Source organism: Chiroxiphia lanceolata, chromosome 14 (genome assembly GCF_009829145.1).
Source record: "Chiroxiphia lanceolata isolate bChiLan1 chromosome 14, bChiLan1.pri, whole genome shotgun sequence".
Classification (NCBI taxonomy): domain Eukaryota; kingdom Metazoa; phylum Chordata; class Aves; order Passeriformes; family Pipridae; genus Chiroxiphia; species Chiroxiphia lanceolata.
Genome location: NC_045650.1, coordinates 20,332,897 through 20,393,844, shown reverse-complemented (window position 1 = coordinate 20,393,844; position 60,948 = coordinate 20,332,897). Strand labels below are relative to the sequence as shown.

Here is a 60,948-nt window from a genome sequence, read left to right as displayed (position 1 = left end):
TATTACCTATGAGGTCTGTTTGCCTTTGGGCAGAGTGCTTCCTTCTGGTGACATGGTGCAAGTGGGAGTTTCATCATCACACTTTTTATGAAATGCTACAAAGTTTCCAGAAAGCATATTGTAAAAGTGTTGCCCACGTTCTCACTGGGCATTTCTTCTTTTATCCCCTTTATTATTTTAGTTAGAAATATCAATCAGAGGCGTTATTAAAACACTTTGAGTCTGCCATCACCTCGAGCTGGAGGGATGCCCCTGACAGCTGCTTCATCACACGCTGCCAGCTCTGCCTTCAGGACTTGTGCAATTTCCAACATTTGCAGTCACTCAGGAAGGTCATCACAAGGTTAAAAGATGATAAACTCAGCAAAATACCAGCCAAAGGAGATTACTCACAGCCACTTATGCATGCTGCACTCCTTGTGTTTGGAGAGATGCTCCAGGCTTAGAGGCAAAGCCATTGCTTTGCAGGAAGGAACAACTTCAGCTGATTCCCAGAATTGTTCCTCTTCTCCTGTCTCCAGCACACTCTTGAGTTAAAGTGGGTTCCTGGTGAAAGGCCACCCCAAAGATTTTTGTCCTGTGTTGGATGAGGCTGATGTGAGAGGACTGTGTGTTGCCTAAAGGTACCAAAATCTCCCTGTGGATCAGCAGGCTGGAGCAAGCCCCCAGCCCTGCAGCAAGGGCAGAGGAAGGCTCCCTGCTGCAAAATTCAGGATGTTTTCCTGAGTGTACACATGCAGTTAGGTTATAAAATGCTGGCAGCTGATGGGGGTGTCACAGGAGATTGTGGGTGCTGCTGAGCAAGGTGAGAAAAGGAGTCAAAGCCCACTGAAGCTCATGACCCTGCCAGGTGTGAGGGTGGTGATTCACGTGCTGGCTGTGGGTCCCTGCACAGCTTCAGCTCATCCCCTGCTGTTACCCCCTGGGTAACAGCACCCAGGCTTTGTTACCAGGATCCTGCTCCCTACAGCTCCTCTGGCCCCAGTTCCTCAGCATTGGTGCTTGCCTCCCAGCACCCCCAGCAGTAGCCGGATCCATCCCTCCCAGAGACATGGAGCTCATTGCCTCAGGGTGGCTCATTGTTTGGGGTGGATCCATCCCTCCCAGAGACATGGAGCTCATTGCCTCAGGGTGGCTCATTGTTTGGGGTGGATCCATCCCTCCCAGAGACATGGAGCTCATTGCCTCAGGGTGGCTCATTGTTTGGGGTTTTTCTCCTCTGCCTCCTCCGAGTTCCCTGAGTTGTTCTCCTGCCCCGCAGCACAGACAATGATGAACTTGTCTTATGGAACTTTAGTGAATAGACATTAAGCTGGATTCCTCTGTGTCTTGTTGTCACACTGTGCACCAAAAAGTGCTTTGGGAAACATCCCTGATTTAGAGAGAGCTGGGAACTGCAAAGTATAAGTCCGGTTACAATTAGGTAAGTGAAATTCATGGACTATTTGCCTTCCCCCATGTCCCCAAGAACTAGTCTCAGCCTGGGAGACTCACCCTGGAATTAGAGATGTGCTCTGTTGTCCTGCTGACAGCTGAGGAGAGCTGGCTGCCATCCCAGGGCTGGCTGCTGGGGCTGTAAGGTGACGTGATAATTTTGCTCCAGTTGTGGTTCCTCTTTTGAGCAGAAACCCCACCTCATCCTGCCCCAGAGTGTCTGTTCTCTCCTGGAAGTTATTTTCAGCCTGTGTTTTAGCCTTTGCTGTTTGGGTCCTGGCTGTGCCCTCAGTCATCCTTGTGCTGAAACACAACTTTGTTTTAATGGATCTTTTGGGCAGCAGCAGCCAAATCCAGGGACCCGGGACATGCAGTCTGTGAGTTGTTCAACCTAGGAAGCTCCTCTGATGTGCTCATGTCCCTGGTAATTAGGGGATGTGTATATGTCGTCTGGGTTTTTTGGTGATCAGGGTTTTTTAGATGAACTAAATTACCTCATTCTTTCCTGTGATAACAAATATCTGTCTGTCTGTTAACACACTTTTTGTCCTCATTTCCTTGGCAATTTTCACCCTGGACTCCTAGACACTTCAGAAGTCTGGCATTCAAAATGCAGAAGGCTCTAATTTTTGTCCCCTTTATGAAAAACAATTTTTGTATAAAGTTGGAAAAGGGAAGTTAGACCTTAGTAGGTGTGTTTAAAGAAAGCAAAAGTCACTTCAAATCTGAAATGAAAACTTTCCTCTCTTTTTCTGAAAACGGGCAGTTTTCTTCAGCAGCTGTTTCTGATATTTCTAGAAATATTAAGTGAAAAATATGAACTTCTGCCTCGACGTAAAGAAAGATTCTAACTATAAAATTTTTGTCAATTCTTTACTTGCCTTAAACCCAAGCAAATGCACAACAGAGAAGAACCCCCAAAAGCACAGGTTGAAAAGGAGAACCTTTAACATGTGCCCTTCAGCAGACTGCTATTTTAGCATTGTCTGCTGGAGATGAAGATCTTGATTTGTAACCACCTCAAGGGGTGAGGGAAGGGATCCCAGGGGTTCTGCTGCTGGGGGCTTTTGACCAGTTTCCCAAAATCTCTAGGACACAAGGAAAGAGATGAAAGGGATAAAAGAAGAGAGTCCCTGATGCCAATGTGACAGCTGTCAGTCACACAAGGCTTCCAAGATGTTTTATGGAAAGGACCAGTTTCACAGGTGATCCAGCCAGCAAATTGCCAATTGCCATGGGAAAATCAAAATGTTTTACCCTAAAATATAAGCTTGCATTATCAATCTGAAATTTGAAAAAACTTGGGTGAAAAATATTTTCCTGCAGCAACTTAAAAAAATAAAATTTCCTCTTTTACAACATTTTTCTATTGCAGACAACTATCTGCTTGAAATGTTTTTGTATGGACATCTGCTGCTGTTGGCACAGGTGTGTTTCTGTGGCTGGCTGGTGTGTTTCTGTCACTGAGACCGGACATCAAAGCAGGGGCACAAAACCAAGTCATTATTTTCTCTCCTGTCCCCGCTCTGCCTGCCCCTGCCCAGGCTGCTGCCCCGGGCTCTGTGCTTTGGACCCACCCACAGGCTCCCGTCACCGGCCCCGCTGATCTGGGTTTCAGGGTTTCCTCATTATGCTGGTGAGCCCTGCTGAAAGACTTCCCTCTGCCTGGGAAGGTCCAGGTTCCCTCGGCAGAGCTCTGCTTTGGAAGCTGCTTCCCCTGGGGCCACCTGTGTGCCCTGAGCAGTGCTGGCCCCATCCTGCTGCCACCCTGAGCAGTGCTGGCCCCATCCTGCTCCCACAGCCTGGACACTGGGAGTGGGGTTGGATACGCTGCAGTGGGGTTCTAGTAGTTTTAAAACATTCAAGCTTGGGTTTAATGCCTTTGCTAATGAGCCTGCCAACCAGTAATTGTGTGAGTCTCTCTTCTTTCTTCCTCAGGGAGCTCTTGGTAATACAGTGTAAGCCAAAGGAAACTCTGGAATGTGAAATATAGAAACAATGGGAAGAAAGAATTGTAAAACTAATGGTGAGGTTTTGCTAGGCCTGGAAGTTCATGAGAGGGTCCCAGTGGCCTTTTAATACTTGATTTTATGATTTACTACCTGATTCTATGGTTCTGCGTTCTATGATTTTAAAACCTATTGGAACAAATTGCAGTCAGCTCTGATCAGGGCTTTAAAATACCCTCTGAAACTTTTCTTGGCCCTGTGGGATCAGGGAAGAGGATTCACCTTCCCATGAGTGTCAGTGGGCATCAGAGGCTTCATTTTGACCAGGGCAGGCCAGAGTAATTCCCTGGGGAACCAGGCGTTATGCCCTTCTCAGGGAGGGATGCTGCAGCAGTATGTCCATGTGAGATTTGTAACTAAAATCAGTGGTGGACATGAGCCAAGTGAGGATTTACTCTCTTTTGTCAATGTATTTCATGGATTTACTTTCTCTTGTCAATGTATTCACTGATTTATCAGTCATAAAATTCTGGTATGAAGAAGTCAATGGTTTGAGGCAAGAATAAGTGGTGCAGGGACAGTGTGGTCCGTGGGGTCCTCAAACTTCTGAGCTGATGGGCAAGACCAGGACTGACTGAGACTCTCAAGTCCTCAAATGACCAACCTCATTCTCAGTCCCAGTCTAGGAAGGGGTCTTGCTAGAGAAAATGGGTTCAAGAACTTTGGAGAGGCTCCTGGGAGGGCAGAAAAAGGGTTTTTCAGAAGGATAGATTTCACCTGGAGTTCAGAGTTTAAAGCTCTGCTCCAAACAGGGCATATGCCCTGTTTCCAAACAGGTAAAGCACATGCTTTGCCTTGTCTGAGCAGAGCCAGAGTTTGGGTGGCACAAAGCCTGTGAGGAATAAATAGAAATGATACCCTGAGCACACCATCAGCATTCCTCTGTGGCTCCATCACTGCAGGACAGAGCATCTGGGAAGTGTCTGTCTTGGAACAGCCTCGTGTCTGCCTGACAGACAAACCCAGCACCTTATGGGCCCTTTAAACTGGGCTGAGTCCCTCCCTCTCCGTGCTCAGATAAAGTGTGAAGCAACATCAGCCTCCAATTCCACAGTGCCAGGGAGCCTGGTTCCCCCTTCTTCACTCTTGAAAATGTGTGTATATACATTTCTCTGTGTGTGTGTGTGTGTATAAATATACAAGCTTCACCTGAAGCACAACCCTCTTCACAGATAATGTGAAGCACAGACTTTTCCTATCTTCACAAAAACTGGTGGAATTAGCCCACAAAAAAATTTGATCTGAGATCTTTGGAGGTTGGATCACATTTGGAAGCTGTTACAAGTACCACCCTTCCAGGGGGTCTTGCAAATGAAAGTAAATAGTCACTGAAGTGATGCTTCTGGGGCTTTTTCCTGCTCAGTCATACCCAGAGGCTCTTCTCTGACGTCACTAACTTTACTCCAGGGATAATCACAGGTTCTCTCGATTTCTAGAAACTGAGAGATGAAATCCAAGCCATGTCAAGGAACTTGTTCCTCAGCAGCTTCATCTACTGTTCTGATCTGTTAAACTGCTGTTCCTCCTGGGTAAGTCACAGCTGGCAGAGAAGAGCAGAGGCACAGCCTGAGGCTGAGCGTTGGGCGCTGGTGGGATGGCAGCGGCCCTGGCAATAAGCACAACTCGTCAGGATCTGGGAGGGTGTGTGGCAGGGAAATCTGTCACTGCAGCCTGCTCAGTCCAGGCTCTGAACTGCTCATGTCTTGGCACAGGATCATTCCTACTCTTTTTCCTGAGGCAGGCATAGGTTTAGCTCTTTTCTAAAATTTTCAGGTCTGGAGGTCTTGCAAGCATTTGTGTGCTGCTTCCCATCTATCCCATCCCTTGAAGTGCCTTTTCCATAGTGGCACCTACTTCCCCATGTCTTTGGTATGATGAAATCTTCTCTGCCTTCTTCTCCAGCTCCTTCTCCCTCCTTCTTTTCTGGTGATGCTGAACTAGTGATTCTGGGCATAAAGCCATCAGGGAGGAGGGTGCAATGTTCTTGTGTGGTGATTAATGGGCAGTGTTCTTGGAGCAAAGAAGTGAGCTGACTCTTTAAAATAACATTCTTCAAAGGGAAGAGCTTGCTAGTTGCTAATTTATGAGCGAGACTCAGTACCCTCCCTCTGTGGGCTGATAATCCGGAACTGACTCACTGACTAAAATTGTTTAAACCATCGTATTTCTGAAGTGTTGCATTTCAGACCAGGGCTTAAAGGGCCAGGAGCCCTTAGGTGTGTGTCACTGTCCATCTTGAGGGAACATTAGAGCCACAGGGGCAATGTGAAAAAGCTCTAGCCATCGAAGCTGCCTCTCCAGTTGCTCCCAATAACCCCAGTTTCTCTCTTTTCCCGTAAAAGCCATGTTCTTTGGAAAGAGGCAATTCTTAGGAAGCTGGTAATTGGATAGGACACAGAAAAGAGATTCTCCCACCAGTGTGCTTGAGGAACTTGGTCAGGCAGAGTCTCACATGGAATGCCAGACACAGAACTGGAATGATCCTCACAGCTATGTGTGTCTTGAAACTGTGTAACTAAATCCTTGCCCAGCAAGGGGGAGCCTTCTTCCTCAGTGGGAAAAGCTCCTCCTGAGCTGGAGGGGCTTTGGCCAGGCTACCTCCCTTCTCAGAGAACACTCTTGCCTGAAGCACAGGCTTTTCTCTGGAAGCCATTCTACTTCATCAGTGTGTGGAAATTAAAAATCATCTAAAACAAGAATTAGTTTCTCTGCAGTCCAGTAAGAATTGCTCAGCAACCTTCACATCATCACTGAAGTAGGGCAAGATGGATCAGCTGTAGGTGGGGCTGAGCAGGCACCCAGAGCCCCACGAGCATCCCCCGGGAGGCACCGAGGGACAGAGGGAGCACTGAGAAGTGCAGGGCCCTGCACAGGAGTGTGCTCAGTACCACGTCTGGGACCTCGGCAAGGACAAAAACTTGTTCCAAAACTTACTTTTCTAAGCTCAGCTCCAGAGGCCCCGTCCTGCTTGTCCCGAGCTGGTGGCTGAGCACTTGTCCAGGGGGAGGGAGGTGGAGGAGCAGGGGTCCCACACAGGACAGTGCTTGTCATGCTGGCACCCTGTCCCTGTGTCCCCCCACTGTGCTCCAGCTGGGTATCCCTGGGACTGCTGACAGCCTGAGTGCTGCTGTTCAGACACGGACAAATCTCAAAACAGTCAAAGAACGATCAGAAAAGCCTGTGTTCCTTGGAGTCTTACCCAGTTTTCTGCAAGTTGCTTGACATGAGTTAAAGCGCTTGAAAATGACCCCAAAACTGCTATGAATTGTATGTTTGGGTTTCTCGGTAGCCTGGGAACGGAGGGCTGTTCTGCTATTATTAATGCTATTTTAACTTTCACCTCTTCAGTGGAAAAAGGATTTCATATCTTAAATACTTCTCCTTGCCCTGGTCATGCAGAAATCCTGAATATTGGTGGTCTCATTAATTGTGTTCAGCCTTCAGCAATCAGTCAGGCAGCTGACATGGGCTTATGGCAGAAGGAGTTTTGGTGGTAAAGTCATACCTTGGGCTACAGACAAAATAATTCTTTTAAATGGACACATTTATTGAAAAACTAGACACATATCCAAAAGACTAGGCAAACTGCTGTAGGGAAGCAGCAGTCTTCTCCAAAATAAAGAGCTCCAGCCATTGAAGGTGCCTCTGTGGTGGCTCCTAATAACTCCAGTTTCCTGTTTTCCTGTAAAAGCCACATGATTTTTTTGGAGAGAGAAAGAGAAAAGGAAAATGCAGGGTCAGTCAGATAACTTTCCCCCCTCTCATAAGTCTCAAAAAGTATCTGAGGTACTAGTACCAGGAAAGTGTGTCCCCCGAACAAGTGCTTGGCTTTATCTCTTGGTTCTGTTTGGGGAGTGCAGGATCCCATGTGTGCAGCAAAATCCATCTTCTCTATGAAAAGTTTTTCATAGTAATTGCATTTCACTGACTGAGCTCATCCAGAACTTCAAAAATATCTTTCCTGACACCTCTCCATGCTGAGATGGACTTTTGGGCGATCCAGGCTTCTGCCAGCTGAGATAGGAGTTTCCAGTATATGCAGCATTAAAAAGGGGGGAGGCTGTTTTGTGCCAGTGTCAAGTGCTGTCAGCACATTTGCTCCAACTCAGCCCTGTGACAGCTGGGACCAGCTCACCTCTCCACGGGTCAGACAAGTCACTTGGCAAAAATAAAACCAACTGAGGAAGGCCTGCCTTTGGGGAAGAGTGAGACCTGCTCCCTGTCACAGCTGGGGTGCTGGAGGGGCAGCACTGGGGTTTCACTCTGTTCTGCAGGGTTGTGCCAGTGTGCTCCCATGGGGTGTGCAGCAGTGCCCCTGGTGCATGGCAGTGGTGCCCTTTGTGCGTGTGGCAGTGCCTGTGGTGTGTGTGGAGGTGCCCACGATGTGTGTGGCAGTGCCTGTGGTGTGTGTGGCAATGCCTGTGGTGTGTTTGGCAATGCCTGTGGTGTGTGTGGCAGTGCCTGTGGTGTGTGTGGAGGTGCCTGTGGTGTGTGTGGTGGTGCCTGCAGTCAGTGGGTTGGTACCCGGGCTGTCAGTGCTGCCCCTGCAGTGGCTGCCAGTGTGAGGGCAAAGCCCAGCAACTGGCTGCAGGTGAGGGCTGGAGGGTGTTCTCCTTGCGAAGGGTCTTGGTGTCTTTGTGAGGAAAAGGGACACCGGAGGCAGGGGGACTCTGAGGGGATGCTGCTGCGGGGCAGGTGCAGGAGAGAAGGCAGGGGAGGGAGGGAGGGTGGGATGGCTTCCCTTGTTCTAGCACCTGGGCAACTCCAGTGTTTACTGAACAAGTTCCGTGGAACAAACAAAAGAGCAGATGTGAGTGAAGCACCATCAAGGTCTCTGCTGGCCACCCAAAAAAGGATGCCTCGCACTGGGAAGCTGAGGAGAGGGATGGCTCAGAGAAAGGACCTTTGAGCTCTTACACACACATTAATACTGATTCTCCCTCTTTGCCCTCAGCAAATCACTTCATTTCTCCACTCTTTCCTTTCCATAAAGTGAGGTCAATGATAACAATTTTTCTGCTTCACAGGAGGGCTGGTATGAATAAATATTTGCCAAATGAGACATAAAAGACAATATGGAATAAAATTATTGCAGAAGAAATGCAGTTTTTAAATTGTTGGGCTCTCAGGAGTGAAGTAGCTGGGCATGACGGGTCTAGACTGAGGAACACAAATTAATGTCAGAAAGATTTGGGAGTTCATGTGATCTGGAATGCCAGCAGCTGGCATGCTGAGAGCACAGGGTTTGGGGAGCAGGGCACTGGTTTTCTGCAGAGCACAGAAGTTAGTTCTGTCACTGGGAGTGGAGACCCCAGGGGAACTGCAGGGATCCTAGTGATGGGTTTTGTCTTCCTTTTTGCATTGGCATGTTAACATTACACATCAGGATTCTATGATAAACATTCCCAGCAGCAGACAAGAATTTCCCTTGGAGAGCCTGGTCCAGTATTTATCCCTGTGCCAGTACTGGAGTGGGGAAGATAAATGAGGGAATCATATTGTTGGACTAGAGTCTGTGGTAGTCAATAATTCCAAGTAGTTCCTGAATTAGTCTATTACTAATAACCTATTTTCACCATAATTGGAAGGACAAGAGGTCCTAGCAGGCAGTGCATGAGACATAGAGGAGAAAATGATTAAAGCAGAGCCAAAAATATCACCATACTGAAGTCATGAGTCAGATCCTGACCTTTCAAATAGCATCACGGAGAGCCTGAGCTCATTTGGATGGGGTCCCAGACATCCAGGTAAGAGTGACAGGAGGGCTCAGCATGGCTGGCTTTGAGTAGAGAGAGGAAACTGGGAATGTCCTGGGGGTACATAGGCATCAGAAAGGCACGAGGGGCTTCAAACAACTCCATGTCTCCTGCTCTGGTCTTCCCAAAGAAAGGGTCACCCCATGTTGTTGAGCTCCACTGTTTTACCTGGCGGCACTCCTGATCACTCCCTGCAGAGAACGTGCATGCCCTGATTATCAGCAGTAATTAATTCCAGCTTCTCGTAATGAATTACAGCTCCTTCCCGATCATCATTTTAAAAGGCCTTTGTGTCAAGTCATGTTTGCTCAGGAAAGAGGAGTTATCAATCACTCCCATGGAAACCACAATTCCTTGTGAGCTGCTGGGACTGCAAGAGACACAGTTTCAGAGACAAAATACCCATTGTGAGACTGGCCACAGAACTGTAAACTTGGCTCTTCAGGGAGAGCCACAGGTGGACCCTTGTCAGGGCTGGGGAGGCTCAGTACTGGGGGCTTTATAATGCTGAGCTGCTCCACAGAGGCCGAGAGGAAAAGCTTTGCCCTGAGCAAAGACCTGTGGGATCCTCTGTCCCGTTCTGCCCAAGGTCTGTTCTGGGGCAGCTGCTGCAGCAGGGCAAGCCCTCAGCCCAGCACCAGGAGGGTGCCCAGCCCTGCAGAGGAGTGTCCCTTCGGGGCTCCCTCCCGTGGCAGCTCCACTGGCCTCCAGCTGCACAGTGGGTGAGAGTGTCTGTGCCCTGCATCAGGGTGAAGCTGTGACCCTGCTGAGCTCTGTCTGTCCCCCTGCCCTCCCACTCCCTGAGATGTGATGCCTGCCAAACCACACAGACGGCTGCCAGCAGCAGAGAAATGTTTGTCTGTTCATTCCTTGTTAATAAAAATAAGTCCTTTTTAAGGTCATGGGCAGAGGAGTTGTCATGTCACATCCTGCTCTGTGTCTCCACAGCAACTCCAAACACTGGGAGCAGTGCAGTGTCAGCCTGCACAGCACATGAGCTCAGCCTTGGCTGTTCCCCCTCCGGCCACATTCCCAGAGCAGGAGTGTGTGGAACAGCAGTGGGTGGCAAACCGGCAGGTGCTGTCCTGGTGATGGTCCCTGCTTCACTCCCCTAGGACTGCAGGACATGCTGCCTGTGTACCTCAGCAGAGCCCACAGGGTTCCATACACGGCAGATGGAAAAACAATTAGAAATTAGTCTCAATATTTGGCTCCCAAGTCCAGAGTCAATCGCTCTCCCTTGGATATGTGGGTGTTTGACCATGGATGTTTCATGGGATCATGGGCACAATTTTCTCCCTTCTAAGAAAAAATTACTCAGCCAGATAAAATAAGCAAAAGATGCTGATTGTGCTGATTCATAAGGAAACTATTTCTCTTCTATTTTAGCACCATGCAAGAGGAAATTGCGGAGTGCTTTGCTGGAGGGGCACAGAAAATGAGGATAGTACAGATTGTCCAGCATTTCCTGGGTGTCTGATAATTCCTTCACAGCCTTAAAATCTGGAAGCAGGTTTGTGCTGCGTGTTACAGTGTAGATTAGAGATTCATCCTCATCTTCAGTAAGGTCCAACTCCAGAAGGAGCATAAATGAAGGAGCCTCGAGCTCAGGGGCTCCAATTTACACCACTGGAAAAGGGTATCCAAGGGGCAGTGAATCCCTGTGGTGCTCCCACTCTATTGGCTGTCCTGGGGTTTGTGCACAAGCTTTTAGGTATTTGATAAACCTTCTCCCAGGGGAATTGCCCTTGGAGTGGTGTTTTTGGCAGCCAAGCCCAGGAGTTTGGGAAGAGCTGAGGCTTTGTCCCAGCTCTGGGGGCAGAGGAGCCTGGTGGGGCTGCAGCCAGGACCATTCCCTGGGCTGTGCAGAGCTGGGGGCACAGCGAGCTCTGGTTGTGCCTGCCCTGTGTTTCTGGCCTCCTCCAGTTCAGTACCCACACTGGGCAGGGGCTCTGCTCCTCACAGGGATGCAGCTGAAGTTCCACTTCCCAAATCTTGAAGCACTTAGGAGTTTCAGGAGAAGTTTAGGCTTCCCTTTGCACCTCAAAGACTCATTTGCTGCCATAGTAGTATAATTACCTATTCCTGTCTGCTTTTCAGAGTCATGAAATGTTTTCTCCCTCCAGTGGATCCTTCCATACCCCTCTCTCCTCTGCTGCTGGTCAGGCTGTTCCACAGTTCTTGCTTCCCTGATCATCACTGCAGTCCTGTGAGGCTTCATGGGCATCAGATTATCCTACTCTTTTTGCCTCTCATTATCCAAATAAATAATCTGCAATACAGGAAAGATACTATTTTGTGGTGCTTGAAAATGCCAAATCAGAACTCCTGAAAATTCAGCCTCTCAGGGTTTGCTTCCCAAACTATTTGCACTCTTGAACATCTTGGTGAAGGCTTAGCTTTGGGATTAGCTCACCTGCAGTTGCCTTCACTTTGGGTTTCTGAGGTCATGGTCAGCCCTGTCTATTGCTGTTTGTAACACCAAGGGAGCACTAAGCCAAGCATGTGCTCAGATATGGAAAAACATGAAGGACATGAAGAGAATGAGGCTGGGCTGGGTGAAGGGAACTGAAGGGGCAGCACAGCCACCCCCAGAAAGGTGCTTCCTCCCTCCCTGCATTCCTCTGCTCGGGAGGTCAACACCATCAGCTGTCTTCTCTCGCCTCCTTGCAAACTTCTGCATACTCATAAATTTTTCAAGAAAACTTGTTTCTCTCTTTTCTGGTTGGGGAACAAATGGCCAGTTCCTCTATGTGTGTGGGAATGGGGATGCAGTTTTTCTGACATCTTAGTGAAGCAAATCCTCAGTCTATCTGGGGAAACAAGAAATCTCTTTCCTAACCAAGGGATAAGCTGCCTGAGCATCTAGGAAGAGTTTTGTTCCAGCAACTCTGAAGGCACTTTCCCAACCTGTGAAGATCTGCCCCATATCTTCTGATTCCACTTTATGCTGTTACTGTCAGGGATTAGTGTTAATTGCTGAGCCTGTGGAAAGGGGAATGCTTGATTGGTTTGGATGCACCTGTAAAAGGAATCTCAGGTATTACAAAGCTTTTGAGAAACAGGGGAACCAAGGCAGATAACAGCATCAAAGCCCACGTTGTGCTCTCCTGGTGCAGGGTGCAGCTCTTGTGAGAGGGAGTGCTTTGCTGAAGGTTGTTTTGTTTCTGGAGGAGAACAGGAACCTGCTTGGCCGGTGACTCTGGGAAGCCCCAACAGGCAGTGGATGGTGCAGAGGGAGGCACTTGGAGGACTGTTACACTTCACAGCTCTTCCTTTAATGCATTGACTCCTAGAAAGGAGATGTGAGTTAACGTGGAGAAAAAACATTGTTTAATCTAGATTTGAAATTCTGAATATTCATTGTTTATCTCTAGACCATTTTAGTGTCGCTGGTATGAGAGCTACAGGTTGATTCAAAGCTTTTATTAGAGAATTAGATACATTTGAATCAAAATACCTGTGTAAGAAATTTGAATATCATCCAGAAGAATGTCTCTGTCTTGCCATGACAGTTCATCTCCAGAGAACAGCTGCATATTAAGTGCTCATTAAATAAACGTTATCCTCTCCTGGTGGAGAAGAAACAGAAGTCACGATGGAGAAACAGTACTGACTGTGCAAATGCAGACTGCCATCAAACAGACAAGAGAGTAGCCAGGATTCATGTTGCTCAAAAACTCTTCAGTCTTGTGTATTGATTGCTGCTGCTCTGGCTCTGAGCCTCGTGAGGGCTCCGCTGAGACCCCTGCCCACAGCTGCAATTGCAGGTGAGTCTGGAACAGCCCTGAGCTGGGGGAGGATGCTCCAGACCTGCAGTACCTGTCTGCTCTGCTGCAGGACCCTGAGCTGCCCCTGCTCCTGGCAACAGCCACAGCTGAGCTCAGCTGGGGCTGCAGAGCAGAACCCCAGACCTGTGTCGTGGTTTACATTACAGGGTGCTGTTATTTTGCTTTTCCTATTTCCCCACACATAAACACAACAGACTTTTTATTTTTCAAGCCTTTCTTTAAGCTGTCAGCAGGTATGAGCCTAATCAAATACTGAGGAGGGAAGAGAGAAAATTGCTCACTGAGCAGCCTGGCAAAGAACCTCACTGCTGAAGGTCTGCATCCTCCTCACCACACCAATGAAGGCACTTAGGACTTCCATTGCTCTGTCTCAGTCCTGATTGACTGAAGGAAGCAGGAACCACTGGCTGGTGATCAGGAGAGGTGGGGGTCCAGCCACCTCCAACGCCACCCCAAAATTTAGCACATCAATTTTTGCCCATCTGGCACATGGAGAATCTGTCAATTTATTAACACCTGGGCTGCAAGCAAAGCAGAATCATATTGGCTCATCTTTGTTCACAGCTACCACACAACTGCAACAGCCAGTTCTGTACCTTCCCTCTTCCCAGGGAATTCAAGATTGTCTCCTGCATTAGAATGGGAGAGCTTAGATTGCCAAAATAAGGAGCCAGTCCAGGGCCTGTGGTCTACATCTGCTCTCATAAGAGGTCTTCGGTACTGACAGCAGACTGTTTTCATCTCAGGAGTATTTTAGGTTTCAGGTCCACAAATCAGTTTAGGCTGGTCTAAGCCAGCCATCCCTCCATCCCAGCAAGACACATCAGGGTCACTGACCTGCACTCACTTGCTTCACTTAGATTATACCCCACTGATCAGCACAAAAGAGTTGAATAGAAATAGGAAAATGGCTCTCTGAGCCCAGCACTTGGCATTGAATTCTCTATACAAAACCGAAATGCCTGTCTCTTCAGTTTTAAGTGTTCAGATTCCTAAGTGAACAAAGAGAGGCTCCCAATGCTCCTTCTCTGCAGCCATTCATGTGCCTCTGGGAAAGGATTGGCTGCTGTGCTTGCCAGGCTAATCAGGGAAACAGAAAACACAGAATATTAACGTGCATTTAAATCCCAGGCACTCTGAAGTCTCACAAAACCAGAAAAAATATTTGGCAGATACCTCCACCTGATGTTCACGTCCTTGAGGGCCTCGGTCCGGGAAGATCTGCAGGAGGGGCTTCTTCGAGCTATAGTTTCCTGAATGAAATATCAGTTAGGGCAGGAAAAAACTGGAAGAAAAGAGAATAGGACCTGAGTTCCAGGTTGGATAAGCCCCAAACACAGAAATTAATCCATCACCCAGGGTAATTAAGCATCACTGACAGGAAGAGTGGTTCACAGGAAGGATCTGGGCAGGCTTGCTGAAGGTCCCAGTGCTGAGGGGAATGGCATTGAGCCTACCAAAGACTTTGAAATCCTGCTCTTGTTTCCTCCTGGAAAAAACCTTCAGCAGCAGCAGTAACATTTTCCTTGGTGTCTGCATTTTTGCCCAGCAGGAGCCCCTGTCATGGGTGGGTCTCTGTGTGCCACTGAAGGCTCTGCAGCCTCATGGTTGGGGTTTTGGTGTTTTGGGGACATGCTGGGCACTGTGCTGGTGCTGGGGAGGGCAGACAGGAGTAATGGGCAGTCCCTGCCAGCATCCTCTCCCCATCCCTGCTCCTTTCACCCCTGGTCCAGTAGTCCCTGCCCCAGCAGCAGCCCAGAGGAGGGTTTGTGCCTTCTTTCCCACTGAACATCTCAAAAGCAAGAAGAGGTTTCGTAATTATTCCTCTCACACCTGGAAAGGGAGGTACCCCACAGGACTGTGATTCAGATCAGTCCCACAAGCAAGAAAACTGAGCAGAAGCAGGAAAACAACATTCCTGAAAGGTCTCCTGGTACCTGAGGTATCTCAGCTTCGGAGTGGGGGAACATCCACTTCTCTGTTTCAACAGGTACCCAACTCTGAGCAGAGCCCCCTGCGTCCAGAACAAACCTGGCACTTTGAAAACATAGCCCAGCTTCATTTTGGCAAGGAGAACATTTCCCACCATGGCCAGGGAGAGACCCAGCCCCTGCAGAACTGAAAGGCATTAGCTGGGCTGTGAGTGGCTCCTGCCCCACAGCAGCGGGGGCTGAGGGGTGACCCTGCTGATGGTTTGACAGCTGGGAGGCTTTACTAGCTGAGCTCACTAATAGTAGCTTTGTTGGTTGTTTTGGGGGTTTGTTTGTTTGTTTGTTTGTTTGTTTTTTGTGAAAACTTCATCTTCTGGTTCAATAAAATGCCATATTTTCCCTTATAGCTGGGCTGGCTCCCTGCAGATGCCCACTCATCAGTGCCTGCCCAGTTTCTCTACTGGAGGAAGCTCCAGTGGCCAAAGGCCAAGTGAGGCTGGCGGTTGGAGACCAGAGAACCAACAGGAGGGAGATACATACCTTCAGGTATGTCCTTTCTGGTTTGGCTGACCCTTGCACTTTTACCCCTATCCAGTTCCTGACGATTTAAGTACAAAATTTTTTGATAGAAAAGAGTATACTAATAAAGTGAAGAGGAAAAAAGCTGTCCCAACTTTACCCAGCAGTGAAATGCACATTGATGAGCCTTTACTTCACCCTGTGGGCCTGTTTCCATTTAAGTTGTTCAAAATTCTGCTGATAAACCAGCCGAATCTGGCACAGGTAACATGCTTTGCTGAATAATTGCAGCTGGGAGCAGAGATTGCTGGCTGGCAGTGTTCTGCAGCCATATGCTGGCTGGGTGATTTGTGTGTTGATTTCTTGCCTGGATTGTTTAGGATTCTGCACCAGTAGGGAAAAAACCAGAAAATTACTGACTTGTCCACAGTTGTTATGGAAATCTAAGTCTCCAAGCAGCCCTGGAAACCTTTGTGCTGCTTGATCCTGTGTCCACTGCTCACTCCTCAGTGCTCATTTAGCTCCTCACACTGAGCCGTCGAGGCTCCAGTTTTCCCAGTATGACTTTGGGTGAGTGCCCCCAGCGCTGCTGCTGCAGGGGCAGGGCAGGACCTGCAGTTGGTCCCAGAACTCCCCAGCTTTGCACAGCACTGAGAAATGCCCCTTTCTTTCCAAACCAGTCCAGCCATTCCTCTTTGCTGCAGTTCCCTGAAGCACATCCCTGACTTGCAGCCCAGCCTTGGCCGTCCGTGTGTCCCTCCTGGGCTGACAGGCTGATGCCATCCCAGGATGAGCAGAGCTGGTCACTCTGCCAGGTGTGCCCACCCCCATGGCTGCCCTGTGCCCACCGTCCCACCCAGCTCAGTCTCTTCAAGAGTCTTTGCAGGGAAAAACAGCAGAAATCCCCCTGGGGATTCAAAGGGGCTGTGCAGAGGGATCTTCCTTATCCATGGTGCCTCCTTCCAGCAAGGAGATCGTGTTTCTAACATGAATGTATCTGGACTTTTCCTCCAGTAAATCACATTTCTCCAGTGTGTATTATTTTTTTTATTTTTTTTTTGAGGCTGCTTGGAAGGGAATTTGCATGTAAAATAACCAGGATTGCCCCTTCAGAAAGAATGCCACATTGGTCATTTTCTGTTCCCTTTGTGGTAAGGCAGTTTCACTTATAGTTTAAAAGCATGATAATCAGTACTTTTGTATTTGAGCTCTTTAGACTTCTGGGAAAGTGTCATTTGGAGTATGCTCTTCAGATTTCGTTTTTATAATTTCATAACCTCTTTTGACTGAATGAGAAGAAAATTAATTTTTAAATGCTTCATCTTGAGTGACTGTCAGAACCACTCACCCTTTTCTGGCTTTTTGTGCTCCTGCTGCTGTGTGTTTGCAAACCCAGAGCAAAGGACTGCTGGGACCCTACTGGGATCCTGCAGCACCAACTGCAGCTCAGCTTTGCTGAGGCTCTTGCCCCTGGTCCCCCTCATCATCCCCATGAGCAGCTGTTGGACCCTTCTGCTGGTGAGGAACCCGACAGAGCCTCAGCGCCCTCTGTCCTCTACCCTGGGCTGCTTGGCAGAGCTGCAGCCCTGGCCAGGAGTCACTGCCAGGGGTGACACAGGAAAGTACAGGTCACCAATGCTGCTGGTGGCTGAACTGCTCCTTCCTCATCCAAAAGGTGATCAAACAAGTGGATCCTGAGAGAATCTTCCCAGGATCCATGGGGGATCCTTCCAGCTGAGTGGGTGACCTTTCACCAGAGCTCCACAGCTCAGAGGCTTTCTGAACTGACATATCCCTCAACAGCTGCACAGACACATTTACCACACACAGAGGTCCCCAAATCAGGGCCCTGGTGGGTGATGGCCCCAGCTAGAGCTTGACAGGATGCTGCAGCTGCTGTCAGCCTCTGCATGACTGTCCCTTGCTGGCTCAGGTGACTCCTGCCTTCATCAATTCTCTTCCTTTGGTCAGAACTGCACAATGGGTTAGAGTTTTGAAGTAAATGCATATTTAACCACTACTCTTAAAGTCTTGTCTTCCTTCATTCCTCCCTTCCTTTAGTGTGAGTCATCCCAGCAAACCCGTCATGCCTTAAATTAATTGGGCCTTGGAAAGGAACAGTGATAATGAGCCGTTCCAGGATGCCATTTCTTGAAAGCCAGGGAACGAACGGCACATGGTAAGGTGCTGCCTGAGTCTTCCTCACCTTGTCAAATGCACCCACATCTCAGGCTTTGCTTCCTGAGCTCATGACAGGGTCTGTGTGGTGTCTGCTGTCTTGCTGGCTTCTGCTCCAGACACCTTCAAAGGGAAGCTCCTTGGCAAACTCCTGCCTGTGGATCTCCAGCTCTCTGGCCTCCAACCAGTGATGTGCTCGCAGGTGGGCTGGGTTCAGAGACTGGGAGAGGGGAAGGAGGTTTGAACTGTTCATCAAGGGCAAGAGGGCTCCTTGTGAGCTCAGTGCAGTGGGGGTGTAAGCGTGGGTTGTGTGTGCTCCCACCTGGATGTGGGGGTGTCTCTGCTCACTGCTCCTGTACCTCTGGAGGTGAGCTCACAGCAGCTCTGATTTATGCCCCCCGGAGTGAGATCCAGGCAGGGATGAAGAATGAATGTCCCCAGTAACAGCTCTGTGCACATCACACACAGGGAGGAACTTACCCCTTCTACTCTCTTCCAAGTCTTTTTCATTAGCTGAGTGTTTTCTGTTAAGGAAACCAAAGTTTGTTTGTTTTGTTTGTTAGTTTGTTTGTTTTCAGTCCTGATTCCTACACAGAGGGAGAGAAGAGCTAAAAAAGAACCTCCTATGAAGAAAATAGACCCTAAGGGGTGTTCAAGGCTCTGAGGCTTCTGGAATGGAGGGTCCACTACAGCAAAGGATGATGCACATGGAGGAGTTGGATTCTCACATGGATGGACTGCTCCAACCCAGAGGGCAGAGGCTGTGGGCCCAAGCTGTGGCCAGGCTGGAGCACTCGGAGCTGGTAGGACAACACAGGTAGGAGTTGCCTGTCGCTGTTACCTCCTGGGGTTTCACATCCCATTGGAAATCAGGGGGCCAGCACTTGGGCAGGAACTGAGTGTGCTGTCAGTTATGCTGTATGACTCCAAGGAGGAAAAAAAACCCCAAGAATAAAATAAAAAATTAAAGTTGAAGATCCAGCCCAAGTGGGTCACTAGACAAGGTCCATTAGTGCAGGGAGAGTGCACAGTTACAATGGCAGAATGGCAGATTAGTTCTCTTTGTTCTGTCACACAAACCTTACAGCTGAAACTTGAGGACTATCAAATCCTTTTAAAGCTTTTCTTTTCCAGTCATCCTGAAGTTCCACTATTAGTAGCTATTATGTACTTGCCATTTGTATTTTGAATAATAAAGTCTAAATTGTAACTGTTCACAGAATGTCAAATGCAATTGCAATGGCAGTGTTGTTCTTTTCTCATTTCTCCTATTGAAGCCCATTTTGGACAACTTGCTCCTCCACCCACTGCCTGTGCTGAATCTCAGAGCCAGTTAAAGCACATGTTAATGGCAGGCTCTGGTCTGAAACACAGTATGTGAAAGCACTGTTCTCATGTTGGTGGCAGCTAATGCCAGATCATACTCTGACCCTGGGGAAATCAGGCCTTGGTGTCACTGGAAGATTATTGCACTTCCCAGTTCCTGCCCCCTGAATTTTAATTTGGCTTAAGTTGGCAGAAGAATTTAAAATATGGTTGTAGTTTCTGGTTTAGATGTGCAAAGTTGTTTAGAAATCTGGTGTGTCTGTGCTCGGCTGCCGAGGGCTCTGCTCCAGCAGTGCTGGCTGAGCTGGGCTGGGCTGGGCTGAGCTGGGCTGGACTGGGCTGGGCTGAGCTGGGCTGGGCTGGGCTGGGCTGCGCTGGGCTGGACTGGGCTGGGCTGGACTGGGCTGGGCTGGGCTGGGCTGGGCTGGGCTGGGCTGGGCTGGGCTGGACTGGGCTGGGCTGGGCTGGGCTGGGCTGGGCTGGGCTGGGCTGGGCTGGGCTGGGCTGGGCTGGACTGGGCTGGGCTGGGCTGGGCTGGACTGGGCTGGGCTGGGCTGGGCTGGGCTGGACTGGGCTGGGACAGCCAAGGGCAGAGCCTGGGGCCGAAGCTCCCACCCTCCTGCTGCCACAGGCAAACCCGAGCTGGCTTATAACCCAGGAGTGACCCACACACAGCCCAGCTGTACACACAGCCCTTCTGCCCAGCACAGGCAGTGTGAGGCTTGGTAATAAATATTTCAGGGCCTCAGTTGTACCTTCTCTGCCCTGAGAGCAAAAGGAGCTGTTCTGCAGCTCCTCCGTTCCAAAGCTTCTGGCACTGGTGTATCTGTACTGTTATTAATTCTTCTGTCCAGAGGGCATCCAGCCCTCCAGGAAACAAAGACACACTCTGACATTTAAGAGTAAGACACAAGAAGGAAAGATACTGAATGCCTTTAATACCTCCAGCCTATGAAGTCTCTGCAGAGACAGGCAGGCAACTGGAATTTTGCCCAAAAAAAACAAGCAGCAAACTGTAATAATTTTATTCCACAATACAGCCATTCCTGCTCCTAAAGTGTTTTCTGACAGACAAAAAGCAGACAAACATCAGTCAGAGACTGGTAGCTCCATTGGGTGTCCAGGGGCAGGAGAGGCTGGTCAGAATTATTGCTGTGTAAGGAATCAAGTCTTAAATCCTCAGCCATTGAGTGCCTGAGTCTTTCAGGAGATTCTAGCACATACCTGTGGTTAGATAATTTGCACCTGGAGAAAGCATGCCTCGGATTTTGCTGGAAATGTGATTAGACTAAAGCTGTAGCTTTCCTTTTCTGAGCTTGCAGCTCTAAAGCCAGGGATGATGTGCACCAGGCAGGAACACTATGGGAGGATAATGAAATGGCTCTTCAGATACATGACAATCTCACAGCTGCAGTGAGAATAGCTTCAGGGGAAATAAAAAAAAAAAAAAGCATAAACCTCCCAGATCATCTCGCTACTGTGAAAATAAATGTCAAGTGTGTCCTTCCTGCAGCCCTCGGGCAAGAAACCCCAGAGAGCAAAAGCAAGGCTCGTTCTACTTCTGCTGAAAGAAACTGAGGTTCTGACCCAGCCATGAACAGGAGCAGCTCCTGGAACTGGGAATTCATAAATACGAAATTCTGAGCAAAGAGCCAGTTCCTTGGAGAAACACACACCAACTATACAAATCTTTCCTCCCACAGAAGGGATTCCTGTCTCTGCCTGGGCTCTTTTTCTGCTGCTTACGGGGAGGATCTTCGCTGGTCTCTCCAAGAGCCTCTGGCTGGCACAGTGTGAGCTGGGATGCCTATTCTGCTCCATGGCTAACACACCCCAAAGTGGGAAAAGCCCAACCTTCAAACTCTCATCAATGGTTTATTTGCCCTGATAGAGGCTACAAATGCAGGAGACTAGGACAGACATCAGGGCTCTTGTGAATGACACTTTGAAGTCCATTATTAATTGGAATTAGCAATAATTAGATAATTTGGAAAATAGAAGTGCTGTTATTATTGGAACAAGCAGGATGACTGGAGCTTCTTATTGAACTGGATTGGGCTGTTAAACCTTGACTTGCAATTGATGTGCATTCTTGGCTCCACACATCAATATGGGACCTTCTTACCCAGACACAGAATTTGGAGTCTGGTAAGAGACATGTGCTGTGTCCTGTGTCCCTCTCATGCGTTCCCCATCCTGTAGCTGCTCCCCTACTTTTGTCCCGCATGACATGGCCACAGAGGTGCTAGGTAAGACATGGACAGTGGGAACAGAAGCATGGACGGGGACAGGAGATCACGGATGTGAAAACACCCTTCTTTCTTCCTTTTTTTTTTTTTAATAAGGAATGAGTGATGCACACAGAATGCAAAATGAGAAGGTTGATAATATCTAGTTTAAAAATATGCTGTCTAAAATCTTCGAAACCTTAACTGCCTTTATTTTTGTGTTTCTGTGTCAGCATCTGCCAAGAGGGATCCAGCCGTGGGAAAAACACTTGTCAAAGAAGAAGTGTTGAGACTCCACCGGGAGATTCGGGTCGGGAGAGCTTTGTGAAGATGGTTTTCCCCTTTTCCCGCTAACGCGCTACCGGGGTCTCTGCAAGCACGGATGCTCCGTGCCCCGCTCGCGGTGATGGGCGCTGGGACCCCTCGGGGGCCGCTCTGCGGGTGCCCGCGGGGAGGGTCCGGGCGGGCGGGAAACCGCAGCACTGATTAACCCCCGGTAATAACTCCCGGCACCGGCGGGGGCTGCGGGGCCGCGCCCGCGGCTTTTCATGAATGGAGCGGCCCCGCCCCCGAACCCCGCCCCGAGCGGCGGCACGTGCGGGGTGCGGAGTGTGCGGGGTGGGGCGTGCGGGGTGTGCGGGGTGTGCGGTGCAGGGGGTGTGCGGGGTGTGCGGAGCGTGCGGGGTGTGCGGAGTGTGCGGTGCAGGGGGTGTGCGGGGTGTGCGGAGTGTGCGGGGTGTGCGGTGCAGGGGGTGTGCGGGGTGTGCGGAGCGTGCGGGGTGTGCGGTGCAGGGGGTGTGCGGAGTGTGCGGTGCGGGGTGTGCGGAGTGTGCGGTGCAGGGGGTGTGCGGTGCGGGGTGTGGGGGGTGTGCGGTGCAGGGGGTGTGCGGTGCGGGGTGCAGGGGGTGTGCGGTGCAGGGGGTGTGCGGTGCAGGGGGTGTGCGGTGCGGAGTGTGCGGTGCAGGGAACGCAGTGCAGGGAGCCGAAGGAGCCGCTGCTGAGCGGGCACAGGGGGACGACAACGACCGGATGGTGAGAGGTAAGTGAGGGGGTGAGGGTGAGGGTAAAGGGTAAGAATTGGGGAGGGCACTAAGGGTGAGGGAGGGGAGTTTGGTTTCTTCTTGTCATTGGGGCATGCGGGGAACTGGCGTGTAATGGGTGCTGTAATGTATGTCATGTATGGGTTTATCCAGTCCAGGGAGCGAAGCATTGGTTTCTATTCAGAATTCACAATGTTGCTGGAAAGACATCTTTGGATTTGCTAGAGCTAAAGGTGAGTGTTTCTGCATTGGGAAGAAATTCCTGCAGCAGCAGCACGGGGTGGTCTGGCAGCCTGCTTGAGCCTGGAGGAGCTGGGAGAAGATGAACCGAGGTAGGCTTTTCTTCTCTGGTCCTTCAGATTATATCAAGTTATAAAAACCTGAGAGGGAGACTCTCTAATTGCATGAAACTGCAGCATTTCATCTCATCAGGATAACCTGTGTTTAAACTCACCCTTCCTCAAGGAAAGAGGCAAATCCTCTCTGGGGTCTTGTCCAAGGCAGCAGCCAACGCTGACTGGTTCTACAGTTGCTGAAAGTCACATCTTACAGGGTCTAGAAAGGTCTGAGAAGAAATTTCATGTTAGAAAATCAGATTGTAGCTCCAGCATCTTAAACTCTTCTGTTCTCTTTGGGCATTTGTTCCTACGGCCTTCCCTGAAAAAAGCAAGTCTCAGCTGTGCCATGGTTCAGGTCAGGAGACTGATCCCCTGAAAACTGTTTATTTAATTTTTAGATGGGTCAGATTTTTTATTTGATTATAGAGGGACTCGGGCACAGGCACAAGAGAAGTGGCTCTACGTAGGGAGGAAGAAGGGATGTCCCCATTTGTCAGCCACATTTTAGGCCATGGTTCCTCGATTGCTGTAAGCTACTCAAGAGTGCAGGTCCTATGGGTGGTCCTTGAGGAATGGGCAGGTCTCTTGAAGCCCTCAGTGGAGTGGGGAGGCCATCTGTGCCCCATCCCAACAGCCCAGAGGGATGTAGTTCTGGACTCCCTCGTACCTGTGTAATCATGAAGTCCCTTCTGACTCCTGCCAAGCTCTGAACCTCAGAGGTGTTTCACTGCAATAAGTCCCGTATGCCAACCACTGTTTGTAAAACAAGGTGAATAGTCCCTTTCCCTGCTTTCAGCTCTGCTCCCCATTTCATGGCAGCTCCCCAGATCCATGTCCAGTGAGAGGGTTGGACTGGGACCTGGTCTAGGTCTGGTGTTGATACTCAGTCCCATCAGCACTGGGAGAACAAGGAGCTGAGTTGCCAGCTGTGCTACAGCATCTCTAGCCAAATCTGCCAGAGTTTGCCACACTCCATCCTACCCAGGCTTCTTTCACTCATAAATGTGACCAGAGGACAGCCACAGCCTCTTTCCAAAATGTATTCTTCTCTCTGTCTCCTGGATGATTCTTCCTTCCTTCCACCCCAGAAAGTTGCCTTAACATCCACTTGCTTATGAGACATATCCTCTTGTGAGTCCTCCAGCATCCACAGCCTTTCCTGGAGTAAGGCAAGTCAAGGGGGGGTTGTTATGGGAATACAGGTACAAACATTCTCCCCAACACCTTGTTTCCATCAGAAAAGGGCTGAGCTCCAACTCTTGATGGTATTTGCAGCACATTGGTTTGGGGTCCATGGGATGTCAGCTTCTGGCCCCCACTGCCATACAGGGAGTGGCTTCCCTGGGTACCCTCCCAGTTCCCCATGGGGGGAGGAACCTGGGAGCCTTTTATGGCTCTGAAAGCTCTGCTTATCAATCCCTTGCACCGTATGAGGGCTATTGATTTGTGCCAGAGCCTCAGGGCTCAGTGGGAAAGGCAAGCACCAAACCAAGCAGCCACACTCTCTGAGAGCCCCCCAGAGCCTCTTACCAAATGTCTTCTGCACATGGACTGTCTGTAAATACCCATGTGCACAGCTAATAGGCTCCCTCTTACATCAATAGACCAATACCACCTAAAATCACTAGAGATATCTAAAAATTATTATCAGTAGTGGTGAGGGAGTGGAGATTTTTGTCTCTGGGGAATTGTTCTGGTGTGTTAAGTGCTGTGTGGGTTGGGTTTTATGCTGTGAAGTGGCTCCTCCACCAGTTCCGTGCCTCTACTGCTAAGTCTCGCCTTCTGCAGGAAAGACCATTTCCCCACTACAACTCAGTCACTGGAAGCAGAATTCAGCCATGATTTGGAGGAGAAAATAAGAGAGAGACTAAAGTCAACTTCTAATGTGATTTCTAGGCTCTGAATAGTTTTAGACTAATTGCTGGGATTAGGTGCAGACAAAACCTGCCTCTGCTCTCAAAAATTATCCCCAAATGTCTCTGCTTTTACATTTCAACAGAAAAGAACTGGGTGGTTTGAAGTAGAGGGTGAAAACACCGATAGTGCAGCTTTCCATGGAACTTGGAGAAGAAATGAACTCAGGTAAGAACAAAGACAAAAAAGCTGATGTCAAATTAAAACAACTTCATACTCCACCTGAGATTTTTCCACATTTGCTGTATGTCACGACTAGTTCTTCTTTCCAGCTCACCTGTGAAGCTCTTGCTCTTCCTGATATAAGAAGGTGCTGAGAGTGTGAAGTCCCAAACCAATCCCTTTGTGAGACGCCACTGGAACGTCTTGCCAGTGCCAGGAAACCCCTGTCCCCAAGAAACCCATTGTACCTCAGAGGCTCCCCCAGCTTTCTGTTTTAGGGTGGTGTTTGCAATGGCAGCTGCATCTTCACCATCTCCTGGACAACCAAGGAGCTGAAGCTGATGGATCACGTGCTGTCAGCTGGAGCCGTGATCCCAGTGACCTCAAGCAGAGGAAAGACTGGGGTTAACCCACCATGCCTTGCTTGCTGCTTCAGCCATACAGGTCACGGGTGATGAGATTGCTGGATGAGTTGGACCATTACTCTTCCCTAACCCAACTCATGTCCATCTACCAAGCAATCAACAGGACCACCTTCAACTGGACGGACAGCCGTGTTACTGAGTGGGAGAAATTTGCCGAGCTGGCTAAATATGAGCCAGAATCCCAGAAACCAACCATGAAAGCTCTCCTGATCGTGGCGTACTCAGTCATTATCGTCATGTCTCTCTTTGGGAACATGCTGGTGTGCCACGTGGTGCTGAAGAACAAGAGGATGCACTCAGCCACCAGCCTCTTCATCGTCAACCTGGCTGCGTCTGACATCATGATCACCCTGCTCAACACACCTTTCACTCTGGTAAGTGGCTGGCTGTGCTATCCCTTCAGCCACAAGGGGAGTCTCCCGCCCTTTAGAACTCTGCCTGGTGGTCACAGTCTCTCTGTGCATGCTCTCCTCGGGCTGAGGTGGGAACCCAATACCACCAAGTCTAATAGACAACTCTACCAGGCAAGTAAAACACTGTTCAGAAACCTGTGGGGTCCCTTTTCTCTGTTAGTCTCTGTATCTCCTAGAGACTCTTAAGTTTCTTCATGTGTGCCACCAAACCCCAGCAAGAGCTTCTCAGGGAATGAGAATGGGTACCTTGGTGAACATGTGCTTTTAATGTTCGTGCAGGAGAGTCCCTTAGTAGGGCAGAACAGCCCAAATACCAGACATACAAAGTGACTGGAAGAAAGTAGCTGAGCTTTTCAGAGCTGCCAGATGGGTAAAGGCTTCAGTGAAAGCTCTCCAGACCCGACAGTTGATACCAAACCTTGGTGCACTTTTTCCAAATATAGTTGTTAATGTAATAAAAAGTTATTACCACTGTTCACACATAATTGCCAGAACAGGCCAGGAGGGCTGCAGCAGCACCACCCCATAATCTGTGGGGTTTGACCTTCTAAATTCTTCTGTAAAGGTAGAGCCCAGCGTAGCTGATCTTTCTTTGGGTTTCAGGTGAAGGTGCCCTACCAGCCAGAACCCCTGAACCAGCTCAGGTGCCACCCAAGGGATTTCCCCATGGATTTGTTTTCAGCATGTTTTCTGGCTGATGAGTTGTTGTTTCCCCTCAGGTCCGGTTTGTGAACAGCACATGGATCTTTGGGAAGGCCATGTGCCACATCAGCCGCTTCGTGCAGTACTGCTCCCTGCACGTCTCCACGCTCACCCTGACAGCCATCGCTCTCGACAGGCACCAGGTGACACCACCCACCCCCTCCTCCCTTCCAAGACCTTCCCAATTCCCCCTCAGTCTTGGTCGAGCCATGGGCCCAAGGTGGATGAATTTGGGGATTCAACCCCTCTCCAGTGAGAAGGCTCTAGAGCTTCACTCAGAGCCACCCCTCGTGTGCCAGGGGCTGGAAGGATTGATGGACTTCTGTGGATTCCTGAATATGGGGCAGAAGTGAAGGAACAAAATGGCATCATGGGTTTCACAGGGTGCTCCCAGATTTCCAGCTAAAAAGGGTGAGGACACCTTTTCCACCCAGTCTGAAGAGAGCTAGGTCCAGCCTAGCTCCAGGTATGGCAGGGCAACTGATTCCAGAGGCTTCATCTTATGTGCAGGCCCTGGAAAGGCAGAGAGCCAGCACTGAGCACCAAGTGCTACTTCAGCTGTGCAGAAACTTCTTCAAGGTATTTTGTTTAACACCCAAAGCCCATAGAACACCAGTGTGAGGCATCCTCAGCTCAAATTGTGATTTAGTTGTCTATTTTTTATGTAGTTCATACAGAATAAACAAACATATCCTGGAGTGAAGGCACTTGTGTAGATATCTTCTTTTTTTCTGACCTAATGTAACCCCCAATTTAAGGAAAATGGTTCTCACAGAAAAAGATAAAATTTAAAAGTTCTTCTGAGCAGACTGAGAAATTCAACATTTCCCATTTTCCAGGTCACTCTAATGAGCAGGACATTTTCCTAATCATGGCCATCATTTTCATATGATTAACTGTGTTACGTTGTGTCACAAACTGCCTCTGCTGTGTGGGCTGGGAGGGGCTTTGCTTCCCTGTGGCAGAGGATTCACGGTGGAGTTTCTGTTGCAGGTCATCCTGAACCCACTGAAGCAGAGGATGTCCCTGACGAAGGGAGCGCTGAGCATCTCTGTTATCTGGCTGATGGCAACCTGTTTCTCCCTGCCCCATGCCATCTACCAAAAGCTTTTCCAATATAACTACAGGTGAGTGATCTCCTCTTCCCAGTGAGTGTGCAGAGGTCTGGCAGCCCCTGTGCAGTGCCGCTCAGCAGGGAGGGTGCTGGAAGCTCCCAGGCGTGGGGCAGGGTGCTGTGGGTCAGTGGGAGTCAGTGTGTGGGTGAGACCCCACTTCCTGCAGCAAAGGCTGGGCTGTGCAAGCACTGCCTGGCCTGTCGGGGGCACACACAGCCCCCGGTCCTGGCATCGCCCTCACCACCTCCCACCACCCGGACAAGGGGCTGGGTCCCACTCCCAGCCCCGTGCTGGGGCAGTTCCAGGCACAGCCACGGCCCTGCCAGGAGGGACTCTGTCTGGAGAAGGTAATTTTCTCCCTAGGGCCTTTCCTCTTCCCTCCTCGTGCCTGCTCAGCTCCTCAGACCGAACAAGACCAAGTCCAGCCAACTCGCTCATGCAGGGAGGAGAGAGAGCCAGACTGCAGTTTGGAAAGGAACGAAAATAAACCTCATGGTGGGAACACCTGGTACTGACATCAACAAGGCTCTGTAGGGAACAGGAGGAGGGGACTGCCTTGGTTTGTCAGCAGGGCCACCAACCCCTTGTCTCCAGGACTTCATATACTGAGTTGCAAGTTGTGGCTTCCCTGTATTTCATCCATGAAATTTATGAATCAGGACCAACCTTCCTTGAAACTTGAGGCTCCTCTGCCCAATGTTACACAAATGAGAAAAGCAAAGCAAAGCTCTCATCCCCTCCTCTGTGCCTGAGCAGTGCAGGACTAGGGGGAACCAGTGTGGGGCTGGGGGGATAACTGTGCAAGACATGTCAGGGACCAGTGCTTGGGCTGGAACCGGAGCTGTCCTGGTGTGCCATGGTGCCTCCCCACAACGGAAAGGAACTCTTTGCTTGGCTGAACACAGCGACAGGAGCTATTAAAATGAGATGAAGTAGAATTTCACACCCACATGAGGACTGCTGAAATGTCAGAATGAGTTCAAGGTTCTGATCTAGAGAGAAAAAAAGAAAAAGTTAATAAAAAAGCGCAGCAGCTTACCTTCCCACAAATGGCTCAGGGATGGCATTTGTCGCTGCTGTCGCCCTCTGCCAGGGAGAAACATAGAACCAGAGCTTTGGGGTTTCTTTGCCCTGTTCCTCCGTGGTACCCAAACTGTTCTGTCCCTCCTGTCTCCACCAGCCTGTGGCATTGCTGTAACCCCTCCTGGCAAGAAAACCATAATGGTACCCAAGTGGGATTTTTGTGGCGGGTATCACGCTCCTGGTGCTGCCCTTCGCAGGAAAGTCATTCTCGAGGGCACGGGGATAATCTTACCATGTCCTGTGTTTTCAGGCTGAGATCAGCATCCCAGGGAATGGAGCAAGGAGGCACTGGCAGGCAGCAGGAGTGAGATTTCTATTGTAGACATTGACCTTCCGTATTAAGGACAAATATTGTTTTTTACAGCCCAGCCAGGTCCCTCCCTGCGGGAGAGCACGAGTGCCTGCACAGGCTGTCACTGCTCGTGGTGTACGAGGGGCTGCACCAGCTGGGAGTGTGAACGGGGCTTCACAGCCCTCCCCTGCCTGTGCTTGTGCCTGATGTGACGGAGAGACCCAGGGGATATCATACATCCAACTGCCCAGACCGTAAACACGGGCAGGGTTTCTGTGTGCTCACATTGCTCCACAGCTGTGCTCGGGGATTAGGGAACAAATTGCTCATGAATGAACGAACACCATGATCTGTTTCTGGGCACCTGTCTCTGCTCATCCTTTGGCACAGGCGGAGGAAACTGAGTCCCACATTGGCATGAGGCAGCTCAGCGATATAAGGACTTCCAGGACGTGCTATTCCTGTCCCTGCTTTCCATTGAAAAAAATCCCAGTTGTAATATTGCTTATAATAGCTCCTGCAGGGCCAGGGATCCTGAGATTCCCACCAGAGAGCAGTTGGGATTCTGGGATGGGGAAAAGGGGCTCCACAAGCATCCCTCTCTCTGGCTGCACTGCACAGCAGTGTGTCTGAACCCCTGGTCATATCAGAATTCACCAAAACAGTGTCTTGTCTGGCCTGCTTTGGCAGGTCCCCTTTGGCAGGCAGGCTGGCAGAGCTGCCTGCAGTCAGAGTCTGGCCTCACCTGTGCCAGTGGTGAGCCATATCTGTGGAGGAAAAGCCAAGACTGAAGTTCAGAAAAGATGATTTTCCCTCCTGAGTCAGTCCCACTCTCAAGCAGGCCCTCCAGGTCCTCCATGCTTGGCAGAGCTCAGCTCCAGCACCTATTGACACCCCTTCGACCTCAGCCCCTGCTCCAGCTGCCTGTTCTCAACAATCTTCTATTTGTGGCACAAAAGGCAGCTCCAGTGGTTGAAAACAGGATATTAAAGATATTAATCAATACTGCAAAGAATAATGCAACTTGATGGGGACTAAAGTCTGTGCTGAATAGAGGACAGCAGAGTACAAGGACTGAAAAGAGAAGGACAAAATGAATGCAAAAGAAAAAGAAGGGAGAAAGGAAAGAAAGGGAGAAAACATCCACTGGAAGTAAATGTGCAAGTGCTCTTTTCTCCTCATGTTCCATCACCCCCTGTCACCAGCTGCGGGGTGTGGAGGGAACACGTGGTGCTGCAGAGGGGGCTGGGGCTGAGTGCTGACAGTGGGAACGTGCCAGGACCCCGGGCTGGACAGGATGGGTGTAAGGGTTGTTAAAATGAGCAGTTGCACATAGTAACACTTGGTTCTTTTGTTATTTAATTCTCAGAGGTTCAATTGGAGCCGAGTCACTAATCATCACACCTGTTTTAAGAGGTAGCAGTAAGGTTTTAGCAGCTGATGGCAAGAGAACGGTGGGCAGGGAAGGGAAGGAAGATGGGCTGTTTGTGCCTGCGAGGCTTTCTCACAGCTCCCAGTCTCCAGCAGCCCCTTCCCTCCCCTCCAAAACAACTTTGGCTTCTCACTGCTGCAGCAGTTTCTGCTCTGGCCAAGGGGTCCTGTGCTAGGGAGGCACGGCAGGTTAAGGGGTCCTGGCTGCTGAGAGGCACGGCAGGGTGAGTGCACCCATGGAGGGCAGGGCCTGCAGGCTCTGTCCCCACTGTCCACACTACACCTCTGAAAAGGTGGCCATGGGTGGTGTGACACCCCAGTGTGGTTTGCTGAGCCGGCAGCACCATTTGACAGCAAAGACCATGTGCCATATCTGGCCTATATTTCTTTGTTTTCAAGGGAAGCCACTGTCCGGAGTTTGTGCCTCCCTGATTTCCCTGAGCCCACAGAGCTGGTATGGAAGTATCTGGACCTGTCTACATTTCTCCTTCTTTACCTCCTGCCTCTGCTGATCATCACCATCACCTACACGCGCCTGGCCAAGAAGCTGTGGCTCCGCAATGCCATCGGGGACGTCACCACGCAGCAGTACCTCACCCACCACAGGAACAAGAAGAAGAGCATCAAGATGCTGATGCTGGTAGTGGTGGTCTTTGCGGTCTGCTGGTTCCCTCTCAACTGCTATGTGGTGCTCATCTCCAGTCTGGGCATCAAGACAAAGAACTCGCTCTATTTTGCCCTGCACTGGTTTGCCATGAGCAGCACCTGCTACAACCCCTTCATCTACTGCTGGCTGAACGAGAGCTTCCGCGCGGAGCTCCGGGCGCTGCTGTGCCTCTGCCAGAAGGCCCCGCGGGCTCAGGACCACGTGCTGCCACCCACATCCTGCCGGGAGGTGTGGATGGAGCAGGCCAGGTGCAGGAAGGGAACTGTCTCCCAGAACATCTGCTCCACCGGGAACCTTCCAACAGCCAACACGGACCTGTGAGCCGTGGGGCTGAGGGGAGTTACCTGGGTGTGTGGGACATCAAAAGGCACCTCCCTCTCTCTCCTCAGAAGCCAACGTTGCTGCTCTGATGTTTCACTGCTGATTTTTGGCTGGTCTCGCTGTAGCCCCTCCTATTGCTTGGCATGGAGGGTGCACAGCCTCTCCAGCACCCTATCAGTAAAGCCCGTGCTGCAGCTGGCCCAGGGAGTAGGAGTACATGCAGGGCACATGGAGCTCCTCAGACAGAAATATGCTTTTGGGGATTCTCGTTTATTGTTATCAGAGGTAGTGAATCCGGATTTCTATCACTGCTCACGCTGGCCTGAGTCACTGGCCTGGAACACGTGCCATGACATGGAGCTTGGCACAGCATCAGAAACAGATTGTGTTTGAAGGAAGGACTTGGACATTCAGATGAACTTCATCCACAGGGAGTTTCACCAGATAGTTTATAGCAAAGTCTTCTGACAGAGGTAAAGGTTTCCAGCAGCAATTTTTCCCTCAGATGCTGCTGTTCCTCCTGCCCCATCTCTGTACCACCACCAGCAACTGGAACTCAGCCCCGAGTGAGAGGAGCAGGGATGCACCCCAGGAGCCGTGGCTGCAGCCTCAGATGGCACGGTGATCAAGTAATTTAGTCCATTGAGAAGTTCTTTGTATTATAAATATATTAACTCAGGAAATAGAGGTACAATGGCACTCTATGGAAGGCCACAAAATATTTCATCAGAGCTGTAGCATTCACTCACTGAAGAATGGAATCATTCTGCCTCATTACTAATTGCTGTAAAAGTCTCATTTAAACAACAGGAGGGCAAAAAAGGACCAGAAGGAATGCCCTGTGAGGAGCAACTGAGGACTCTGGGGCTGTCTAGTTGGTGCAAACCAGGTGACGAATTCCAGTAGCCCAAAGAAGCTGTGGCTGCTGGGGGCATGGGTGCTCCTGGTCTGCCCTGGCCATAGCTGGGCAGAGCTTCTGCCCAGGGAGGAAGGGGGGGCCCTGGTGGCTGGAGACGATGAGGACGTACTCCCAGCAGTTCCTGGGGCACGGTGAGCCAGACCAAAGAATGGAAACCAAGGACCGATTTTTTTTTTCCATTTATGCAGTGAGAAGGAATAGGAAAGAAAGGAGGGGGAGTCCTCTCTTCTGGCCACTTGACCTCTGTTGGGTGCATCCCTGCACCTCGGGTGTGCATTGCAGTGCCCAAAACAGGAGTGGCAGCAGAAATGGGTGTATACTTGGTCCCTGAGGCACCTTGCATGGAAGTCACAGTTATTGAACACGGGAATTCAAAGCTGCCTGTGCTGGGTGCCAGTGCTACCCTCCCTCAGTGTACAGCAGGGTCTGTTTTCAGTCAAAAGACCTCATTGGGAGTTTTTCTAAATGTTAAAATTATCTCTAATTATTGAGCATCACTTCATTTAATTATTAAGAGAAGTGGTAATTTACTTTTTTGCTGTTCCTCACCCCTCATCAGCTTTTGGTGAGGGGCTCTCGAAGGCCATGAATTGTCTTTCATATTTCTTAGGTTTATTTTCCTTCCTTTATTTCTTTAAATGGCTTTATAACCTTTTTCTGGAGGAATCAAACACCTCACTCCAAAGAAGTGGGTCTCTCTTTGCACTCCCTTGACCTGCTGCTAATCCCTGTAGTTAGCCATCTCTTGCTGTGAGAAATAACCTGGCTGGTTTTCCTTGGATCTGTCAATAGCAGCATCTCCTCATTGCTGAATTTTTCTCCCCTAAATGGGCAGGATGTAAGAGCTGACTGTATCACATCTCCCTAAAGGCTCAGCTATCTGGGCTGATAATTATCAATGCCTGCATGAGATTCAGAGCCTTGCATGCTTCGCCCAATGTCTCAACACTCCCATATCACCTGAGGATACCCTGACTCCCAGCAGCACCCCTCAGCAGTTCTCCGGCAGACATAGGATGCAAAACATCAAAAAAGCCATAGCCTGAGTGATGTTTGGCCAGGGCAAGGGCAGTGCCTGAGGGGCAGGAGGCTGCATCCCTGATGGACTGCAGGCGAGCAGAGTGCTTACCGAGACAGGCTCTGGAAAAGGGAATCTGTGATATTTGGCTTTTGCTGAGTCTGAGTCAACTCAGCAGGTAAATAAATGCTGAGACATTCCTTAATCTGTCTCTGTTCCCCCCCCCGCTCACCTTTGGGAATGGCTTCCTGAGCAGTGGCAGAGGCAGCCTGCTGTCCGAGATCCCTAGGACCAAGGGAGAGCTTCCAGAGACAGGACCAAGGGAGAGCTTCCCGAAGGGGGACCCCGGCTGCCCCGCGTGTGCTCCCGGCCTCATCCAGACTGTGCTGGTGGGCGCAGGGTCCTGCCCCGGCCGGGGCAGCAGCAGCACGATTTGGTCCCTGCAGCCCCGAGGATGGAGCCGGACAGGAGTGTGGCGTGGGAGGAGAATCCCCCGGGAAGCCCGAGCCACGTGGAGAGCCCCCGTCCTGCCTGCGGAGCGAACCCTCGACCCGCGCCCTCGGCGGCTGCGGGTGCGGCGCCTCTCGGCAGGCGAAGCCCCGGGAGGCAGAACCCCGAGGGAGAGTTTGGAGGGCAGATTATTGAAACACTGAGTCACTACAAGTCTACTCCAGGGAAGCTATTTGAGCACACACAAATCAGTGTGCAAAGATCCAACGAGACGTGTCTGAGTGATTAACAGCCCAAATTTATTAAGGTTAGCTCATGCCAAATGCAGCTGAGTGCCTTCAGCAGAGTTGCTGATGAAGACGATAACAGGGAACATAGTGCAAGGGATACCTGAATTCCAGAGACAAATCCTCTTATATAGCCCCATCACATAATGAACAAAGAAACCACAACATGCCAACTAGATTAACAAAAAGCAAGCAGAAAAAAACCACAATGAGTCAGAAAATTAGCTCAGGAAGGAGAAACAGAATACAATTATCATCAGTTAGCTCTTCAAGTGAAAAACAGTATGGAGGGGCTGGCCAAAGCATGCTGCAGAGAAAAATGGGAATGTCCTCTGTTAAATCCAGCACAAGCCCTGGGAAGTAGGGGTATAGGTGAGCCAGAGTCAGACCATCATTTTGCACTGAGAAATAACTTGGCAGCTTGGGTCATTCATGGACCAGGGGAGGAAGAGGGAGGAAGGAACCTGGACGTGAGAGGCACACCCCAAATTCCCGCGTGGGCGATGATGAGCAGCCGCCCTGTGCCCCAGGCAGCAGGAGAGCACCTCCCTCAAGTCAGGGCACAGCTCTGCCCTCTCACCGACTGCAAAGTCAGCCTGCCTGCCCCCCCATGGAACCCCCTGCTCTCCACAGAACCCACCTGCACCCCACAGAACCAGCCTTCTCCCCCTCCCTCAGCCCCCACTGCCTCCCCCTGCCACTCCTCCTGCACTGTGGTGGGCAGAGGAACACTTCTGATCTCCCAGACTTTGGATGGAGCCCAGACAGGAATACAGGCAGGTGAGGGCAGGTTTAGCACCAGGCACAGGGTGCAGTCAGTGCTTGGTTTGAAGACTGCTGGCATTTCCCAAGTGATCCCCACCCCAATTCCAAGGTCTGTTCCTGAACTGCTCTCCCAGGGTGATGCCCGAATACTCCCAGTCCTTGGCTCTTCCCGATCTATGCCGAGCAGGTACATCAGAGGCCAGACCATGGGTTCTGTTAGGGGATAGTTTATGATACCTAACAAAAATGATGGCAGCAAGTTTCAGAGCAGCAGATTTTGTACCTATTTTTGAGACAGGAAAAATATTTGCTTGTGGCCTCATCCTGTCTCAGGCAGTTTCCCACAGGAATTAAGCGATCAATTAATCAATGGCCTCAACCTTTTGCAGCTTCTTTCTCCTTCCACAGCTTATTTTGACCTTTTACTGGTAATACATGCCAAACATGGCAGAATTCAGAATATAACGAGTGCCTGAATCACTTCCATTAGTGGGGACCTGCAGCAAGCTGGGTGGCCCTGGACTGTTTTGGATAGTTTCACTTGCTTCTGAACTGTGACACACTGCTTGGACCTTCCACCTTCAGATTAATAAACCGAGTCCCTCCTAAGGGCTGGAAAAGAATCAAGGTTTAGTTTTTACCATTGTAGTATTTCCTTCACAGTCTGTTGTCTTTCGTGAACCCCTCTTCACAGGCCAGTTATTCACTTGCTTGTCTCTAATTCCTGCCCTGTTCTGAAATGAAATGCACCAGTTGCTCGTGCTGACGAACAGTGACTGACACCAACGGTTCCCACATGGAGGTGGCCATGGCTGCATTCCAAATAAACTCTCCCATGCAGTGTCCCTTCCCTCTTTACATTCACATTTCTATGGTAGGGTATCGATTTTTTTCCCTTTATTAAATTAGAAGGCTCATTTTAAGAAACCTGAAGCTGACCTGAACATAAGGGTACCTCTGTGTTCTATTTGAGAGAATTGCATTAACTTGCCTTCCTTCACCCTCCATTCAGGGGAATATAAGTATTCTGCTGTCCTGCACAGCTTGCAGGGCATGATGTAGGAATATTCATCTCCAGGAGAACTGTTACGATTAACAGAGCTAATAAAGACCATAAATATTTAGCAATGTATTCAGACATCTCAGCTATAATATATTGGAACAGATTAATTGCTTGACTGATTCTCCACTTCTTTGTGAAGCCCAGTTGTCTAATACTTTGTTTTTCCCTTGTTTCCTCTGGTCACTGTGAAGAAAGGAGAGACTGAGGGGGAAGGTGGGACGAGTGTCCTGTTTTCCTGTCTGTATTGCTGTGTGTGTTCACACACACACACGTTCCTGACACCAAGCTGCCGTTTCAAATGCTTTCCATGGCACAGGTTCTGCAGGGATGGAGCACGACCCTGTCGGTGCCCGGGGTGGGGGATGTGCTTCGGGAGGACCTCTGGGCAGGAGCCGGGTGAGAGCCCGGTGAGCAGAGCAGCTCACAGCGCCCTGCTCTCGGGGGAGCAGCCCTGGCCCGTCCCCCCCGTCCCGGAGGAGCGGCCCCAGAGCCGCGTCTGACCCGCCTGGCTTTGGAGGGGGCCGGGGCACAGACCGGGGGTGTCGCATGCTCCTCGCTCTGACTTGCTAATATTAACCGTAGGAGGTAAAAAATGATGAAAATTGGCCCTGTTGTTATTGTACTTGATTAAGGTATTTATAATCCGATAATTCCATCAAAGCGACTCAGAGGAGGATGAGGGGGAGTGTGAAGAGGTATTGAATGGGTTGTAAAAACACTTTATTCTTCTGCTAAAGCTCCTTCCCTGATGCTGCTGCACTGGAAGCCAAACCAGCCCAACACCCAGGCTATTGGCTCCCGTTAATGTACTAATTGTCATGCAGAAACAGGCTGGCCAGGCTCAAAAACCTCATTTACCACCAGGGCTCAGGGCAGGAATACAGGAATTTCACTTGGAATAATAATGGATTTTTGATGAATAATAATTATTGGCATCAGGCTGTCCCCGAAGACAGAATGTTTGTTTGCCATCAGCATGGCTCTGGAATTGGAGATGGATTTATTTTCCCTTAAAAATTAACAACTGCTGCTAATAAAAGGAATTGGGAACCTTTTTTTTTTTTTTTTTGTGGTGGATGTTGTTGCCCCCAGTTTGGTCCCAATTGAGACGGTTTGCTCTCACTAATGTTCCCTTAATTCCCTAAGCACTCTGCCCAGTTCCCCAGGGTGTGGTGGCTTGTCTGCCCACAGTGATTGTGGGTGAAGGTGGCACTGCCTGGGTGGGCGCTGAGCAGCCAGGGATGCTGGGGATGTCCCAAACACACTGCTAAAGCTTTTCAGCTGCTTTTTGAAAGTCCCCGTGAGGAAGGTAGAAGAACAATACATTTCTGTCTCTGGGCAAACACATCCAATTCAATAATGTGCTATGAAACGTGTTTTCTTCACTTGTAATAGTCCTTGTGTCCTGCAGAGGCATGGTGAGGTGAGAACTGAGCATGCGGGGGAAGCCTGGGGGAAATATAGAATTAGAAAATCAGAGAACAAAACTGTAAAAACATCACCTGTGGGGAAGGAAAGCGGAGAAGGAAAGGAACTCCAGTCTGGAAATTCAGTTCTCTCTAATGGATTTCAGTCTTCAGTTTTAGCAATAGAGACTTACCCACCTGTCTTGCCGTCCTTGCAGGGGCCAGGGGCACGTGGAGGGCGGTGCAGGGCTGAGCAGGATGTGCCCAGTGGGAGGAGGGGTTTGTTATGGAGCTGAGTGCCATCGAGGCCCACGGGGATGAGCAACTCCCATGCAAGGAGCAGAGCAAAAGGGGGTTAAGCATTCTCTGAGCCTGTCCCTCCTGACATCAAAATCAGCTGAAATTTAATTACTGCCTCTCTCCTTGAGTTCACCTGTGAGAATCCCCTTCTCTCCCTGCCATTGTTCCCTGGGATTTCTGCTCTTTCCTCCCCCCAATGGATGTGCACAGGAAGGCTGGAGAGTGGAACTGAGCCCCCACCATAGGCAGTCACTGCATCTTCACTCCCATCCCTCACCTAAAGCCGCTGCAGCAGCTCGTCACCATCACTGGGCCTGGGGACATGAGGGATGCTTGGAGAGCAGCTCTGCTCCCCCTGCCTCTGGGGTCTGTGTGCCTGAGGACAGGCTGGGAGTGGGGACTAGCAGCAAGTCCAGAGTGGGAAAAAACAGTGGCACCTTCCTCTCCCCTCCCTCCTCTCCACAGCTCCCTCATCCCGGGTCTGAGACCAGTTTGCCACAGGTGTTTGAAGTTTCCTCAGTGGTGAGCCTCCTGGTTTGGGTTAGGTGAGGAAATGAAGTGTGAAAGCAGGAAAGCTGTTTGCTGAGGCGCTCCAGAGCCGCCGGTGTCACTTCTGGCGTTTGGTCGCTGCCCGCTGCAGCTCGGTCCGACCCGGCTGAGGAGCGAGGGCTCCCCTCTCCTGCACGGAAAAGGGCAGCCTTCCCCTGCCCACTGCTCCCTTCCCTGCCCTCCCCTCCCTGTAACTACAACGTTTAGGTTTGTGTTTTAACACAACGTTGTGCTTGATCCGGGTCATCACAGCCCAAAAATGGAGAAGCAAACACAGGGCTTCAGGAAAAAGTCCAACTGTAAAAGCACTTGCTCTGTGCCTCCAGAGATTGCACACCATGAAGACCTTAGAAAGCTCCTCTGACTTCACTGTCCACAGACCACACAGTCCATGTTAACTCAGGGCTCATTGATTAGTCTGGTTCCAAGCAAGACCCCACTCAGAATACTTCATTAATGATAACACCTCCTCACCCTGGCCAGCCTCCTCCACGGCTCCCCTTTGCCACTCAGTGCTCAGGGGCAGGAGGACGTGCCCTCAGAGGGAAGTCCCCTGTGAGAATGATGTGAAGACCCCACCTGCTTGCAGTCTCACCTCAGCAGGTCTAACATAATCTCCTCTCAGGGGTCACTGTCCACACAGGGACAGAGTCACAGTCCCCACCTTTGCAGGTACATCCTCAGGGGGTGCAGGTGAGGTATCCCCTCCCACAGGTTTCACCTGAGTTCTTCAAAGCAAAACCTCATCTGTCAGGAACATGTGGCTTGGTAGGATTGCTGTCTGCAAGCTATGGCTGCTGGGAGCAGCAGGACACACGTCTGCATTCCCCCTCCAGAGACAGCTCAGGAGATGGTGCACATGCACCGCGTGGGCCAAACAGCATTCCCTGGCATTCCCTCTGGAGCTGGAGGCTTGCCAAGCTGTGAGTGCCTTTGCATAGCTCTGCATCCCAGCTGGAGATGTTCCTGCTGGAGGAAGCTGAGGTAAGGACTGTGTACTCCAGCACCTTGACGTGCTGCCAGCCTCTCTGCAAAGTGTGGCTGAGGTGGCACCAGGACTGGGCTGGGAGCCAGCCTTGCTCTGACCACCGAGGAGCAGGTTCTCAACCTCACACTTCTCTGCTTGCATGGAGCACATATGTTCCTCTGCCAGCCTTACTCCACAGACAGCTACCTCTTATCCCAGTGTGGAGCAGGAGAATCCCAAGTGCTTTGAGGGGAACATGGTTGGTTTATTATCACTCCTTGTGCATCAACCAAAGACAAGGCTGGCAGCCTCAGTTGCTGCAGCATCTCTCTGAGAAGCCCTGCCTGCCCTGCCAGACAGGCCCCTGCCAGACAGGGCCCACCAGCCCACTCCAGCCCCTGCAGCATTTGCCCCCACCAGCAGGTGGGCAGGGGACCCACAGGGAGGGGAATCAAATCTTACTGAGCATCATCACTTCTGGATCCAAAATTTATTGAACTACAAACACACAGCACTCAAGAGCACCAGGTCTGGAGGAATGTGGGGGAACTCCCACCATTAACACAGGAGGCAGGAGCTTCAGCTACTGCTAGATTTGAACACAGACAACACCCCAAACCTAACAAGCAATGCTACATCAGAATTACAATGGTAACAATACAGAATTTACAAAAATATAAATAACCTATTCGTAACCTTAAAGAAAAATAACATCCACCATAAAAAACACCATGTATTACCCTGGGTAAACCATGGCTACAGAAATGTAGTGATTATTTTTTTGAAAAGCACCAGAGTCTGCAGTATAAAATAATCCAACACAGAGAGCATCTTCCCCCGACACTTGCAGACCCTTCCAAGAAGTGTGCCCAGATCAGTAAAACAATGTCTTTGTCAGTATTGCCTATTCCTGTAAGAGCACAGTGAGGAGACAGCTCTCCAGAGCACCCTGTTCAGGAACAGCATCCGAGGGTTGTTCCCCAGCTGTTCATCAGAATGAACACTTTACCAGCACTGAAGTATGTGCCTATTTTAGGTCCATGCTTAAGAGCTTCTCAGAACAGAGCTGGATTTAAACTTATCATACAAATTCCTCTGCAAATCAGACTTCCAGACAAGAATGGTGTCAAAACCAATTGCTTGTAAAATATAACCCCATTGCAGGAGTGTTTCCACTGTTCAGCCCCAGCTCAAGTTTGCACAGATGCTGAGTTATTTCATTCCTTTCACCTCCCCAAGAGCCATGCCAGCTTGGCACAAACAGCTTCCTGAGGCTGTGACACGAGATCCAGCACTACGGGAATTTCCTTCCCTTACCTTCCATGTATTGTGTTGAAAATACTATCAAAAGGCAAAAGTCAAGTATCAAGTTCATTGGTTCCCCACTGAAGCAGTTCCTCATGCAGGGATAGGCATAATTCTGATGTCCCAGTATTATCCCTGTTTTCAGGCTCTCGTGGTTCCCTGAGGGCTCCAGCTGGGCTTGAGGCAGGCTGGCCAAAGGATCCCCAGGGGCATTGGCCAAAGGCCACCTGTAGAAATTTTGGCCCTTGTAAACATAGCTGGTTTTGTCACCGCAGCTGAAGGAAGGTGCCTGCCATGGACACAATGAGAGTGGGGAGCAGCCCTTTGTTGGGAGCTGGGGGGGCCTCACTGCTGAAAAGCCTTGTCCTGCAATGCTCTTGTGCAATGTCAAGCCCTGATGGAGCACCAGCCACAGAGACTTGCACTGATACCACATGTGAGGCTCTGAGAGGGGCACTGAGAACAGTTAAAACACACCTTAAACCAGCCCCTGCCAGCCCAGTGCCAAGGGAGCACATCCAGTGGCATGGCTGGGGCCCGAGGGGCAGTGCCAGTGGAGCAGGAGCTGTGGTACAGCACACACTCACTCTGAGCACCAGCACATCACACTGCACATGGCATGGACACACCACCCTACACACCGCACATGGCACAGCACACATCACACATGGCATGGACACGCCACCCTACACACCACACATGGCACAGCACACATCACACATGGCATGGACACGCCACCCTACACACCACACATGGCATGGACACACCACCCTACACACCACACATGGCACAGCACACACCACCCTACACACCACACATGGTATGGACACGCCACCCTACACACCACACATGGTACAGCACACACCACCCTACACACCACACATGGCATGGACACACCACCCTACACACCACACATGATATGGACACACCACCCTACACACCACACATGGTACAGCACACACCACCCTACACATGGCACAGCACACACCACCCTACACACCACACATGGCACAGCACACACCACCCTACACACCACACATGGCACAGCACACACCACCCTACACATGGCACAGCACACACCACCCTACACACCACACATGGCACAGCACACACCACCCTACTCACTCCGTACGACGTGGCACACAATGCCCTACACAGCATGCACAGCACACCCATCCTGTGCACTGCCTCATCTAGGCAGGGGTTAAGTTTTGGCTGTAAATAATATTGCTTAGACATCAAACGGCTAAAAAATAATAGTTTGCTATGAAGGTAATGGGGTTGATTTTTTATCAACTGAGAAAAATAAAGAATTAAAGCCTCGCTCCATCTGCTGGCCCAGAGCCTGCCCCACCCTGGCACACCAGCAGAGCTGCCCAGCACATGGAAGGACCTGCAGCACACACCTGTGCCATGTGCCTGTTATTCATGGTTTTAGTTTAACAGCCTTTCCTGCCCAGCCTTTGCTCCAGACGCTGCCATGTGACAGGAGGGGGCTGGCTCTGCCATCCTGTCTGACTGCTGCTGCTCTGTGCACCCCAAGTGACCACACACTGGTGGCACCGGTGACACAGGGACATGCAGGACAAGCCACCCAGACCAGTCCCAACTTCAAAGCCAGAGCTGGTGAGCTAAGCTGCAGGTAGGCTCTTACTCAGATGCTGTGGGTGAAGTTATCCACCTTCCCACTGGAAGTGACCAAGTGTACCCACTGAGGAATTAAATATTTATTGGATTTTAAGAGGTGATTAATGCCAGCACTCTCCCTGCAGCAGAGAAACCTCCAGCAGGAAATCCCTGGCCCCAGGCTGTGTGTGTTGCAGCAACACTGCTGGCTGCTCCCTAATAACCCGAGCGTGCAGCGAGAGTCCAACTAACCCCGGCCCCAAATGGCACAAGGTCCAACACTTTGGGTCTTGGGGAGCAAAGAGCAATAAAATGACCTTGACTGTGGGAAGAAACAAGCAGCAGAGAGAAAGTGTCAGATCCAGTTGAAACTGCCCACGCCTCTGCTTATCTGAGCACATCCTGGGTGCGTTTGAGTCCCAACAGCACTGAACAGGGAAAAGAAACACGAGCAGCTATTAATACCCGGGACTGGAGGGGGCTGCCTTCCCAGAACGGCACCCGCTTCTTCCAGGTACTGTGGTCACACAAAGGCAAAGCCTGCGGGCTCGGCAGGCGGGGCTGGCGGGGTAACAGTGCCGCTTGCTGGCGACCACCGTCCGCCTGCTCGGCCGGAGCCCCCGGCCATGGGCGGGACCGCAGACAGCGCTCGGTGGACCCACCGCGGCAGTGAGGGACAGAGCAGCAGAGCCAGAGCGAGCACCACCGGTTCAGCCTCGGCAGCGCTGCCTGGGAATCTCGGGACAGCTGCGGTGACCCTCACTGGACCCCGGTGTCAGTGCCGCCTGGCACCGAGCCGCGCTGCCGCTGCAGCCCCGCTGGCAGCTGCTCCAGCCGTGACCCCGCGGGAGCGGCATCCGCAGCCCCGCGTGCCCGCCGCCCCCGCGCCGCCGCGCCCCGCACGGGAACGTGCCCGTCCGGGGCCACTGACAGAGCCCCACTGAGAACAGCCTGACCACCTCCAGTCCTCAGCCCCGGGCACAGCAACCGAAACTGGGGCACTCAGTGGCAGCAGGACCATGGCAAACTCTGACAAATCCCTCAGGATGAAATTAGAAGCAGAAGGTCTCTCCCCTCCCCAGTAGCAACTCCCAGGAATGAGAAATCAGGCCATTTATAGACAGGAAAAAAAAAAAAAATATTTTAAAAGGAGCTGGCCCTGCTGTGGCTGGCACAGGGGTGTCATCACTGACTGCAACCACAGTCATGGCTTCAGCCCCCAGCTGCCACCCGCTCCCCAGGGCAAAGCAGTGCAGCGACCCTGCCCCTGCTGCCTTGTGCCACCACAAAGCCTTGGAGGCGATGGGCAGCAGATGGCTGTGGGGCATGGCAGGAGCCCAGGAGTGAGCCAGCACCTGCCCCGGGCCAGCAGCCACAGCCCCAGGATAAAGATGTACACCAGCTCATCCTGGGGATCAGTCTGAGACTCCTGCCAGGACAAATAGACACAAAGGAGAAGGTGCCAGGGTGGCACAGAGAGGCAAAGGCTGGAGCCCGGCACGTGAGCCATGGCCAGGTCCTCTGCTGAGGAAATCCCAGCACGGAGGAAGAGAAACAACCAAAAAGCAAACTGGGAAAGTGGCATCTGGCACCTAGGAAAGCACAGCACAGAGCAAAGGAAGGACAGAAAAGCTGGAATGGAGGGGAGGCGATGGCTAGGCCCATAGGAGGGTGTTGCCAATGGAGACCAAGCCCCATGGCTGAGGGACCCCATGGCAAGAGTGGGGCAGGACGGGGCTCACTGCAGAGCCAGAGCACTGCATCATGGGCAGCACAGTGACCAAGGGTGTCACAGCCAGAGAAAAACAGCCTCTGGAGGGGCCTGAGCAAGCCCTCCCACACGGAGCTGGGAGCAGGCACAGCTGTGCTTCCCAGAACCCCTCGCATCCTTCCATTCCGTGATGCAAAGACAATCTCCATGCTCTGCCCCCATGCACACCGGGGAAGTTACATGACTGAAGGCCACTGGATCCTCTCCCACACCAGCAGTGCATGGAGCTTTCCTCATCCCTCCGTGTCCTCTAGTGCTGGTGGTCTGTCACCGGGCTGAGTGTGAAGTGGTCACAGAGCAGGAGCAAGGCGTCGAACCGCTGGAGCCGCTGCAGTGCCTGTGCCAGCAGCGGGACGGTCACGGCGGCTCCCGCGTACGTGAAGTGTGCGACGAGCTGCTCAAACCCTGAGATCCGTCCCAGCAACTGGGGCACGAGCCCCAGCTCCAGTGCCACGTGGCCAAAGTTCTTCACGCCGTTCAAGGAAGGGTCCAACAAGAAGGCGAGTGACTGCACCAAGGAATGTGGCAGCTCCGCTATTAGGAGACCTGGGGAGCAGCATCACAGTGGAGCTGGGTTAGAACCTGTCCTACTTGGCCAGGATAAGGGAAAACAGAGCAGCCGGACTCCAGCCCCAGCCCCTGCCGAGCAGGTGACAGGACATCCTGCCAGGGCAGGCATCTCCTCCAACATCACTTTCAGAGCTCAGCAACATGGAGCTGGCTCAGTCCTGGGGAAGCTGGTAACTGGGGACAACTGGGCTTCCATCAGCCACCGGCCCGCAGGCCACTCAAGGCAGCATCACAGAAAACGCACCCTGTGAACCAGCACCAAAGGCCACAAGTCAGGTAAGTCCCTGTGATCCCTGGCACCTCCATGCAGCCATGGTGGGCTTCTGGAGGAGCTCTCTTCCAAGAACCTGCCTCTCTGATATCCCAGTACTCGGAGAATAAAGACGAGGCTGGAAGGCCACTTACCCTTGGCTGCACTGCTGATCTGAGTCACCAGGCTCTGGGCATCATCCACCTGGTGAGACAAAGATCCCAAGGTTGGTGGCAGTCTGCTGAGAACAGCAATGCCTGGCACTGTTCCCAGGGCCATCACAGGGGCTCACAGAATGGTGCTTCTCCTCCAGCTGTGCCATCCCATATCAACAAACCTCAGTCCACATCCCTACCCCCTCCCATCGAGCCCAGCTCCTGCGCCTGAGCCTCGGCAGCAGTTCAGAGGAGTGATGAGGCTGGAGGAACTTACCGGCCGCTCCCCGGGGGGGGTATCGGCAGTGGGATTTGGGAAGGTGAGGGGCAAGTGATGGGCCCCCTCCTGCACCACACCACTGCTCTCTGCCGGGATCCTCTTCACTGTCTGGCTCGTTGCATCGTCCGGCCGCTCGCTGCCCACAAACTCTGCCTGGGTGGAAAACTTCTGGAGGTCCAGCTCGGTGCATTCCACTGGTGCATGTGGCCACTTGTGCTGCATCTCAGAGGCGCAGGAGGAGAGGGGGGCCAGGGCCTCCACCGTGCCCGGCTGGCCCTGCCTTGGGGCGGGGGGCGGCATGACCCCGGCCAGGCAGTCACCATGGCCCGAGGCCCGGATGAGGGGCTGGTTTTCCAGGAGGCTCCTGCCCAGCTGGGCCTTGGAGGCAGCGCTGACCACAATGGCCGGTGGCAAGTCCATCTCTGGCTGGAGAGAGGGGAGCTGGAGACCCATAGCTTCCCCGTCTGAAATGAACTGCACCGCTTCCACAGGGCCTGGAACCAGAAACAGGCATGGCTCAGCAAACTCACCATCCAGCTCCATCCTTTCTGCCTCAGGGCATCTCAGCAGGTCCTGGGACACTCAAGCTGGAGCCCAGCACCACCTCCCTCCCCATGGGAAGGCACAAGAGCAGGTACCTTCTGCCTGCCTGTAGCAAGGGCTCAGGTTCTTCACACCCAGGCAGCAGGGACCAGACATCTGCTCCTCACACAGGAACCTGCCGGGCGCTGCTGCGGTCGGGAACATTGCTCGCTGACCCGAGAAGTTCTGAGTCCTCAGGAAGACTTGGAGGATAGAAGAGAACCAGCCTGAGCAAAGGCCTGGCTCACTTCCCCAGCACGTCCTCAGCCCTGTGGTATGTCTGCTGGCAAGGAGCCAGGAGCCAGCAGCTCCCTGGCATGCTGCTGGATGCCAGCGTGCCCCAACCCTGGCCACCAAACCTACTGCCCTCTTCCCTCAGCAGCAAAGAGCTGCCCAACTTGAGAAACCCCAGAAGTCAGGATTGTCAGTTCTGAATGCAAAATGGCCTTCTCTGTTTCCTCCTGATGGCACCAAGGAGGAGGGAGGATCCTCTGTGTTTTTAAGCAGGCAAAGCACACAAGAGGTCCTGCAGGCATAAGAAGCAGGGCAAGGTGTCTATTCTGTATGAGCCAAGTAACAGTTGGGTCACTGTGCTGTCAAAGTAGCAATGCCCGGGGCAATACTCTAAACAGCAAGAAGGAACCACAGGCACAGGTGAACAGCACAGAGAGGAGGAGAGCACTGACTCACCTCGCTGGCACTGGCTCTTCCAAAACCGCTTGCAGTAGATGATGGAGAGTGCCAGAAGCACCAGGACGATGATGATCAGGGCACTGCTGGTCAGTGCAAGAAGGGCAGTGTCCTGTGGTGGTACAGTGGGGATGGCGACCTTCACCAGGTTAGTTCTGGAGCGACCTGCAAACATCAGCCACAAAATGCTGGAGCCAAACTGCGAGGCTTGGACCACCCCTTCCCATGTGTCCCTCGCCACATGCCATGACTGTGGCCCTCCTCCTCTGCAGCAGGGCTGCAGCTCTGTCATGTCCACACCACCCACCCTGATCTCGCCCAGTGAGGGGCACCTACACTGTGGCTCAGAGGAGGGCGTCTGCTTGGTGCAGGGGATGCACTCCCATTCCAGCTGCCCGCTGATCCGTGCTTTCCGGTAAAACCTGCCAACAGAGCAGAGGGGCTCAGCAGTGCCCAGCTCCTGGTGAGGTCCCACCACCCTTGCTGTGCTGCCCAGCCAGCTGTGCTGCCCAGCCCATGGCAGTGGGGGACAGCTGACCCTCCACTCCTGCCCAGCCAGCTGGGCCACCCCCCAGCAGCAGGGCTCTCATCGCCGGCTGAAGCTGCACCACAGCTACTTGTTCATGCCTAGCCATTTGCCAGGGAGTGACATCCCTCCAACAGCCCCTCCCTCCCTGGCCCCACGTCTGCTGAAGCGGATTATAGAGATAAGCAGCTCTCCAGAGGACCAGGAACACCCCAGCTACAGCTGTGTCCAGCAAGAGGTTCATACACCAAAGCCTCAACTCGCTCCTCTCCCAGTCCCACTGGTGGTCAACGTGTGTCTGCAGACCTCAGGCTTGGTGCAGGCTGGCTGTATACAGCAGTTTCATTTCAGTAACTCCTTAAACACATCACCCCTCTGTCCTCCTCTTTCGGGGACCATCAACCATAGTGGTCTACAGCCCCTCATCTTTCAGGGCTTGGCCAGACTGGCATCCACAGAAAAACTCGGGTCTGGAACTTTTCTTCCACAGCTAATTTATGGAAGCCTTCAGGTTCCCTTCTCTGGAAGGGGACCATCAGATCGGTCTGACTTCCATGTAATGAGCAGAGTCTTCATAGAGGCAGGTCTGGGTCATCAGGCTCCTCTTAGGCCCCCCTCTGTGCCCACACCCTCCCTGCCTGGCCCCGGCACAGCCCAGAGGCTCTGCTCACCCCGGTAGGCACTCCCCGCACACCGCGTCGGCCGTCGCCGTGCAGTTGGACTTCTGGAGGCGGTTGATGAGGGCGCAGGACAGGCAGGGCTTGCAGCCGTGGTGTCCCCAGCGGTCCTTGAACTTCCTGGGAGGGCAGGCCACGCACTGCGCGTCCCCTCCGCTGCCGTCACCGCAGTCCTGCAGGGCACAAGGTTGGGGGCATGGTGCAAGGGGCCACGGTGGGTTCCAAATGCTACTGAGGGGAACAGTGTCCCTTCTTTGGGGGCAAAGGGTAGAGGGGCCACTACTCATGTGCAGGGTTCTCAGAACCCAGCTGAGAGCAGCGTGGCTCCCCCCGAACAGTCTCGTGCCCGGCCGTGCCCCACCGGTACACTGCGGCTGTTGGAAAGCTCTGGCAGCACTGTGCCCAGGGAGGTACCTCGGGGGAGACCCTGCTGGGACACCCCTCACTGAGGCTGGGCCGGGACCAGCCACAGCATTGTCCTGCTGGCACCCACCCATGTGCAGCCCGGCCAGGCAGTGTGACCTCAGGGCTATGGACCAGAGGAAATTCAGACTTCCATCAGCAAAAAATGAAACAAGGCAGCATGAGGAGCAACCCAAAATCCCTCACCACCTCCTCCTTCCATTGTCTCACCCTCCTACCCAGTGTGGGTGAAACAATTCACCATCCCATCCTACCACGTCTGAGCTCTTCCCAACATTCCGGGACCTAAGATCATCCTCCTGAAGGGAGGCTGGAAGAGGATTCACCCAGCACTGTAAAAGCCTTGGTGATAGATGACTCCCACTCCTTACAGAGCAGTCAATTTACCTTGGAAAGCTCCTGCCCAGGCATGCACTTTCTGCAGGGGACACATTTCTTCTGGTCATCCAGGTACTCACTCTCTTGGCAGGCCATTGTGCTAGAGAGGAGAGGGGAGCCTGGGGAGGAGAGGAAGAGAAGGCAGAGGGGTCACAGCCAGCCCCAACACCTTTGGGATGAGCAGCGTGCCCTTCTCTGGGTGGCCATTTCCACCTGGCCAGGATGGCACCTGGCACTGCTGGGCACCACGGGTGGGACTCGGGCAGGAGGTGGTCACTGGTTCCTGCTACACAGCTCCAGCAGTCCCAGATGGGCTTCCCAGCAAGGCTGCAGATGAACTGCCCTGTTAGCTGCCACCTCACAGCCTCACAACGGAACAAATGAAATTTCAGACCCAAGACTGAGGTGGATCCACCGACTGCTCGGGTCACCAGTGGATTCTGCCAGCCTCAGCCATAGCTCTGGGTACCTGAGATGGTCAGTAGAGAGCTCAGCCCAATAAAGTCCCAGCTTCAGGATCCAGCAGCCCAGCTCTGGCCAGCATGGCTGCATTGGTCTGACAGACCAAATGCTGGTCACACACACACCTGTGCCCCCAGGGACACACACACACCTGTGTCCCCACTGTGTCCCCAGGGACACACACACACCTGTGGCCTTGCTGCTCTGCCCTGGATCTGCGTGGCCACTCAGGCTGTTGCTCTGCACACATTCTGGCTCAGCGTGGGCTCACTCACAGTGACCTCAGAGGACCAGCAGAACAAGCTCCCCCCTCCCTCCAAAACACCCTCCAGGGTCTTTCTGAGGTGCATAAACGGCTCAGCTGAAGGTGAGGGCAGAACCAGCCCGGGCACTGTGGGGTTGCACCATCAGTGAGGGTGGCTCACAGGGGAGCATGGGATTGGTATCTCACCCAGAACAAGCAGCTCAGACTGAAGCTACAAAACTGAGCAATTTATTTGGAGTTTTGGGGCCCTCTGATCAATTCTGGGTTTTGCAGTGGAGGGGGAGCAGCTGCAGGACCCCCAGCACTCCAGCCCCTCCTGACAGAACTCCTTCCCCTCCCACGGCAGCATTCCTCCACAGGCTTTTTCTGCCTCCTCTGCCTAATTCCACCACTCCCTTGCTGGTGCCTTTTGGAAGCAGACACTTGGCTGGGCTCCCCCAGCTCCGGAGGGCCGAGATTCATGGGAGATGAGGTCTGCCCGGACGAGCACAGTGCGTGAGTCACCCTCACGCAGCTCCTGCTCACGGCGCACGGGCTGATACAAGGATCGCAGCCGATCCCTCGGGGACAGGCCATGAGGAGCTGAAGGGGCTAAATCTGTCTTGCAAACATCTCGGGAGGGGCATGGGCACAGCCTATAAATAGCACAGAGGTTCCTGACACTATCGAATAAATAAAGGAGATTTGTCACCACCTCAGAAGGTGGTGAAGAGGGAGCTCAATGCCACTGCCCTGGGAAACGCACAGGGTTTTGTGTCAGGGTTCAGCTACAGGCTGAACGCAGGAGAGAAAATGAAAAGCAGAGAGATGGGTCCCAGAGGGGCGACACACAACCGCTCTGGGGGGCAGGCAGAGCAGTGGCCTGAGCCCAACCTCTCGGGGAGTTCGTGCCCGCAGCCAGGCTCGCCCCTGCTGGCAGGTGCCTCTGGGGTACGGGGTTAGCACAGCCAATGCTCAGCTCTGGAGTTTGGTTCCGGCTCTTGCACAAGATGAACGAAACAAAATTGCAGGCCAGAGGAAAGGAGCCCAGACACCAGAGTGTGGAGAGCAAGGGACTGATCTTTGTCTGCTCTCTAAAGTGCTGCTGTAACACCAAAAAAAGGCTCTGGTGGAAAAAAAGGAAAAAACGACAACTCCCCCCACAGTAAAATACCCCTAACAAGCAGGCTTTTTGGTGAAACTGTCCGAGAACACAATCCGACCACGCTCATATATTTACAGCCTTTTCCAAAGGGCCTGCAGCTGGGTGCCCTCACAGCCCCCTCCCCACGAGACTCCCAGCTTAAAGCAGTTCCCCGAATACAGAAAGTTACACAGGCCAAAGGAATCCCACACCAGAGCTGCTCCACGTGTGAGGATGTCTGCCAAGATGATGGAATTGCTGAGGATGGGGGAGACAGCCCTCCCCGCTGTGCCAGCAGGATACTGGGCACAGGGCAGGCCTGCTGCTGCTCAAGCCACAGCGTAATGATGGAAGGAACGAACACTTTGTTGAATATCTGGCACAAAATTCAAAGCTGTGGGATCTTTGTACTTCTTATTTCAACACCACCAGACCCAAGACACTTGATTTGTATGTGGAGGACACATCCAAACCACCCGATGCTGTCCCAGTACAGCAGCAACCTTGGATCGTCTAATGCTTGACTGAAACAACTGGTCGTAATGAACCGAAAGAAAAAGCCAAAAACAAACAACAAACCCCCCCACCTCTTTGGGAACCACATAGGGTCTCTAGGTGACTGCCAGAGCAGCAGATTTATCTGCCGAAGAGGAATATAAAGCTAACATAGTATCAATGAGTATACCTTGGACACAGTATCAATGTACTTATAGGCTGGGGGAAAGAAGAATCTCCTGCCCTAGTGCGAGATCCATGAGATCTTCTAACTTAAAAACATCATTAATTTGTTAAAGAACTCTTTTATTGCCTTAAAGAGACATCCTGCCTGAGCAGGGAAGCAGAGAAGGCTCCCCACTGCATCATCCCTTAAGACACCAAACCCACGAGCTGATGAATGAGTTTCACTGCATGAGATGAAATTGTTCCAGCGGTGCCACAGTGTGAGCTGCAGTTCATCCACCCCGTCACAGTGCTGTGGTTCAGCCATTGTCTTTTGTCTGCAAAAGTGTGATTTTCAAAAAAATTAGATTATATAGGAATATAAACTACTTCGTGTGTGTCCAGCTAATGGATTCTGGTAGGAAAAAGAGAGTGAGAAAATTAGTAAGTGAAAGGGTAGAAAATGAAAGTGATCAGTGAAAGCATTAGTGCTGCTGATTCTCCCCATCTGCCCAGCATGCACCGGGCAGGGGGGGCCAGCAGGGCTGCAGGTAGAGCAGGGAGGGCAGGCAGGGCAGGGGGGCAGGCTGGGGTGCAGACAGGGCAGGAGGAGAAGGGCTGGGCTGGTCCCTGCTCCGCCATTGACCCCATGCCCTCACGCCGTGGGTCTCTGCTTGCTTGGGACAGAGTGCCCAGAGCCACCTTCAGGGACTCGGACACCCACACCCCGGCAGTGGCTCTTCCATGTCACCACGGGAGCCAGCACAACCTCAGAAGTGTTTCCTCTGCTGCAGGACTGACTGGCACAGCCAGGCAGTACCATACCTCAGATGAAACACTTGTATACATTGGAGCTCTATTTCAGAGAGCTGAAATCCTAAATAAGAACTGCAAGTGAAAAGCACGGAAAAAAATGTTATCTGGAAAACATGAGTGCACTCCTCGTGCTCGGCCACAGCCAGTCCCGGTCTCCTGCTCAGCCATTCTCCCACTCCGGTCCCGACAGCGTCTCTGCCTCTCCCTGTGCTACAAACTGTGCTGGGAGAGTCTCTGCTGCAGGGGAGGAAAAGAGGTGGAATCTGAGGCTTTCCACGTGGCTTGGAAATCAGCAGGTTTTCCAACACTTTTGGAGATTCTACGCACACAATTGCCCACTAGTTGTTTAATCTGGAGTGGCTAAGAACTACTGTTTGCTTTAGGTGAAAGCACCGTGCTCTTGGGCGGGGAGGGGAAGTGCTCCGGGCTGCTCTCACCCGCTTCAGCGCACGGCAGGAGTCCCCAGCGCTCACTTTCCAGTGATTTTTGCCGAGTTCAGGCTGTTCACCTTGGGGACTCACACTCTGCCTTACCAGATATCTCAAGTAACACTTCCAAAGCTCCTATCAATTCGCATAAAACCTCGGATTTTTTTGCCCCACATCTAATTCTTAGTAATTGTCATTGTCTTGCTGCAATAATCACAGAATTACTGAGACTGTAAAAACCCTCCAAGATCTTCGAGTCCAACCGTTCCCCCAGCACTGCCCAGGCTACCACTAACCCATATCTCCAAGTGCCACATCCACACATCTGCTAAATCCCCCCAGGGATGGGGACTCCACCACCCCCCGGGCAGCCTGTGCCAGGGCCGGACAATCCTTTCGGGGAAGAAATTGTTCTTAATATCCGACCTAAACCTACCGACCTCCGCGCCTGGTGGCTGCTCATTTCTGACAGAAAAGCGGAGGCGAGGCTGGCGGCGAGACGGGTGCGGGGGCAGCGCGCCGGCGGGGCGGTGCGTGCGGCGGGGCCGCCCACGCGGGTGCCGGTCGTGGGCGCGCCCCGCGCTCCCGGACACCGCCGACCCGGCTCGTCCCGTCTCGCCCGTCGCCCCCCGGCCCGGCCCGACCCCCGCGGCCCCGCCGGCGCCCCCCGCCGCCCGCCCGCGGGAAGGCGGCAGCTCACCGGGATGTGCATGCCCGGACACGTTCCGGCCAGGCGCTCCGCGGCACGGCCGCCCAGCATCACCCCCCCCGGCACCCCCGGGACCACGGCCCCGGTCTCCACGTCCCCCAGCCCCCGTCCCCCTCGGCCCGGCACTCCCAGGGTTCGGAGGCGATCACGGAGCCGGCTGCAGCCCACGTGTATCGCTGCCGCCGCTCTGCCGGGAGCGGGACCCGCCGCAGGTCCTACCGGTCCCCCCGCCCCCGCAACCGGGGCGACACCGGCACCGGAGAGGATCGGGACCGCCGCGGGCGGGCGGGCAGGGACGCGGACCCCGCGGCTCACCTGTGTACCGGTGCTGGCAGGACGGAGCGGACCGGGACCGGCAGCGCCGGCGAGACCGGCAGTGCCAGCGGGACCAGGAGGACGGCAGGACCAGGGCAGACAGCGCGGACCGGGACCGGGACTGGACCGTCAGTGACTCCGCGTGGAGCGGAGCTGCTCGGAGCCCGAGCCCGTCCCAGGCACCGGGAGCACCCGCCGGTCCCGCCCCGCCGGCCCCATTGGCGGCGCGGCCGCCGGGGCGGAGCGATGGGGCGGAGCGGGGGCGGTGAGAGCGGCGGGACCGGGACGGCGGGACCGGGACGGCGGGACCGGGACGGCGGGACCGGGACGGCGGGACCGGGCGGGAGTCGGGAGCGGAGGGGCCGAAGCCGCAGAGCCGCGCGGCGTCTGGGCAGGGCAGCGACGGGGCACCCCGGTGCCACTGGCCGCGGTGTGAAACTAGAGAACCCCCGGGCCTGCGGGACCTCGTTCCCTTAGGCCTGGGCCTGTCCTGCACATCGGCTGTAGGCTGGAGGAGCCCCGGGCCCTGCCACCCCTCTCCAGCCATGGGGGAACACACGCCAGGAAGGAATAAACTTGCCAGTTCCGATTGTAGCTGTGCCACGCACAGCGTGTGTCTCGTGTGTATACCGAGTGTATTCTCTGTGTGTACTCTGCATGTACAGTGTATGTACTCTGTGTGTGGGCAGCACACACCGGGCATGGCCAAGCCCTGTGACCAGAGGCTTCTCCCAGGCTCAGCATTAAACCTCTCCCAGCGCCTGCTGTGACTCACCGTGAGTCTGTGGGTGGTTCCAGGGAGTCATCCTGAAGGTATTCCAAGATTGCCACACAATGACTGACTCTACCACAGAGTGAACTGAATTGGTGTGTGGAACTGAAGCTCCCTGTGCAGAGGGAGTTGATTTGTCTAGTGACACAGCCCCTGGTGCTCCCTCTTCAGTACACTGTGCCCCCCAACTGCTGACCCCCAGTCCTAACCTGTCAGGCTCATGGCAGGGCCCTGCTGCCTTCCTGAGCTCCAGGAGGGGTGGGGTGGACAGTCAGTGCCGCTTACTTATGTGCCTTGGGCAGTACTGGTTGCTGTGCCAAGATGTGTACTCTTTTCTCCCTCTTTTCTTTCAAAATTCAAGTGCTCTCACTCCAACCAATGCTTTTGAGAAGTTCCCTAAGTTCCTGACGGTCACTGTGTAGTAGCTTCCAGAGAAGCCAGGCTGTCAGTTTGGAATAACTGAAGGGATTACATTAAATTCCATTAAGCAGTTTTTAAGGTTGGAAAAGGCCTCTAAGAGCACCGAGTCCAACCATCAACCCAGCACTGCCATGTTCACCAGTAAACCATGTCCCCAAGTGCTGCATCCACTTCCTTTTTGAACAACTCCAAGGATGGTGATTCCATCACTGCCCTGGACAGCTTGTGCCAGTGCCTGAACAACTTTCCTGGAAAAAATTTTCCCTCATATTCAGCCTGAACCTCCTCTGGTGCAACTTATGACTGTTTCCCTTGTCCTGCCACTTGTTCCCTGGGAGCAGAGCCCGACCTCTCCCCGGCTCCCCCCTCCTGTCAGGGAGTTGCAGAGACTGATGAGGTCCCCCTGAGCCTCCTTTTTTCCAGGCTGAGCCCCCCAGCTCCCTCAGCCGCTCCTCATCAGACCTATGCTCTCCCTCCCTGTCTCCTCACTAACTTGTCTGATTTCTCAGCCCGGTGCTTCAGCCGGTCAGTGCCGCAGCCTCGCAGGCGAGAGAAGCTCCGAGAAGCCGTTCTGGGGGAGTGAGGATGACTTCACCGCTCACACGGGCAGGGGGCTCAGCGGGGCCGTGTCTGATGCAATCGGCCGGCGCTGCAACGCTGCCGCCCCTTTGCATCACCCGCGGCCGTGGGACGGGGGGGCTCCCGGGGAGAGACGGGCGGGCCAGAAACGCCGGCGGCTGCCCTGCGGGAGGCTGGCACTAGAATGGTTTCGCTGAGCACAGGCCCGTCAGCAGAGGTCACCCGCAGAACTGTTTTCTGCTATAAGGAGATTACATCAGGGTGAAAGATTTACCAGCGTCCGGCTGCTGGGTGGGCATGGGCAGGGCTGTCCCAGCCCGGCCGGCTCGTGAGTGTTTGCAATGGTTTGTGGAGGTTTGCAGTGGTGGTCGGTGATGCTTTGTGATGGCTTGTGGTAGTCACTGGTGGTCAGTGGTGGTCAGTGGTGGTTTGTGGTGGTCCCCACTGAGGGGCTGAGAAGCTGTGCTGCAATGACCAGCCCAAGTCCACCAGTGTCGAGTCTGACACAGAAGTGGGCAGTCCTACTCCCACCCCAGTTCCTGTCTGTGGGGCCAGCTGTTACTGAGGTGGGTTATTTCCTGGCTCAATCAGCACCTCGAAGCCACAGCCAGAAGAACAGCTGGGAAAGCTGATATTCCAGGTGCAGGGATGGCTGGGTTAGGTAGAGTGCAGCCAGCAGATTTGTGTTTTGCAGGTAGAGGCTGTTGAGATGTTAGCTTCGGCATACAGAGCCATGTTCTCAGGTGTTTGGTTGTGCTGCTATGACCTGATATGCTCAGGGTCACGTTGTCTTTGTTAAGTTGTGACTGTGCAGCGTAATTAACGGAATTGCTGCATTAGGAGTTAGCAAAGCCAGGAATTCTGAGGCAGGGATGTTTTACAGGTTTTTTACATACTGGAGTGTTCACAACACTAGGGAGCGTCAAGACCAGGCAGGAATTAACCGTGGAGGTGAAGTACACCGTGAACACCCCTGCACACGGGCACACACAGACACATGGACACACGGACATACAAATAGCCTCCTCTGACATAGGAGGGTTGTCCACTTAACACACGATGTGGTGCAAAAGTCACTCACAGGAGTGAGGCTGAATCACGGGTGTTTCTGTGGGCGCCGAGGGTGTGAGGAGCCCTCGGGCAGGCAGGCACGGGCAGGGCGCGGGGCATCGCCGCAGCAGCAGCGGGGAGGGACAGGCCAGCGTGGTTACAGCCTTTCCCCAGAGGGGAATTGTTGCGGTTTCGTGCTGCCAGAGGAATTAAGAGCTCGGGATCTCTGTGAGCAACTCGGCTAACACCGCTCGGGCTCTTGCAGAGGCTGCTCCTGTCTGATGTCAGCAGAGGGCACTGGGTGATCGCCGGGAGCCGCGTCACCCCCGCCCAACCCGAGGTACATCTGCAGCTTTCCAAGCTTCGTGTGTGAAGGTCACAGACTGAGTTATGCTTTGTCTTAAATGCTTCATTTCTCTCCTTCTGTTGTTGCACCCAGTTTCGGTCATCCTCTCCCTCTCCCTCTCCTCTCCTCTCTTCTTGCTGTTGTAAAAAGCAAGGTTTTCTTGTTTCATTTGCTGCCACTGAGTCCATCCAACTCTGAGGACACACGTAGCTCCTCTGATGTGGACAGCACATAGCCCATCTGCAGCTGAACAGAAAAAGTCCTAAATGTGTCTGTACATTCTCTGTCAGAGCTGCATCTGGGATCAACAACTGGGCAGAAAATCAGCAATGGCAGGAGCCATTAGATGCTGCCTAAAGTGTACCTGCAGGATTTAATGCAAATCAACTGTTCTTACCCACCTGGCAACAACTGTGGCTGTGGCACAGCTATGGTGTTATTGCACAACTAAATAACATTTCAGTCTTTGCCCAATGAATCTTGCAGAGCACTGTTTCAGGAGGGCAGTCACAGCATGGAGGCAGCTGCATTCAGACTGTTTTTTTAACATACCAGGATCTTTTGACAACCTTTTGCTCTCACTTGCTCCCACAGCTTCGTTCTATGCAATTGATTATATTTTTGAATTGATTTTTCAAACTTACTTTCAAATCTCTGCAAGAGCTTCCTCTGTATGATATGTGAAGTGCCCAAGGGCTGCAGGCATCACTTTTTCATGTTTTCCACTCAAAAATGAGCCCTGACCTTGCATCTTAGCGCTGACCTGTGGAAACTAAGAAAAGCAGACTCATTGTTTTTCAACCACTGAATAATTTCTGATCAGAAAAGGCTACCCATGGCACACACAGCATCTTGCTCTGCAGGACACTTTCCAAGCTGAGTGGCAAGTGTATGACAGGAAACCTGTAGTTATTTACCCCCCATGTCCACATTTGTAACCTTCATTTACAGCTGGGTTATTGTTTGGTGACCTTTTGTCTTTTTTTGGCAGTGACAATGTACTATAAATGAGCAGCCGTGTCCCTGAGCCTATTCCAGGTGGTTTTCACAGCACAGTGATCATGAACACAGGGCAGTTCATGGTGCCAGGGCTGCTCCACTGTGAGGCAGGCAGCTCCAACACTGCCAGGTCAGGATGTGGGGCTGCAAAAGTAGAAACTGCTTAAAGATGGGCCCAGGCCACAATTTCATTTAGTGCACATCATAGAGGGAAGGGTCAGAGTGTGAGTCTGCTCTGAAGGCCAGGTGGACACATTTGCACCAGGAGCCAGTGCACTCACAGCTTCAAATATTTTTTGGCCTAGGCTATTGGAGTGCCTAGGAAAGCAGCTCAGGAATCCAGGCAATGTCACTGTTTTATTTTTTCCTTCCTAGGCTCATTTTCTTTTGGAAGACAGAAGCAAACCATATGATCTTCTTTTCCTCCTGCCTCCAGCATCTTCCTTGGCTAACTTTGATCTGACTGCTTTGGTCACACTCCAATTTCCTTTACCCAGCTGCAGACCTCAGCTTTTCCAAATTCCTTAATTCCTCCAGAGGATGAAACATGTCCATGGGCAAGAACAACCCCAAAGACTCCCCAGAGCAGGAAGACATGTCAGGCCCAGTTTAGCAGAGCCCAGCAGGCAGCATGAGGAGCGTGGGGCACATCTGCCGAGCCCACAGAGCCCCTCGTGCCTGGCGTGTTTCAGCTGCTTGCACGACTCGGGGCCCTGCTGGTGCGGGAGAAAACAATGGATGAATCCATCACTTCATTCCTTACAGCCAGCTTTGCCCTTGACTATCTTGATCTTTTTGAGACAAACATCAAATAAAGCCACTGTGAAAGCAAATTGCCACAGATTTATGTCTTCAGGACTTAATCAGATGTTTCTTTTGTAGCTGCTTGCTCACATGCAACATTCTGGCTCCAGGAAGAATCTAGAAGCAGGTAATACATACAGCATTGCTCTCCTGACCGGGGTCTCCCTCTGGTCTGGGGAGAGATCCCTCATCGTGCCCCTGAAAGCAGAGCAGTGAGGTGGGCCAGGCTGCCCCAACCCAGTCAGGAACCAGTGGGGTCCCTCAGGCAGCTGGTGACTGCCTCTTGAATGTGGCTCAGCTTCAGCTCAAGATTTTCCAGCTTTTTTTGACCCTGGGCAGCAAGTGAGTTGTGGCAGGGAGTCACTATGTGACACCTGCTCCAGCGATGGATAAACCTCAGCCTGACGACACCCTCTGTGTAAAACTCCACGGCAAGAAGTGTCAGCCCTGATTGAGCTCTTGTCTAATGTAAAGCATTCCTAGGTCTCATAGTCTGTCTTCTAAGTCAAAGAAAAGCAGATAGTCCTTTTGGGTCTGTCCTAGCTGTTATCATAGCTACTTGGGATTTCTGTCGAACCATAGAACTATTTAGATTGGAAAAGACCTTTAAGATCATCAAGTCCAACCATTACCCCAGAGCTCATACACATGACCTTACCCCAGATCTTGTGAGAGGTGAGTTGCAGCTGCCTTCTGCTGAGAGCAGCCAGGTTTGGATTCAAACAAGATTCTTCTGCAAAGTAAGAAACCCAACAAAACAAGATTTTCTTCCTAGAAGATACCTGCCTGAAGTGCAGGTATCCTTTATCCTTTGCATGATCCTGCCTGTCACACCAGCGAGCACGTGTGAAAGTAAAGTGTGTTTGAGGGGAAAAGGAAGCAATTCTGTGTGGGTACAACTAGTAACTCCTCTACATCCCTCTGCAGAGTTTGAGACTGTGATTTCTTCTCTGTCAGCATCTTCTGCCATGAATAGACGTCTCCCTAACATCACATCATTTGTCACTCTTTCTTTCTCCCACTTTCCACTACTGATTCTCTTGTAGGAAAAATATCTTTGCTCAGGGGCTGTACCTGGTTGTTTTGCAGCCTCGTGGAGGATGAACTGCCCTCTGTACAATCCCCTCACATCAACACCCACTGCAATGTCCAAAACCCACTGCCCTTCCCACTCAAGGGCAAGATGCCATGAATGCCAGGGAAGATCTGCCTCTCCTTTGGATTCCAACCCTTCAGCTGGGCAGAAAGCAACTTCCCTTAAATGCTCTTCCCAAAATGCTCTGGCCAAGTGACATCTGCAGAATATCAGCAATTACACAATGGAAAGTGAAAGTGATTTCTAACTGCATTTACTCAGACAATTAAAAGAAAAAATCAATCCTGTTTGAGGTAATCCTGTTGAAGACAAACATTACTGTGTGTTTCCTGTTCCACCTGTTGGTCTCTTCCCTTTCTTCAGGGATCTGTATGTTAATATGGCACTGCATGTGTGTTTGTGTGCTAAAATCCTCTGCTTCCTGCTGTTATTTTCTTTATAGGCAAAACAAGAAGAAAAAACCAAAACAAAGCCCCACCAAACCAAAGCTTTCAGAGATTGTTTTGAAAATAAGAAATTGAATGTAATGACTCTGATTCTATAAAGAAATTTATATATAAATTTATATATAAAATGGGCCGGTTTTCAGCTTTCTTAATCCTGACACTCTCTGTAAGCACAGGTGATGTTTCCTTCCACAGCAAACTCAGCCAGGTCTGTCTTTGCCTTGTTGCGTGGCAATAGCTGTGACAGACACAAACCCACCACCTGAGAGTCCTCCTTTCTCACATCCCACCCGCACTCCACTGGCAGCAGTCGTGTCAGAAAATGTACCAAAGAACGAAGCATTGCTCACACCAACACAGGTTAAATGAACAGAACAGCGGGTCCAAGATATTTATGGTGTGTATTTGATGAGCAGACCCCTTTTGGTCACATCTGGCTCACAAGAGGTGAGTTTGAGCCTGGTGACGCCAGTTGCCTTTTACAGGAAAGGGTTACTGATCCAAGTGGTGGGTTTGCAGTGGATGCCATAAACCCAGGTCTCTGGCTGTGCATTCAGATCACTCACTTTCATATTCAGCTTATTTCCCTTTTATCCACCCTTTCAGTTGTATGTTTTAACTTCAGATTGTAGCCAAAACAAATTAAATTGACAAATAGAATTTGGCCCAAGTATTAAGCTATTGGCATCTTTCCTTACTGAGGAAGAGATAAGCGAAAACATAGGACAAATTATGCAGATAAGTATCAGAGAAGTCAAAGCTAATCAGATCTCAGCACGTTCATGTGAGCGACTGGCACAGAAAGCACTCATGTCGGACTGAACCAGCAAACTTCCACGCATGTTTCTATCACTTTTTGTTCTTTTCCTCCTCCTCCTTAGACACAGAATCACTGAGGTTGGAAATGTCCTCTTAGACCATTGAGTCCAAGCTGTCCTCCAGCACTGCCAAGGCCACCATTAACCCATGTCCCCAGGTGCCACATCCACATGTCTGTTAAATCCCTCCAGGGGTGGGTACTCCACCACTGCCCGGAGCAGCTGTGCCAGGGCTGGACAGCCCTTCCCAGGAAGGAATTTTCCCAGTATTCAACCTAAACTTTGCGGGGTGCAATTTGACGCTGTTTGCTCTTGTCCTGTCCCTTGTTCCCTGGGAGCAGAGCCCGACTCCCACCTGGCTCTTGCCTCCTGTCAGGGAGTTGGAGGGAGGGAGAAGGTCCCCCCTGAGTCTCTTTTTCTCCAGGCTGAATTTCCCAGCTCCCTCAGTAACTCCCCATCAGACCTGTGCTCTCCCTCCCTGTTCCCTCACTAACTTGTCTGATTTTTCGCAGAAAATATTTCACAGCAACATTTCTAGGTTTGTCAGAAATATTGTTATCGCTTCAGAGATGAACCCATGCCTGAACTCCATGACTGGCTGCACTTGTGAAATCCGTGGGGAGCAAACAAAGTCTGGCTTCAGTGGAGCTCGTCAAGGGGACCACAGCTGAGAGATCGCTGTGAGACCTGGATGACAACAAAGAGAAACCCATCAAGCATGGACAGGGGCTGATAACCCCATCGATAGCAGAATGATAACAACATCAGCAAACAGCCCAATCAACCCGATCAGGGTATCTCACAGGGG

At 52.0% G+C, this 60,948-nt stretch overlaps 2 protein-coding genes across 2 annotated transcripts; one reads left to right on the top strand and one right to left on the bottom strand.

Annotated features, from left to right (window-relative positions):
• Positions 1 to 22,188: 22,188 nt before the first annotated feature.
• Positions 22,189 to 34,981, top strand: LOC116793981 (probable G-protein coupled receptor 83). The gene is made up of 6 exons (XM_032702252.1): positions 22,189 to 22,211; positions 24,550 to 24,632; positions 24,737 to 25,425; positions 26,184 to 26,309; positions 27,160 to 27,293; positions 30,487 to 34,981. Exons 3-6 carry the CDS (start codon positions 25,042 to 25,044, stop codon positions 31,073 to 31,075), a joined length of 1,233 nt encoding a protein of 410 aa, XP_032558143.1. The 5' UTR covers positions 22,189 to 22,211; positions 24,550 to 24,632; positions 24,737 to 25,041; the 3' UTR covers positions 31,076 to 34,981.
• A 6,728-nt stretch (positions 34,982 to 41,709) lies between these two features.
• EDA2R (ectodysplasin A2 receptor) lies at positions 41,710 to 52,888 on the bottom strand. Its single transcript, XM_032702251.1, has 9 exons — positions 52,811 to 52,888; positions 48,042 to 48,151; positions 47,226 to 47,404; positions 46,365 to 46,450; positions 46,029 to 46,193; positions 45,395 to 45,541; positions 44,754 to 45,250; positions 44,477 to 44,525; positions 41,710 to 44,047 (listed from the first exon to the last, which is right to left on the bottom strand). Exons 2-9 carry the CDS (start codon positions 48,126 to 48,128, stop codon positions 43,752 to 43,754), a joined length of 1,506 nt encoding a protein of 501 aa, XP_032558142.1. The 5' UTR covers positions 48,129 to 48,151; positions 52,811 to 52,888; the 3' UTR covers positions 41,710 to 43,751.
• Between the last annotated feature and the right edge of the window lie 8,060 nt (positions 52,889 to 60,948).

What these genes read in the sequence shown, in the direction of transcription:
- LOC116793981 (XM_032702252.1), top strand. Translation starts at nt 25,042, where the DNA reads ATGCCTTGCTTGCTGCTTCAGCCATACAGGTCACGGGTGATGAGATTG. An exon ending in TCGCTCTCGACAGGCACCAG is followed by an intron (nt 26,310 to 27,159) that starts GTGACACCACCC and finishes TTTCTGTTGCAG; the next exon opens with GTCATCCTGAACCCACTGAA. An exon ending in CTTTTCCAATATAACTACAG is followed by an intron (nt 27,294 to 30,486) that starts GTGAGTGATCTC and finishes TTTGTTTTCAAG; the next exon opens with GGAAGCCACTGTCCGGAGTT.
- EDA2R (XM_032702251.1), bottom strand. Translation starts at nt 48,128, where the DNA reads ATGGCCTGCCAAGAGAGTGAGTACCTGGATGACCAGAAGAAATGTGTC. An exon ending in CCCCCCCCGGGGAGCGGCCG is followed by an intron (nt 44,526 to 44,753) that starts GTAAGTTCCTCC and finishes TTGTCTCACCAG; the next exon opens with GTGGATGATGCCCAGAGCCT. An exon ending in GATCAGCAGTGCAGCCAAGG is followed by an intron (nt 44,048 to 44,476) that starts GTAAGTGGCCTT and finishes GCTGCTCCCCAG; the next exon opens with GTCTCCTAATAGCGGAGCTG.